The sequence below is a fragment of the Miscanthus floridulus genome, chromosome 16, assembly GCF_019320115.1.
Source record: "Miscanthus floridulus cultivar M001 chromosome 16, ASM1932011v1, whole genome shotgun sequence".
Taxonomy (NCBI): Eukaryota; Viridiplantae; Streptophyta; class Magnoliopsida; order Poales; family Poaceae; genus Miscanthus; species Miscanthus floridulus.
The window spans coordinates 90,378,649-90,449,885 of NC_089595.1; the positions used below are offsets into that span (position 1 = coordinate 90,378,649).

The 71,237-nt window shown below is 44.4% G+C and overlaps 4 protein-coding genes across 6 annotated transcripts; 1 reads left to right on the forward strand and 3 right to left on the reverse strand.

The window, feature by feature from the left end:
• The first annotated feature begins 11,691 nt into the window (after positions 1 to 11,691).
• Positions 11,692 to 23,111, forward strand: LOC136512558 (probable DNA helicase MCM8). 3 transcript variants are annotated; one of them, XM_066506529.1, is made up of 18 exons: positions 11,692 to 12,024; positions 16,241 to 16,378; positions 16,471 to 16,591; positions 16,682 to 16,904; positions 16,986 to 17,149; positions 17,735 to 17,977; positions 18,323 to 18,418; positions 18,505 to 18,657; positions 18,832 to 18,902; positions 19,011 to 19,129; positions 19,698 to 19,827; positions 19,981 to 20,032; positions 20,121 to 20,277; positions 20,411 to 20,585; positions 21,386 to 21,556; positions 22,324 to 22,437; positions 22,576 to 22,622; positions 22,712 to 23,111. In XM_066506529.1, exons 1-17 carry the CDS (start codon positions 11,818 to 11,820, stop codon positions 22,594 to 22,596), a joined length of 2,355 nt encoding a protein of 784 aa, XP_066362626.1. In that variant the 5' UTR covers positions 11,692 to 11,817; the 3' UTR covers positions 22,597 to 22,622; positions 22,712 to 23,111. The 3 variants fall into 3 exon arrangements, with proteins under 3 accessions (XP_066362626.1, XP_066362627.1, XP_066362628.1); XM_066506530.1 differs by lacking the exons at positions 19,981 to 20,032; positions 20,121 to 20,277; positions 20,411 to 20,585; XM_066506531.1 differs by lacking the exons at positions 20,411 to 20,585; positions 22,324 to 22,437; positions 22,576 to 22,622; positions 22,712 to 23,111 and having other exon boundaries at positions 21,386 to 21,537.
• Positions 23,112 to 33,593: 10,482 nt separating this feature from the next.
• Positions 33,594 to 35,787, reverse strand: LOC136513372 (small ribosomal subunit protein uS12). Its single transcript, XM_066507375.1, has 4 exons — positions 35,644 to 35,787; positions 34,261 to 34,416; positions 34,049 to 34,175; positions 33,594 to 33,968 (listed from the first exon to the last, which is right to left on the reverse strand). The coding sequence occupies exons 1-4, from the start codon at positions 35,646 to 35,648 to the stop codon at positions 33,828 to 33,830; spliced, it is 429 nt and encodes a 142-aa protein (XP_066363472.1). The 5' UTR covers positions 35,649 to 35,787; the 3' UTR covers positions 33,594 to 33,827.
• A 1,476-nt stretch (positions 35,788 to 37,263) lies between these two features.
• Positions 37,264 to 41,211, reverse strand: LOC136511590 (probable apyrase 7). The gene is made up of 3 exons (XM_066505634.1): positions 40,963 to 41,211; positions 38,413 to 40,395; positions 37,264 to 37,829 (listed from the first exon to the last, which is right to left on the reverse strand). Exons 2-3 carry the CDS (start codon positions 40,235 to 40,237, stop codon positions 37,543 to 37,545), a joined length of 2,112 nt encoding a protein of 703 aa, XP_066361731.1. The 5' UTR covers positions 40,238 to 40,395; positions 40,963 to 41,211; the 3' UTR covers positions 37,264 to 37,542.
• A 1,914-nt stretch (positions 41,212 to 43,125) lies between these two features.
• On the reverse strand, positions 43,126 to 44,015 carry LOC136514220 (uncharacterized). The gene has a single exon (XM_066508200.1). The coding sequence runs from the start codon at positions 43,932 to 43,934 to the stop codon at positions 43,683 to 43,685; it is 252 nt and encodes an 83-aa protein (XP_066364297.1). The 5' UTR covers positions 43,935 to 44,015; the 3' UTR covers positions 43,126 to 43,682.
• Between the last annotated feature and the right edge of the window lie 27,222 nt (positions 44,016 to 71,237).

Sequence of the window (71,237 nt, forward strand, 5' to 3'; positions counted from 1 at the left end):
TGCTAGAATTGTGGTAGGATAGGTCATTGGTCCAAGAATTGTCCTTATCCTTAGAAGAATAATCAGAAGCAGGGGAATTCTGGTGCTCGTCAAGGTCATGTTAACTACACCAATGTGACAGAGATACCCTCTAGAGAGGTGGTCACCGTGGGTAAGTTTGTTGTGAATCAACATCTTGCAATTGTACTATTTGATTTTGGTGCTTCACATTCATTCATGAGTCCAGCTTTTGCATCAAAGTACAATCAGAAGGTAATTACACTATCCATGGGTAGTTATTGCATTAGTGTAGCTAGAAGTAATATTTCTACCAATCAAATAGTACCGGCCATGAGTATCTAAATAGAGGGATGAGTGTATACGGCCGATCTGGTAGTTTTATCAGAATTAGGTATAGATGTAATCTTGGGGGTGAAGTGGATGAGCAGTCATGGTGTGCTCATCGATACTTCCACTAGGGTCATTATGTTGAGGGATCCTATCAGCAATGAGGCTTTCCTAGTGCCACTTCCCAGAGATCTGGACCACCATGGCACTATCAATGCTATCTAGACCCCGAGAATTGAGGACATTCTAGTAGTTTGTGAATTTCTAGATGTATTTCCTAATGATCTACTTGATTTACTTCCAGATCAAGATATCAAATTCAAGATCGAGTTAGTGCTGGGTACTGCACCTATTTCTAGAAGGTCTTATAGGATGCCACCCAATGAGTTAGCAGAGCTTAAGGTTCAGTTACAAGATCTATTAGAAAAGGGTCTTATCCGACCTAGTGCTTCTCCCTGGAGTTGTCCTGCTATATTCGTGAAGAAGAAGGACAAGTCATTGCGCATGTGTGTGGATTATCGTCCACTCAATGCCGTGACAGTCAAGAACAAGTACCCATTGCCCTACATTGATATTTTATTTGATCAGTTGTCTAAGGCAAAGGTATTCTCCAAAATTGATTTGAGATCTGGTTATCATAAGATAAAAATTAGACCAGAGGATGTGCCTAAGACCACTTTTTCCACCAGATATGGGTTGTATGAATATCTTGTTATGTCCTTTGGTTTGACCAACACTCTTGCATACTTCATATATCTGATGAATTCTATATTTATGGAGGAACTGGACAAGTTTGTAGTTGTCTTCATTAATGACATTTTGATCTTTTCGGCAAATGCTGAAGAGCATGCAGAGCATCTAAAAATTGTTTTATCCAGACTACGAGAACATAAGTTTTGCGCCAAGTTCAGTAAATGTGAGTTTTGGCTAAAGAATGTACCTTTCTTGGGTCATGTATTGTCTCACGAAGGGATTTCAGTTGATCTGACTAAGGTGCAAGAAGTCTTGAATTGGAAAGCACCAACTTTAGTGCATGAGGTTAGAAGTTTCTTTAGTTTGGCTGGCTATTATTGTCGCTTCATCCTGAATTTCTCTAAGATAGCCAAGCCCATGACCAGGTTGCTTCAAAAAGATGTGAAGTTTGTTTGGACGCTGGAGTGTGAGACTGCTTCTTGCACTTTGCGGACTTTGTTGACCTCAGCTCCTATTTTGGCACAACCTGATATCGAGAAACCTTTTGATGTGTTTTGTGATACATCAGGTACCTATTTAGGATGTGTTCTTATGTAGGAAGGTCGAGTTATTACTTATGCCTTGCGTCAGCTAAGGAAACACGAAGCCAATTATCCAACTCATGATCTAGAGTTAGCTGGTTGTTGTTCATGCCTTGAAGATTTGGAGGCATTACCTGCTCGGTAATGTGTGTCATATCTATACCGATTATAAAAGTCTCAAGTATATCTTTACTCAACTAGAATTGAACATGAGGTAGAGAAGATGGCTAGAGTTGATCAAAGATTATAACTTAGAAGTACATTATCATCCGGGTAAAGCAAATATAGTTGACGACGCTTTGAGTAGAAAGTCTCACTACAATTCTCTCTTGGAAGAAGATTATCATTTGGCACATCTGTTACATCCTGCTGTGTTGCACAGTATTACTCTTAGTTGCTCTCTTGAAAGTAAAATCATCGAGCTTTAGAAGACCGATGTGGGTGTGTTCCACATAAAAAGGAAGATGAAAGAGCAAGAAACAAAACACTTCTGAGTTGATGAGAAGGGTGTCCCATGGTTTAAGGATAGACTTGTAGTACCGAAGGAAAAAGAGCTTAGAAACCAAATCTTAGAAGAAGCACACTCATCCAAGTTATCTATTCACCCAGGAAGTAGCAAAATGTATCAAGACTTGAAACCTCGCTTTTGGTGGACCAAGATGAAGAAAGAAATCATAGCTTATGTTGCAAGGTGTGACAATTATTGTAGAGTCAAAGCAATTCATTTGAAGCCTGCTGGACTTCTTTAACCATTGTCTATTCCAGGGTGGAAATGGGAAGCGATTAGTGTGGATTTCATTGTTGGACTTCCTCCTTCCCAGAAGAATTTTTAATTCTATATGGGTAATAGTGGATCATTTAACCAAGTCTACTCATTTTATACCAGTTAGAATTGACTATCAACCAAGTGATTATGTCGAGTTATATTTTAATTAGATAGTATGTCTCCATGGTGTTTCTAGAACCATTGTATCTGATAGAGGACCTTAGTTCACCTCTCGTTTTTGGATAGATTTGCACAAGATGTTAGACATCAACTTAGTCAGAAGTTATGCTTATCATCCACAGACCTTCGGACAGACAGAGCAGGTGAATCAAATATTGGAAGACATGTTAAGAGCTTGTGTCATATCTTCCAAAGGTTCATGCGATAAGTGGTTACCCTTGGCTGAATTTTCCTATAATAGTAGTTTTCAAGAAATTATCAAGATGGCTCTGTTCGAAGCATTGTATGGCTGCAAGTGTAGAACTCCTTTGAACTAGGTTGAATATGGAGAAAGGAGATACTATGACATTAATTTCATCAAAGAGGCTAAACAACAAGTTCGTACTATCCAAAAGCATATGGAAGCTGCTCAAGCTATGCGGATAAAAGAAGGAAGCCCATTGAGTTTGAAGTGGGTGATCACGTTTATCTGAAGGTATCACCGATGAAAGGTGTGCAACGATTCGAAGTAAAGAGGAAGCTTGCACCTAGATATGTAGGTCCATATCCAATCATAAAGAAGAGTGGTAGAGTAGCCTACAAGATAGAGTTACCTTATGAGATGAGAGCTATCTTCAATATTTTTCATGTATCTCAATTGAAGAAATGTCTCTGTGGTCCCAAAGAAAGAGTTTCACTTAGAAATATCAAGTTGAAATCAGATCTATCCTATGAAGAAAGGCCGGTGTGGGTTCTTGATACAAGAGAGAGAGTAACCCGAAACCATGTGGTCAAGTTTTACAAGGTTATGTAGAGTAATCAGGGTAGTGAGAGCGATGCAACATGGGAATAGAAAGATTATTTGAAGGATGTATACCCTACCTTTTATTCAAAATGGTATGCTTTTCAAATCTCAGGGCAAGATTTTTGTAAGGGGGAGGGCTATAACAGCCTAGGTGTTAGGCTTGCATAATTGCACTTGCATTGCATGAGCATAAGCATCATTCATTCATGCATAAGCATTTCCATATGAAACATTGCTATGAAACATGTGAAACATACTATTGTTCTTTTATGTTTCATTATATGTATGCTTTATGATCATGTGTGATTGAGTGCTAGTGGTGGATGTTGGTCACTAAAATCCATTAGCTACACTTAGGATACTTAATGGAACAATGTTCATGTAGATCATTTCACCTAATCAAGCCCCTAAGTCATGATGTGTTTAGTTTGACCTAGGGAACCAATTTCTTTGACCTTTTATGAACTACAAGTTAGAAGCTTTGCATGGTTGAACAACCTAAAGAAAAGCTATAGCAAATTATACATGGAACAAACTTTGTTTAGAGACCAAGTCATGAAAATATATGGAACAGTCCTAAACATGGCCCACAAGTCAGATTTGGGTGCTGATTCAGCATTTAGAAATTTTTCTAAGTTCTAGGTGCCACACAGTTTCCATGTGCCTATGTTTGGGTTGACGTAACTCATGATCTCTTGCAAATTAGCTGATGGTTTCTATAGAACAATTGTAGCTCTATCATAGCTCTACAACTTTTATTCTAGAAGATTTTGCTAACTCACTGTAGATTAGGAATTAGGAGGGTATGAAATCGGGCTGTCAAGCGCTGATGCTGGCTCTGATGACCGTCGAGCTCACACCGTCGTGGCCAATAGAGCACTAGCTGTGCATGCCATTTGGTGACCGTACGCCAATGTAGGGCCCGCTCGTTAGGCAGTGACAGCCAGCAAGGATCTAGCAATGCGTCCAAGCCACCATAGCGCCGGTCATTCCCTCTCTCTCGCCTCCTCGCTCTCAGTTGCTCACCGCACTCGCTAGCGCCATCACAGTAGCTCCACCGAGCTCGTGCGTGCTCACAACGTCACCTTGCTCTGCTCTACCATTCCCATCTAGCTGCGTTCACAGTCGTGCCCTTGGTAAGCCACATTTCTTGTTGCACCACCGCGGGTGCGTCCCCACCAGAGTTCCGCCATGGCCGTTGTCGTGGCCATGTTTCCTCGCTACACCTCTTGCTGCTCTCTTCCCTATCCTAGAACTACCTCTAAGCCATAATACTCAAGTACAGCGCTGATCCCATGCTACCATTCGGTTCCGCTGGAACATGCCATCGGTGCCGCCGTGGTCGCCATGCTCGCTGTGGCATGCGAGTTTGCCGTAGCGCAGTTTCTCCACCCTCTCATCCTCCTTTCGAGCACACCGAATAAAGCAACCCTAGGTTTGGTTGTTGGCAAGATAGAGACCCTTGAGTCGCCGCCATTTAGTCAGAATGGCGACCTCACCGTTGAGCTCTATGCGTCGCCGTGCAGCGCTTCATGTGGCCGAGCTCACCCATAGCTTCCACCGAGTCCTAGATACCTCCAGAAGCTCCATTGGACCTCCCCGAAGCCTAGGAGGCCATTGCATTGCCAAGCCCTAGCCGGAGTTGGCTAGCGTACCACCACGCCTTCGTCGCTGTCCGCCATGGTCGTCGGTGAGGAGTTCTCGTGCTTCTTTGGGCCATGCAAGACCATCACCGGGTGCGGGCGGAAGAGTAGATCACATTGGTCTAGACACTATCGCTGGTGAGCTCGCCGTCAGCCGGACCTCTCCCCTATCTCTGTCTCTCTGGCATGTGGGGTCGGCTGACCCATGGGTCTCGCCTGTCAGCCTCTCCATTAGGGTTTTTGTTGTGTGTTTTCACATATTTCTCACTTATTTTGGAAAATTCATATTTGAGGCTCTAGGACTCCAATTGAGGACACCCAAAATTTGTTGGGATGCTTATGAAGTGTAGAATATGGTAAAATTATAAAGTGGACATGCTCTGTGAATTTAATTTGAGAATTAAATAAATCTACAAAGGTGCTCTTTATTTGTGTAGAAACTTGCAAATTTCATAGCTGGAGTTCTAGTGCTCCATTAATTGTGAAATTTTTATAGTGGACTATTCTTGATATGCTTAAGCTATGATAAACATTCCAAGTCCAGTGCATGCTTAATAATTTAGTTACAGATTTCTTTAGAAGCAACCCTATATCCTTGTGCTATTTTTCATGGAAAAAATATGGATCCTTTGAGCATGAAACTTTTTGTGCAATATTCTTGTGTTATGATGAAGCTAAGAAAAATAGGAATTCTATTGTTTGACACTTTTCAATAGGGTTTCCTATTTATGCTATTTTAAGCCCTGCTAACTTGTCATTTTTATGTAGGATGTTATACTTATTCAAATGATGTGAAATTTATACAGTAGTCTATTGGGGACATGTATAAGCTACTGTAATTTTTGTGGAATTTTCTGTACACTTTGGCTATGTATTTATTATTTAACCTAATTGTCTAAAAAATTAATAAAGGCATAAAAAGAATTTATTTAGGAATGACCACTATGTTTTCTAGTGTTCATTTGATGTATGTTAACTATTAGTAATATTGGTAGTGCTCAAAGTACTATTCTTGTATGTAGTAAAATATTATTTTTACTATAATTCACTTATAGTGACTTTCCGGATAGATTTTAGAGTTAAGCAAATTAACTGGTGAAGATGAGGTTTGCTATGAATCTTGTCTATAACCAAGTTGTAGATAACTCACTTAACTAGCTTGTGTTAAATTTTCATGGCATTTGGCCAAATAGTTTATGAGTTATGCTTGTTCAAAGTTGGTCTTCAGAAATTGTAGCTCTCTGGAATTTCTGGACCAGATTTGATAAATGTGCCAGTTTGACCTTGTTAACTTGGGAATCATGCTGATATGTTTAAATATGAATTGTAGACAATTTCCTAAGTTTCTAAATTGTCTTATTGCATGTCTTTTGGATTAGTACAACTCCAGTTATGAGTTAAACTAGCAGCTGTTGTCTACGGCCTTGAATCTGTGAATGTCGTGAATGACTTGTTTGCTTTATATGAGTTGATGTGATGATTTAGATGCTTAGGCTAATTAAGATAAATTGTTAGTTGCAGGTGCTAGACCTTTTACTGAAGATGAACAACTTTATCTTAGGTTGTTAGAGCTTGGTGAGTGTGCAGTTCTTGTTTTCTAAAAAAGATATACACCTACTCAGTAAAATAGATGTTAATCTTATATCATCATGTCATTCATGTGTCCATCTATACATGGTTGTACATTTCATCATCCCTTCCATCTCTTGTGCATGCATGACTCTTATGCTATGCATATGCATGCAATAGGTGTTCTATAGGGAGTGACGCTTCTAGAATTCAAGCAATGACTTCTGGAGGAGCAACAGCAAGCTCAGAAGACGGAGGTGTAGGCCCCAAAAGAAGGAGCCAATGAAGAAGAAATTCTTGAGTGTCCCGATCACCAACCATCCTCTTTTCTGAAAGACAAGCCTCAGAGTATTCTAAGTCTCCTATGTTTTGAAAATGATTACTTTGAGTATCTTTATATGTTTGATGCATTAAGTGATAGGAACTGGATGCAAACACTTGTTGCATATATATCTATTCCTTGTCCAATAAACGTACCTTGAATCCTATTTAGGTCTAGGAGTGAATCAAAGCTCAACCTTGCTTAGACCGGTAAAATCAGGTGATTTACTGTCACCTGCAAGTTAGTGTGATGTCTGGTCATGGTCGGCTATATTTGCTATCATGAAAAATAACCATGTGTTAATAATGAATTGAGACCGGGCGGGATGTCGATAGAGAAGCAACAAGGCAAGGAGGTCTTGGGTGTGGATCTATCCCGTTTGTGTCGGTTAAGGACCGATTCAATGTACGTCCACATGTCATGTTGAACGCATGCCTATCACTTAGTTGGCCGGATAACTCATTCCGACCGTGAAGCCGAATAGCTCAACTCAGGCCAGAGGGCCAGAAAGTGAAAGTGCGCACTCTGGCAATAGTAAGGATGTGTGGGGAGCCATTGGCATAAGTCCAAAGGCGAGATTGACCACCTAGCAGAGTGGATTCCCTTAGAGTGCGGCACTGCTCGGAACTACAAATTTATTCCTGAGTTGTACCAAAGGTGACCCGAGACAACCACTGATCAGGTTGATTGGGTTTGTGTTAAGAATAATTCCCCAGCTAGGTAGGAATCGATTCAAATCGCTGTCTCTCCTGGATAGTGAGAACTTGACTGAGTAGCAGCAACGTAGATACACTAAATTGAACTTGATGGTTATAATGATGATGATGGTGTTACAACATTAGATAGGATATGGTTACTAATGTTTGGAGTTAATCAATTGCTTGCTCTAGTACATGTGCTAATCTAGATGATAGGTTAATATTGATAACTTGCTGCTTAATTAATAATTTAAGTTATGCTCTTGTATCATTAAAGCTTTTATGCAAAATGGTTGTCAAGCAAGATCCACCGATAAAGCCTTGCATACTCCTTGGTGTCATTTATTTTTGGTTTACGACGGGTAAGTCTAGCTAAGTACATTCTCATACTCAGGGTTTATTCCCTCTTGTTGCAGATGATGTGCTTTATAACGACTACTGCAAGTATTGTCTCCACCCTGTAGGGGATGAAAACTAGATCATGGGCATGATCTTCTATGTTATCTTATCATGTTGCTTTTGCTAGATATGACTATGGAACTAGCTTGTATTTGAACTAAGTGTGTATGATGGTCTTAAACTACTTTGCTTTTGCTATTTGTGAACTCGTGTTGTAATAACTATGTAAACTCCGATGTATGAGATACTTGTGAACTACTTGTGAAATGTATGTAACATGTGGCTTGTTATGTTGAATCACTACGGTCTTGGTTGTATGCAAGTTGGTTTGAAATCCTTCGCGGTTTCAGTTGACTATTGGGTTTATATGGGTTCAAGTATGACGGTTTGATTACTCCAATGATTGCTTTTATACTTGTGCTCTTATAAATTGGTCGGTTCTGTTACAAGGGCGGTGCACCGCCCTTGCCATGGCACTGACAACCCCTGAGGCAAACACCTCTGTTAGCTACATTTTTTATTCTTGATTCGATCCATAAGCAGTTTAACACTATTTTGCAAGCATTGCTAACTCTCAAATGTTTTCTCAAAACATGTTAGAGCCAAGTTAGCATTTCTCAAATCATTTTTGATAAATATTTTTGCTTGCTCTCTGATGTGCACTAGGCCTAAATGCAATGCATGAAGTCCAACACCTAGTGGCACTAGATGACCAAATTGTCTAATTGAGAACCCCTCTTAATAGTTTGACCATCGATCCTAAATGTGATCACACTCTCTATAGTGTCTTGATCATTGAAACAAAATCCCTATGTATATCTTTGCCTTGATCTCCATAGGGTTTTATTTTTTTCTTTCTTCTTTTTCAAGTTGAGTACTTGATCATCTTCTCATGTGGCCATCTCTTCATTTCATGTGATCAACATCATCTCTTGAGTGCCACCATGCTCCACACTTGGATTGTACCAACCTAACTCATATCATAACTCATGACAAAGGTTGATACATATGTTTCATCAATTATCCAAAACCAAATTTGAGCTTTCACTGCCCCCTCTCAAACCTCCTGTGATCCTCCCAACACTTCTAGAGTCAATCTTCACCTTTGGATCTCGAGGTTCTCTTCTCCTATTGGCTAAGAGGGAGAGCACAGGGATTCAATTGCCCACAAACAAAGCATCCAATGTGACAAAAGTATACAACTTCCACCATGACATGGGACACCTTCTAGAAGGAAGTGGTGGGCCCAAGCTATCATAGGGAGGTCGGCCGACCTCCCTATGGAGCCTCCAGCAGTCCACTAACTTCCCACATATTGAACACATGTCAAATAACCTCAACCCTTGAATTCAAGTTGGTTTGATGGCGGTGGATCCAATGGGTGCATGATGAAGCTCACACGGATTGCTGAGGTGGCACCGGAGTAGCCCCTACTCATCCTCTAGCTATAAATACCCCCTAGGGCTTCACTCTCATGTATGACACATTAGAGTAAACCACTCTCTAGTAGCTTTTAGCGAAGCTCTGTTGTAGTGCTATGTAATTAGGGAGAGAGTGAGGGAAGTCTTTAGGAGAAAGCCCCGGGCCTATCGGGAGTCTTCTCCAAGGTGTACCTCAGCAGATGCTATCTTCTAGTAAGTAATACATCCGAGTTCTTTATAGTATTTGATATTGTCTCTGCTAGTAGTTATATAAGCCTTCTTATCTATACATTGCTTTACTTCAGTAGAGTGCTCTAGCTTTTCTAAGGGAACTTAGTTGGCCGAGGCTAGAGTAGTAAGTATAGTGTAGACGTGGTGTCTAGACTATATCTTGCCTGTGTAGATCGCTTGTCGCACGGATTGTTAGTGGTAGCTAGCAGGTGGTGACAACCTTGTCTAGCCTTTGCATTCCACCATGTGTCGTAGGCAAAGTTCTTAAAAGGTAGGGCTCCAGTAACAAGGTAGCCGCTTCGGATAGGGGTTTTGTCTCCTATTGTCTCGCCTATCGCCTCCTGTAAGGTGAGTGAACTGCCTTGTATAACTACTATCTTTACCAGATATCATTGCTATCTAGATCCTCTCTACCTAAGTTCCATAGGCTCTTTGGTATCATCATAGGACGGTCTTGATCCTTAGTTAGTTCACTTCACGTTCCCCGTAGAAATACGATACCTAAAATACTCTCGGTGAAGGCTACATTGACTACCGTACACTTGCGGTTTACTCGTCTGCCACTTTAGGTGTCAACATGCTCCTAATTGAAGTGAAACTTGTTTTGTTGGACTCATTAATGCATAACAACAAGTTCTATAGGCAATTGGCTTGTCAAGCTAAAACTCTACCAATGGAGTTGAAATTGTTTTGATGAAAACAACTCTATGTGGAGCTCGTTAAAATATGCTCTCACAAAATCCCATGTAGAGCCCACCAAAGTGAGTGGGAGCTAGGAGAAGCTACTCTCCCATCCACCCCTTCTAAGAGCATATTTTAACAAGCTACTACGGTGAAGTTTTTTCATTTTACCCCCTTTGACATAAAATAGCTCTAAACAATTCCTGGAGCTGATGAAGGAGCGTGAAATAGGACTTAAGGTCCAGACCAAGGCACACCATCCCCATATCCACCATTAGGCAATTAAGCAAAGCATGCTGACATAAGCTCTCACTTCTTAGAGCCTATTTGAATACAAGGGCTAATTGCTATCTAGCTAAAAATTAGCTCTATGTATCCAAACAAGAGGGCTAATAGGTAGGCTAATTTGTTTGTCACAGTGTCACCTAAATAGCCTAAACAGACGTTTAAACGACTACTAAACGGTAAACGGTAGCAAATTGTTTTGTTTAGGGGTATTCGGAAATAAAACGGTTGAATGTTTAAACAGTAAAAAACAAGGGTAAACTGTCTAAACGCCCTAAATAGAACAGAGATAAACGGTTTTAAACTGTTTAAATGACTGCTTAAACATTTGTTTAGACAAACACCAGGTAAAACAATTAAATTTACATGCATAAATTTGTATACTTAAGTTTAATTATATTTATAAGTATGTATACTTGATTTCTTACATGTATGAATATGTATATTTGATTCTTTTTACATGCATAAACATATACATACTAAAATAATTGATTTTTAATTGTATAAATATGTATAAATGCTAGAACAATTGATTTTACATCAATAAATAATATTGTGTAAAACTGTTTAGACCGTTTAACTCCGTTTAAATACGGTGTAAATGGATTAAATGCTAAATGAAGGGCGAATGATTGTTTACGGTTAAGCGTTAAGGATAACACTGGTTAGCCAAGTCTTCAACTAAGACAATCATAGCTAGTTTGAACTAATTTTTAGCCTAACTAATAATTAGCTATAGCTCATCATACAGGCCCTTAGCTGTGCTGCACACGGAGCGTTTTGTTGTTGCTTTCTTTCTTTCTTTTTGGCTAGCACATTAGTACAGCACCCACACGAGAACAACCGTGGGCCAAATCAAAACTACTTTGTCTGGGCTAGATTAAGCCTGCTTTTTGTCTGGGCTAGATTAAACATGTTTTTTGTCTGGACAAGTGACGGCATGCTAAAATTGGGCATGGCGGCCCAAATGAGCGGAGCACTGTGGCCCATCTAGGGTTTTGATCTGTCGTGTAACAGGGTGGGCCCCACCTGTCTGCCACTGACATCGAGGCGCCGCGGCTGGAACACTTTCTGCTTTCTCCGGCGTTTTTTCCCACGGCCACCGCGCAAAAACCCCGCGGGGAAATTTTGCTCGACGGCTCGGCCCGCCCGCCACCATCAAGTCTCGCCCCCCGCCCGCGACGACTCGCCGGAGAGGCGAGGCTCTGGACTCTGAGATTTCCGGTGAGGCGGTGACATGTACGCCGACACAATGAAGGGTCACCAACCCAAAGGGCGCACTAGGGACGACGACACCTTCAAAAGGCTCGCGGGTGCCTGGCCGACATACTTTCCCGAGAAGGCCGAGGTCGGGCTATCGGAGTCCGACCATAAGGTCCGCCTCGCCACCGCCTTGGCTGAATCCTTCTCCACGCTCGAGGTGGCGGAAGTCCTTTTCTCACGGGTAAATACGCGCGCCCAATCTCCTGTTTAGTTTAGCGCCTTCATCTCCTGTTTCGTCTGTGATTTAGTTGGTGGCATTCTGTGTTGGTTACTAGAGAATGGTCGAGATTTCATAATTTTGGATCATATATGGACGGTGGTATTTGTTGTGGTATGTGTACTGGTGAAACGAGGAGGATTTTCGCGCATTGGGGGTTCGCTCGCTCTCGGGAATGTTATCAAAGTTGCATCACAAACACTTGTTCAGAAGTTTGCAGGATCGATGTTTAGTGTTCATTTACTTTAACTTTCTAGTGTCTTAAAAAAGGTAACTAGTGCCAGGTATTTAATATGGTTAATCATAGTTAGGACCATGTGTTAGCGTCCAACTCCATTAGAAGCAAAACACCAAGCACTAGATGTAGTACCGAGCCAACCGCAGGAGGCTACAGGGAGAAAGTACAGGACTAGTAGTGATACATGAGGGGAATTCAGAGGAGGATGAAGAGTTGTAGAGGTCAAAGAAAAATAGTAAAAGGGAATGATTCATTTCTGGTTCAGTCGACTGATGCCTTATCGTGCTGCTGTTTCCCTGTAGTTCCTCCTGGCAAGCCCAATGGCCCACTCCCATGTACACAGGTTCCCTAACATCTCCAACACCCCCCCCCCCCCCCCCCGCACCCCACCCCACCCCCACCCACCCACCCATCTTAAGATGTAATTTATCCTCAAATCAATAATAGTGGAATTTTTAAGATGGATACAACTTCACAGGGATCCCAGAGCAATGGCCTATCACTGATGAACACCAGTCATCCATAACTAGGAAGGTGTATTTCTGCAGTAGCAATCAAAGAAGTCCAAAAAGCGACTCAAAATTTCATGAACCAACATTCTGAATATAGCATGTGTGTCACTACCAGGATCCCTTGTTAATTGTAGGCAGAACATGAACCAGTTGTTGAAACCGTCACTCATACGGATCTAGCTATGGTTGGATGTTTTCAGAACTATAGCCAATTGGTGCTTGTTTGTTATATGAGTTCCACTTTAAACTTGATCTGATCTTCATGTGGCCATCCCTGCAATACTTTCATTTGCTGCAACCTTTCAGGTTTAACTGAACTATGTATGCTGATAACTTGTAGCTCAACCCACTTTACTTGACTAAAGGGCATACTCAGTGCAGAGAGCTCTCGCTCTGTGCGGGGTCTGGGGAAGGGTGTCAGTGGCAAGCCTTACCCTCGCCTGTGCAATGCGAGGAGACCGCGACTCGAACCTGGGACCTTCCGGTCAAAGGCGGTAAGACTCTACCGCTTGCACCAGGCCCGCCCTTCAACCCACTTTACTTGACTAAAGGGCGTACCCAGTGCAGAGAGCTCCCGCTCTGTGCGGGGTCTGGGGAAGGGTGTCAGTGGCAAGCCTTACCCTCGCCTGTGCAATGCGAGGAGACCGAGACTCAAACCCGGGACCTTCCGGTCACAGGCGGTAAGACTCTACCGCTTGCACCAGACTCTACCGACTCGAACCCACTTTACTTGACTACTCTAGTAAAATTGTTTCCACCAGATAAGCACCAACATGAAGCAATCAGCTATAGAATCACCACACTTTTGCTGCCTTAGATCTCCGGTGAGCTCATGATTAGTCTCTGGAACTAGAGCTTTCACAGGCAAACTTGATAAGCTTGACACAGTAAGTATTTGGTAACAAGAAGTGCAGTCTTGAGTAAGCAATTAATCACCAAGTGCTCTGCCAACACATTCACTTAGGTCTGGTTGCCATCAAGCTAATTACCAATATCTATAGCTTCGTGTTTTTTTTTTTTTGACAATGACAAATGGTGCATCTCCTGTATAAGGTGCAGCTCTCACTTCCACTGTCAATATTCAACTGATCAGCTTTAGTAACCAATACAAAGGAACTATGCAGCTCATTATCTTGATTAAGTGGTCATGCGTGCTGTTTTTCCAAATTTAGGATTAAGGTTCCCTATCTGCTTGTGCAAGAGTTTGTAATATGCAGCCTGTACTGACAAAAGGGGTACAGTTATCTTCCTAAGTCCCTTGTGATATGCCTACTCTAAGGCCAATGCACAAGGCATAGTATGTTATAAATCATGAATATTGGAATACTAACCTGTCTTTAGAATTGTAATTTGTAGAGTACATCACAACAGAGACGCATTTCTTTTTTCAAGTAAATGCTTCTTTGCAGTTTTGTGATAGTGCTGTAGACAATATAATTGTTTCTATTCTAGTCATGAAAGCTTCTCAGAGGGAGTTATTCGCCCTAAAAGGCCTTCTCGAATCCTTCTCGCAATCGACAGGGCTGAGAGTCAACTACAGGAAGTCTTGCCTTGTTCCCTTAAATCTCTCTCTTGAAAAAGCTCAACTCCTTGCTGGTGTCTTCGGCTGCAATTTGGAATCTCTCCCTTTTAACTACCTTGGACTGCCGTTGGGAACAACAAAACCTCGAGTTGAACACTATGGTCCCATTATGACTAAAGTTGAGAGAAGGCTCACGGCAACTTCTACCTTCCTGACCCATGCTGGAAGGCTTCAGCTAGTCAATTCAGTCCTCTCTTCGCTGCCCACATATGCCATGTGTACCTTAGAGGTGCCGGTTGCGGTCATTGAGTATATTGATAGAGCAAGACGTCACTGCCTTTGGAGAGGTTCAGATTCCAATGCAAAGATGAAACCACTGGTGGCCTGGAGAAAATGTTCAAAGCCAAAAAGAAAAGGAGGATTAGGAATTATTAATCTTAGGAGTCAAAACAAGACCCTTCTTTTGAAGCATCTGGACAAATTTTATAATAGGAAGGATATCCCATGGGTGAAGCTGATCTGGAATGCGCATTATTCCCAGGGTCAAGTGCCACATGCTTCGACAGATAGGGGTTCATTTTGGTGGAAGGATGTCCTAAAATTATGTGACATGTTCAGAGGAATTGCAAAGTGCACTTTTGGAGATGGTTCCACTGTGCTTTTTTGGTCTGACCTTTGGAATGACAACATCTTAGAATCCAAATTCCCAAGGCTCTATTCCTTTGCCCGGAATAAGAACATTTCAGTGGCCAGGTTTTTGTCTAATAACACTCTGGAGGCCCAATTTCACTTGCCCTTATCAGAGCAGGCCTTCCAAGAATTCCAAAGTCTCCAGGAATTAATTCAAGATCTGCAGGTCGATCAGAATTCAAAGGACTCCTGGGAATACATTTGGGGAAGCAAGAACTACTCCTCATCAAAGTGCTACAACTTTCCTTACAAGAATATACAGCCCCCATCCCCTTTTCTCTGGATTTGGAACTCCAAATGCTGTAACAAACTTCGAGTTTTTTCGTGGCTCCTCTTGATGGACAGACTGAACACAAGGAACATTCTGAGAAGGAAAAAGCACAAGCTTCAGGGAAACAACTACAATTGTGTCCTATGCAGCAACAACATTGAAGAAACCGCATTTCATTTGTTCTTCACCTGCCCCTTTACCCAAGCCTGTTGGCAACACCTTGGTATAAATTGGGACTTCACAATGGATTTCTTCCGGATGATGCAGCAAGCCAAGGCTCAGCATAACAACCCCTTTTTTATGGAGACCATCATTGCCACCTGGCAGATTTGGAAGCAGAGAAACAACTCTATATTTGACAGAGGCCGGCCATCCTTTGATTCTTGGAAAAGCTCCTTCTATGACGAAGTTAGGCTACAGGCCCATAGATTTAGTTCTGCTAAGCGCCCTGTCTTCCTTTCTTGTACAGCTGCTCTAGTTTAGCTCTGCTGCCCACCTCGGGCTTGCTTCCCTTTTTTTGTTATCTCTTGTATAGAGTTGCTGCTCCTTTTGTTTAAATAAAAAGTTTACAGTGGGGGCCTCCCCTGCTGTATTTTCCGCTCAAAAACAATATAATTGTTTCAAAGTCAGCCTCATTGATATCTTCTGAAAAGTTTAACAGAGCAAGTATACCTTTGGAGTTTTCTATTTCTTAAAGCATGAGAGCATAAGGGCCTCTAGCACAATTAATGGCTAATGGCTGTCTGCCTTACATTACCATGTTTTTTTTATGTGTATATTATACTTAAGGCCTTCAAGGTTTACCACATGTGCTATGTATTTTAGAACTCTTTAGCAGCTTTTTTCTAGGTGCAGTATGATTTCTTGTACGATCATTGTGAAAAGTACATATTGTAAATGCAGGAACTCACCCTGCTTGGCTCATGTGCTTACTTCTATGTGCACAGATTAAAGATGATGGCAATGACATCATATGTCTTCCAATTGATTTCCAGCAGCTTCAGGAGATGTGTGTGTTTATTAAAGATAAACTCAATGAATCCCCAAAAGAAGCCTTGCTTTGCATGGGAGTTGCAGCTGATCTGGTTGATGTCTATTCATCTTATAATTTACTAATATGGTAGTGGACCATATGCTACTTCCATTCAATGTATGTTTATTCTTGATATTGTTTTAGGCTCTGCGCTCGAGCAAAATCAACAAGATCTTTTTGAACGCAAAATTCAACAAGATCAATATCAGGCTTTACAACACGGGGCCGGTTATTGCATTAAAGCAACTAAAAGCAGCCTTTATTAGTAAATCACTTTTTGCCTCTATTCATGTGTTTTATATTTTATTAGTGCACATATAAGTACTGATGTGTGGATTTTCGTTTCCCTTTGTAGAGAAACTTATCACAGTGCATGGTACTGTGCTCAAAGTCAGCCCTGTAAAACCTCTTGTTCAGCAGCTGGAATTCCGATGCATGAAGTGTGGTAAAAAAATCCCCCGTATGTTCTGTGATGGGAAATTTTCTCCTCCAATGTTCTGTAACATTCAGGGATGCAAGAGCAGGAGCTTTATCCCAGATAGATCTAGTGCACAGCTGGTGGATTTCCAGAAAATTAGGCAAGGGACAAGTAAACTCATCTGAGCTTTCCTCCACTTGTATTGTGCTAAAAGCTTTACTTTTCTTATGTTCCCATCCAGAATACAGGAGCTTGCAAGTGCTGACAACCACGAAGAGGGCCGAGTGCCACGGACCGTAGAGTGTGAGCTTACAGAAGACCTCGTTGATTGTTGCATCCCTGGAGAGATCGTAACTGTAACTGGAATTGTGAAAGTGCTTAACAACTATATGGATGTTGGAGGAGGTACATGCAAAGTGGCTACAACAGTGCTCTTTTCTTAAATTTCCTTGTGATATTTCACTAATTGTTTTAACAATAAATTTATTTGTCAAAAGTTGTTAGTCTGTTTAGATCCTTGGATTATCTATGCCATATCTAGAGTAATATAGCATTGTCAACCTTTTGTTTTGTTTGTTCATTTATTTGGAAGTCTAGCTCTGGGCGCTATGGACTATGGGGCATAAGTAGTTCATTAGAAGTATTTAATGTGATGCATATTACTCTTACAGAAACCTACATGTATTTGTCAACATAAGGACATCTCTATTACTTTATATTGCTAAAACATTCCCTATTTCCTGTGTTCCATTATTTCTTGTAGTTTCTTGAATTTAAGACTCAAGAATATTGATAATATGATGAGATGGAGAAAACAAAGTAGTGATTAGGTTTAGTTGCTGTCCTTATCTTCAGGTCCTTCATGCACATGCTAGTAAGCACTAGAGACACTTGTTTTGTTCTAAACAAATTGTTTGAGCTTTCACTTTTTTTTTTTAATTTAGAGCACTTTGTTTGAATATTTTATAGATCTATAACTAATATCTTCAGGGAAGTCCAGAATCAGTAATCAGGGTTTATACTACCTGTACCTGGAGGCAGTTTCAGTAAGAAAGTCGAAGTCCCATGCTGTTTCAGACAAAGAAATTCAGGCTAGTGGGATTTGTCATTTTCAGTCTTGTACTGAAAAGGATGATTTCGCTGTCAAATATAGAGAAAGATATGGTACCGATGTATTTCGCCGAATACTTCAATCCTTTTGCCCCTCTATCTATGGGCATGAACTTGTAAAAGGTATTTTCTAGCCCCTGTATTATATCAGAGTTACAAGATATCTGCCGGTTATTTAATGTTGTTATGAAATCTTCTATTCAATCTGCTCTATTGTCCCAATATTTGAAGATGTGATATTGTGAAATCTCTTGCCCCCTTCAATTTCTGTCTATAAGAGTGCATCACAATCTGAAGCATTTCAATAGTTGAGGGGCTAACAAAGCCATTATCAGCTGCAGTTACTTTAGGATGTCTATGGCAAATGGTCAAGGCATTCCTTTTAGTCATCCAGGCCTGCTGATTTCATTTCTCTTTTTTTGCATATGATTGTTCAATATAACTAAATTCATGTACACTGATTTTCAGCTGGTATCACACTCGCTCTTTTTGGCGGTGTGCAGAAGAACTCAATGGATCAAAACAAGGTCCCTGTTCGTGGAGATATTCATGTTATTGTAGTTGGTAATTTCTTTGTTTACCATAAATCCTGTCAGAACTTCCATAGTGTTGTTCATGATGCGATTATGCTCTTGCTTAAAATACTACAGGTGATCCAGGGTTAGGCAAGAGCCAACTCCTCCAAGCTGCAGCCGCTGTTTCCCCACGAGGAATATATGTATGTGGGAATACGACAACAAAGGCTGGCCTAACTGTTGCAGTGGTTAAAGATTCTATGACAAATGATTATGCATTTGAGGCTGGTAACCATAAAACATATATTCCTTCATTATAATTTTGTAAGACTTCTGTTCAAAATCGTGTCTTAATGATGGCATTTTTGTTTTTTTTTCTTGTCATACCAATTGATGTTCTAAGTGCTCGTGGTTTTAGAATTTGCAATGCGATCAAAATAAAGTTGGGTCCTTGACTCACAGGTGCCATGGTCCTTGCTGATCGTGGAATATGCTGTATTGATGAGTTTGATAAAATGTTTGCAGAGCATCAGGTATTACAATTGTTTTTCACCTTATGAAGGTTTTCGATGAAGTGTTCACTGTTGAGGAAGTTCACATGCCTATCTAATTGTGTTTCTGTTTCTGTTTCTGGTTCTCAGGCTTTACTTGAAGCCATGGAGCAGCAATGTGTTTCTGTTGCAAAGGCTGGCCTTGTAGCAAGTTTATCAGCTCGTACTTCAGTGTTGGCAGCTGCAAATCCTATTGGTGGTCATTATGAGTGCGTTAATATTTTCCATCCTACTTATTGAAAAACTTGTTATTTCTCTCCATTCATTGTTCTTGATCGGCCATCCCCATTCATTCTTTTTTTTTTGAAAAAGATATGCTGATGCCATGTACTGTTAAGGCTGAGAATGATACCTGACATTCTTGACCACTCATCTCCGTTCACCTTTTTTTTTATAGAAATACTGATAGCATCTACTGTTAACGACAGATGTATGTGGAATTATTCTAGTAGTTTAGGTGGTCTAGAGTGGTATGTGGTGGTGATTTTATCATATGAAACATTACTTGATTGAACTTTTAACTTTGGTCCTAAACTGCAAGTTTGCAACTGAAGAACTGAACTCGAAGTAAAACCATTCATCTGTTGATATTTTGTGGTGTAGTTTGTCCCAATTCACTTCTCTTGGCCATTGGTAGTTTATGCGATTGACATTGATGTCAAGTATACTTATCTCTTCTCTTTTTTTTTGCTTTGTTTTTACTGAGGATTCAAGCCTGAATTCCCATGGCTATTGTATGCCCATTTTATTGCCATCTAAATACACTGTTTGTTGCAGTCGAGCAAAAACAGTGAACGAGAATCTGAAGATGAGTGCTGCCCTCCTTTCTCGGTTTGACTTGGTGTTTATTCTACTTGACAAGCCAGATGAGTCACTAGATAAAAGAGTGTCAGACCATATAATAGCTGTAAGTGCTTGTCAAACATGTTTGCCAATTCATATCTCACAAAGCATAGTGACATTCTCATGTAATGCATTGAATCTATAATTTGTAAGAATGATTTTGTCTTACCGAACATACTACTAATTGAATTACTAAGCCAAAATTTCCTGCAAGCAGCTCCATACCAATGATCTTGATAATTTCAGACCCAACAAGAGGATCAGAACAGGTTATTATTACATATTGTTTTGTGTTTTTTTTAATCTATTGTACAAGTGAAGTGTAAGCCATTGTTCATGTTCTGGAACTTTGCTCAGTGTCACAATTTAATGGTGATCTGGGGCTTGGAGTTAGTGGAAATTCAGTAGCTTCAAGACTGAGGCTACACCCAGAGAAAGACAAGGGTTTCACTCCATTAGCTGGGCAACTTCTTCGCAAATATATATCTTATTCAAGAGAACATGTCTTCCCCCGGTATCTTGTTATTATTGTACTTTTAGTTACGTTAAAAAAATATTGTACTTTTAGCACAAGTGCAATGCAAAGAGTAGTTTACTTTTTATGCTTTATTATGCCCTTTCTCATTCGCTTTTCTCCCCTCTTTAAGAATGTCAAAGGCAGCAGCTGCAATTCTGAAAGACTTTTATTTGAAGTTGAGAAACCGCAGCACTTCTGCTGATGGTACACCCATCACAGCGAGGCAGTTAGAAAGCCTAGTCAGATTAGCTGAAGCTCGTGCTCGTGTGGATCTAAGAGATGAAGTGACTGAAGAAGACGCTCAGGTGAAATAACTGAGTATTTGAGTTCTGCAGAAACTGTTTAGAGCCATAGTTAGACAGTCCACATTTTCCACTGCGGCTTTGTCATTTAACATTCTTGCCATGTTAGTAGAATGCAACTTAGAAAGTCTCACAAGAACACATGCTTTATGGTCATAATTGAAGAAATCGAAATGTTTATTGACTAGCTGCAATGTGTCATGTGGGGCAAGTCCTTCACAAGGCGCGGCAAAAGGGCAGCGACCACATCAGGCCATGACAGGTCTAGAACTTAGCCAAGGAGGTTATTGATTTGAGCGATTTAAGAATAAGATGGAGTGAATTTAGGAGTTTGTTTGGGGAGCTTTGGCTGCAGGCCTGTGTAAGCCATTTGGCACAACAGATTGAATCAAGAATGAATTAACCTACTCTCTATCCCTCTCTAATCAAAATAAGGAGCTGAGGGGTAAAACCTCGCTCCAATCCTAGTCGCGATCTTCATAGTCGAGGCTCGCCGCCCACTCCCCCCATCATTGCCGCCATACCGGCGACACAACACAATGGACCAAGATTTTACAGAACTCTCTTCAATCCATTCTGCTTGTTGAACTGCTTCGTCTATTAGAATATGCTTTTATAAAATATTTTCACCATGAAACCTGGGGTTATGAGACACTAGCTAAGAGATATGTGGTTCATGATATGCCTACGCCTGAGTGTAGCTCTTTTCCAGCCAAACACATGTCTGTCAACAAAATACAATTATAAGCAGCAGCATGAGGCATATTATTTTAATGTTCAATTTGTCATGTGGCACTTGGCAGGATGTTGTTGATATCATGAAAGAATCTCTGTATGACAAATATGTTGATGAACATGGTTATGTCGATTTTGCTTGGAGCGGTGGGATGATCCAACCGAAGGAGGCAAAGAGGTTTCTGAATGCATTAAACAAGGAATCTGAGTTGCAGCAAAAAGACTGCTTTTCAAAAACTGTAAGTGATGTGGCAAATCTTCCTTTCAAGTTCAATTACCATTCAGAATCTGCCCTGTTTGGAAGAAAAGCCACTACTGCATTTTGAGCATTTTTCTTTTCTTGTAACTTTTTTTTTACAACAACAACATAGCCTTTCAGTTCCAAGCAAGTTGGGGTAGGCTAGAGTTGAAACCCACCAAGAGCCCCAAGTCACGGTTCAGGCACTTCAATAGCTGCTGTCGAAGTACTCCTATTCAAACATAGATCTCTAACTATATCCTAAGCTTTCAAATATCTTTTTATTGCTTCCCCCCTGTCAATTTCGGTCTTCCTCTACCTATCCTCATATTATTAGCTTGACTTAGGACTCCACAATGCACTGGTGCCTCTGGAGGTCTCTTTTGGACATGGCCAAACCACCTCAACCAATGTTGGACAAGCTTTTCTTCAATTGGTGCTACCTCTAGGCGATCACGTATATCATCGTTCCGAACTCGGTCCATTCTTGTGTGACCACAAATCCATCGCAACATACGCATTTCTGCAACAAAACTTTTTCTTTACAAAAGAAAAAAAATCACATTCTCTTGTAAACTTGTTTTTTTTCCGCACTTAACAAAAAAACACACTTCTTGAAATTTCTGTGTGAGCATTTTTGGTCAATTAAACAGGAAAATCTATTTCTGGCTTGTTTGCACAAAAACAACACATGCATACCTTTTCTTTTGTGCCTTTTTCGTAATTCCTGACACTGCCCTCATGTTCTATCATGTTGCCGAGTACCAGGAGCTTTGCACCTTAGCTGATAAGATCAGCTTGCGAGTTCCAGACTTCGACGCTCTTGTAGAAAAGATAAACATTGAAGGTTACCTTATTAAAAAAGGATCAGGGATGTATCAGGTAAAGTCCTACAGATCTGGTTAGGGCCAAGAAGTTATAGCATTGCTCTTGGTCTGAATAAGATGCTGTTTTATACAGCAGATTCATGATCAGACTTGCCTAACTGAGAATATGACATAGCTTCTTTTTTATAAACAGCTGGTGACTGCGTCATATTAACCATGCCAGCCAACGAGGTCAAGATGGTGAGTTTTCTTGAATGAAACTAGAATTTGCACAGGCTTTGTCTGTACTAGTTAGTATCCGATCTTACGCATGCCTGCTCTAACTTCAGGATGATCTCCAGACACTCTGGACCCCTCCCGTGACAGATGTATGGTTTGGAGGCTATGCGTATCCTCATGGCTGCGCACATACGTGCTGCAATGTACAGGCCGCCGCGGGTGTGCTAGGGTTTTGATGGAGCTTTGATGAAACCCTAGCGCACCGGGCAGTGAGCAGCTGGAGGCGAGGGCCCGGAGAGGAGGGGCGCCTGTAAATTACCCCCTCAACCATTGTAATTGTTGCTGTTACTATGCTTCAGTGCTTGAGTTGCTATTTGGATAGTTTTGTGACACCATAAAAAAACTGGCTTTTCAAAACAGACAATTATTTCTTGTTCCAGGTACCACCATTGCCATTGCAGATCGTCAGTTTGCTGTTACTGTGATTCAATGCTTGAATTGCTCTCTTCATAGTTCTGTAACACAAAAAAAAAAGGCTTTTCAGAAATCAGAGTAGACAATCATTTCTCCATTTCCATTGCTGATAGTGGGGTTTTAGTTGCCATCGTGCCCGAAATTGACTGGGGACAGATCAGAGGAAAACTTACCCAGTTACCCTTCCTGCTCTGGGTCATTTTGGCCGACGTACTGACATTATGAAGCATTTTACAAATATTTTGAAAATGCAACTTGTTGAACTTGGCTAGAGGGCAGACTTCTTACGAAACAATCTTCAACCCCAGGGTACCTTTGCTGGGGCAAAACAAACAACGGTGCAATCTTTTACAAATGAATCCTGTCTCCAAAAGCTGCCCAGATCGGGCGAGCCCTGGTATTTTTTTTAAAAAAAAACCCTCGAACTTTAGTTGAGTCAACCCATAGTCCAGGCCTCCTCTCAGGGTTTTTTTTTCAGAAAAGCCCTTGAACTTTATCAAAATTAGGCTGTATATCGCCGGACCCTCTCCCGACGCGACCACGGCGACGGGCGCGATCGGGGTGCGGCGGCGTCGGCCGCCCTCCTCCTCCACCGCTGCTCTCCCTCGCCTGCCTCTCACCTCCATCTCGCCCTCCCCTTCCTCTCTCTCTCTCCCCCCTTCCTTCCTGATGCGGCGGCGGGTGCCAGGTGATGGCGCCCCTGCGGGCGCTGCGCCGGCGCGAGTGGGGCCCGGCGGCCCTTCTACCTCTCCCCCATCCTCCTCGACGTCGCCCCGCAATGCCACGGATGTCTTCCCGAAGCATTGCGAAGATGCCGGTCTCCACCGTTCGCCTGCCGCATCACTCGCCGCTCGCCGGCGTGGCCCTATGCCACCAACTGCCCACATCTCGGGTCGCTGCCGCCCTTATCTGGAACGCGGTCGTAGCGAGAAGACCGACACCCGCTGCGTCCAAGCACGGGCGTTGTGGGCTCAATGGCCTCCTTGCCGACGGCATCGCAGTACTGCCCGCTCACCAACAGCGTGCTCTCCACCATGCCTGCAGCGCTTGGCAAAACTCGCCCGCCAGCCCACTCCGTCGCCCGCGCCATCTCGCACCTTCTACACCGCCCCGCCCGCAAGGACATGGATTGACGTGGGGCGCTGCAGCACTGAAAAAGTTCGACAGAGCAGCTGCCCGAGGGACGCCCCCATGGTGTTAGATGAAATGGCCGTCCCGTTCGTCCATTCTCAATAAACACAGTGCTCTGCAGGATAGCCCCACTTATGGAGATAATGATCTAACCCAGGTATTCAGAACTTCTGGCTTATTAGCTAAGATCTTAATTTGTGTAAACAGGTGATAACTGTCTAATTCCACAGATGGTCAGCAGCAGCTGCAGAACTTAGATGGTTATCTTGGATTCCATCTTCAGATACTGTTTACTCTTCTGATGTTACTCTGCAGCAAGGGTTTGTGTGTTTGACTCATCTTATTCAGATTGTGGTATTCTGGATGTTCCCTCTGCATTCCAATGTGCAGAAGATAAATCACTACCCTCGGTTAATTACAACCATCTGTAATGTGAAAACATAAATGAAAAGGTAGTCGGTGTCAGTCACCGGACGGCGGTGAACACCGACGGCGAGGTCATGAACGCAGAGGTGGAAGATCAAGAACGCACACAAACGCGGACACAGAGTTTTGGTGCTACAAATAGCGGCAGCGTTTTCTGTTGTGTATTGCTTCTATTTATTGGAATTACAAAGCAGAGCTGTACAAGCCACGGCCGCACGATCACGCAGAATGCGCACGTCCATCCCCAATCGCCGTAACAGCCGGCCATGGCTTGCATGCTCAGGTTCATGGCGAGCGAATCTCGTCCACTACCTCCTACGCACACGAACACCACATGCCGGTCCTCGTGTGCATGCAAAACTGAATAACTAACATGCTATGCTATGCAATGGACTACACAGGATTACTAACAAATTCTCCTCCTAATTCTTGTGTAGTCCCTGTACATCAACGACTCCAATTCTGGAATGTAACTCGCAAAAGCGTTCACGCCCTAGAGCTTTAGTGAGAATGTCCGCCAGCTGCTCCGTCGTTCCAATGGACTGAAGCCTCACCCTGTCTTTCTCCACGCATTCACGAATGAAATGAAAATGAACATCGATGTGCTTACTGCGATCGTGGAAGACGGGGTTCTTGCTGAGCGCGATGGCGGACTCGTTGTTGATCCTCAAAGTGACGGCGCTGGCCTCCTCGCTCTTGAGTTCAGCAAGCAGCCGCGCCAGCCACACTCCCTGGCATGCTCCTGTTGTCGCTGCAATGTACTCAGCCTCGCACGAAGACAATGCCACAATCTTCTGCTTCTATGACTGCCAGGTGACGGTGTTGTCGCCGAGGAAGAAGAGGATGCCCGTGGTACTCTTGCGCGTGTCAATGTCCCCAGCCAAGTCGCTGTCGCTGTAGCCGACGAGCTGGGGATCCTTCTTCCTCTTGTAGTAGCAACCGAAGTGCAGGGTACCGGCAACATATCGTAGCACCCGCTTCATGGCCGCCAAATGTTCGGTGGTCGGGTTCTCCATGAATCTGCTGATGTACCCCACCGAATACGCCAGGTCGGGTCTTGAGTTCACCAAATACCGCAGCGAGCCCACCACACTGCGATACATGGATGAATCGATGGCTGGAGCCAAGCTCACCTTGCTCAATTTCAGGCGAGGCTCCATTGGCGTTGCACTGGAATTGCAACCCGTCAGGCCTGCTGTCTCTAGGATCTTGGCTGCGTAGGAGCTCTGGCAGATGGTGATGCCAGCCTCGGTCTGGGACACCTCCAGACCAAGGTAGTAGTGGAGCAAGCCCAAGTCGCTCATCTTGAAGGTGGCTTTCATCTGGTTCTTGAAGGTGTCGATGTCGACCTAGTTGCCGCCGGCGATGATGAGGTCATCAACATAAACCCCCCCCCCACCAGCCGGCGAGCTCCAACTCCACACAGGTAGATAGCGTGCTCGGAAGCGCTCCTCCGAAACCCAAGTCCGATGAGGGACTCGTCGAGTTTGGCATACCATGCCCTCGGCGCCTGACGCAGTCCGTAGAGCGCCTTGACGAGGCGCAGAACCTTGTTCTCATGCCCACGGAGGATGAAGCCGGGGGGATGCTCGACGTACACCTCCTCCTGAAGCACCCCGTTCAAGAACGCGGACTTCACGTCCATGTGGTGGACATCCCATCCTTGACAAGCAGCGTGCGCCAGCAAGAGCCGAACGGACTCTAGGCGCGCGACAGGAGCAAAGACTTCGTCGTAGTCGATGCCCTACCGCTGCACGTACCCCTTGGCGACGAGGCGAGCCTTGTGCTTGGTGACGATGCCGGCAGCGTCCTTCTTGGCCTTGTACACCCACTTGAGGCCGATGGGTCTGATGCGCGCCGACGGCTCCACCAGCTTCCAGGTGCCGCTGGCCTCGATGGAGGTCATCTCGTCGAGCATGGCAAGGCACCAACACTCATGGCGCATCACCTCCTCGAACGACGCTGGCTTAGCATCGCTAGCCAGCAGCGACGCTCCTCTAGGTCACGGTGGGCAAGCCCGGGCGTCTCAGCCTGCCCGAGCACATTGTCGAGGCGGTGGAGACGCAAAGGAGCGTCGTCGTCGTGGTCTGCGTCGAGGTAGTCACCAGCCTTGGCTCCTAGTGGGGACGCGAACTCAACGTGGGGCTGCGCCATGGAGCTCGATGCTGGAGGGGGCTCGTAGCTGGCTGGTGTCGCGGGTGCGCCTGAAGGAGCTGGTGAAGTTGAGCCCGATGCAGAGGCATAGGCCGTAGTCGTTCTGGTGGTAGTGATCACAGGGAGCTCCTGAGACTCCGGCTCCTCGATGATGAAGTCAGTGGGCTCGTCGTGGTCCGCCGCTGACCATGCCCACTGCGCCGCCTCATCGAACACGACGTCACGGCTGATGTGGACACGCCGCGTCGAGGGATCATAGACCCGATAGGCCTTAGACCCCGGTTCATAGCCGACGAACACCATGCGCCGGCTGCGGTCCTCCAGCTTCTTCTGATGTGGCGTATTCACCTTCACGTGGGCGATGCACCCGAACGTCCTGAGGTGCTGGACCGACGGCGTACTCCCATTCCAGAGCTGGTAAGGGGCCTTGCCACCGATTGCCTTGGAGGAGGACCTGTTCAGCAGGTACACCGCCGTCGTCATTGCCTCCCCCCAGAACACACCAGGGAGAGCTTTGGCCTTCATCATGCTTCTGGCCGTGCCCACGACGGTTTGGTTGCGTCGCTCCATGATGCCGTTCTGTTGAGGCGTGTACGGCGCCGTGAGCTGCCTGTGGACGCCGAGTTGGGCGCAGTAGTCGATGAAGTCCGCGGCGGCAAACTCTCCGCCGCGGTCAGTGCGCAGCGTCACCAGCTTCTTGCTGCTCTTGCGTTCCGTGCGCGGCCTGGATGTGCTTGATGGCGGTGGCCGCAACGTCTTTGGATGGCAGCAGGGAGATCCACATGAAACGTGAGAAATCGTCGACAAGCAGGAGGAAATATTTGTTACCGTTCGGGGTAGTCGGCGTGATAGGACCGCATATGTCGTCGTGGAGGAGTTGGAGCGGCTCCGTGGAACGCCAGAGCGTCTTCTGGGGAAAAAGCGCCCTTTTCTGCTTGCCGGCGAGGCAGGCCTCGCAGACTTGCTGCACCTGGTCGATGATGGGGAGGCCACGCACGAGCTCCTCACGCCCCATCTTGCGCAGGGCGGCGAAGTGGATGTGGCCGAACCGCACGTGCCACCTCCAGGCGTCGTCGTCGGTGCGCGCCGCTAGACATACAGGGCGCGCTATGTTGACGTAGAGGGTGTATAGGCGGCCTGGACTCCGAGGGATCTTGGCAAGAAGGCGTCGGTCTTCATCACGCACCCGCATCATGCCATCCTCCACCAGCACCTGGTACCCGCCTTTGTCGAGCTGGCCAACGGAGATGATGTTGGCGGTGAGGCGCGGGAGGAAGTAGACGTTGGCGAGCGATCGGTGCTCGCCGTTCTTGTAGTGGAAGAGCACCGTGCCGGAGCCCTCGATGCGAGCGACGGAGCCATCCATGAATCGGACGGAGCCGGTGATGCCGGTGTCAAGATCGGCGAATGCAGCGCGGGATCCGGACATGTGGTTGGACGCACCGGTGTCCAGGATCCAGCGCGTCGGATCTCGGTCCGCCGCGTCATCGAGCTCGGCGTGGACCTTCTTCTCCATGACGTGGAGCTCGGGGATCGGCGCGGACGGCGGCGGCGCCGATTCGGTAGAGCGTGGTGACGGCGGCGGAAGGGGAGAGGAGTCCTCCTGCTGGGCCACGCCGATGGCGAGCATAAGAGTGGCCTCCTCTTGGGCCACGTGGGCCTGCTGGGCCGGCTTCTCCTTCTTCTTATTTCGGCAGTCGCGGGCCCAATGCCCCTTCTTGCCGCAGCGCGGGCAGGGCACATCTGGTGGAGGCCCGCGGCTGGAATTGGAGTCGCCGGAGCTGCCGAAGCCACGGCCTCGGCCTCTACCGTGGTTCTTGCCACGGCCGCCGGAGCTGGAGCCGCCCTGGCTGGACTCTTGGTCCTTCTTCTTGTACCTCTCGACCCACTGCTCCTCCGTGAGGAGTAGCTTGCCGCCGGCGGTGTGCGCTGGGGCGGTCTCTACATCGTCGGCCGCCTTGAGTCTTCCCGTCACCTCCTCAATTGATAGCAGAGAGATGTCAAGCAAGGTGTCAATCGAAATTACCAGCTGCTTGTAGCGTGCGCGCGCGATGCGGAGGTACTTAGCCACCACTTTCGCCTTGGGCTCAGGATCGCCGAGCGCAGCCAGGCGCTGCACGATCCCAATGAGCCGAAGAGCAAAGTCCTCGATGGGTTCGCCGTCGCGAAACGCGATGTTCTCGTACTCGGCGCGGAGGGTCTACGCCGTGGCTGTCCGCACCCGGTCGTCGCCGATGCGGAGAGTCTTGATGGCCTCCCAGGCTTCCTTGGCGGTCGCCTTCATCGCGAGCGCGGGCACCATCTCCCCGGGGACGGCGCTGCAGATGGCGTCAAGGGCGCTCCGGTCGTCGTCGAACTCGACGTCGTCGAACTCGATGGCGTCCCAGAGGTGGCACGCCTGCAGCTTCAGCTTCATGCGGAGCGACCACTCATGGTAGTTGGTCCGCGTCAGCTGCGGCCAGTTGCCAGAGCCGCTCCCCTCGCGGATGATGCGCTCTATGACGACTTCCCGCGGACGGCGTGCGTCGCGGGTGTGCTAGCGGCTACGATCACCGCGGCGAGATCGGCGTCGTGGGGAGCGCGAGCGCGGCGGCGTCTTGTTGCCGGAGCTGTCGCCCTTCTCTGTCTTGTCCTTCGGCGGCGGTGAAACCATGGTCGCCGCGGGTCCCGAACTCTCCTTGCTCTGATGCCACTTGTCAGTCACCGGACGGCGGTGAACACCGACGGCGAGGTCATGAACACAGAGGTGGAAGATCAAGAACGCACACAAACGCTGGACACAGAGTTTTGGTGCTGCAAATAGCGGCAGCGTTTTCTGTTGTGTATTGCTTCTATTTATTGGAATTACAAAGCAGAGCTGTACAAGCCACGGCCGCACGATCACGCAGAATGCGCACGTCCATCCCCATGCGCCGTAACAGCCGGCCATGGCTTGCATGCTCAGGTTCATGGTGAGCGAATCTCGTCCACTAGCTCCTACGCACACGAACACCACATGCCGGTCCTCGTGTGCATGCAAAACTGAATAACTAACATGCTATGCTATGCAATGGACTACACAGGATTACTAACAGTCGGGTACAATCATGATAGTATATTGTTACCTCTGTTATATGTTTTTATATTTTTGTGCTCCACGACCTTGGTGGAATTTTCTCATGCTTGTATAGTTTTGTATTGGGTTTGCACTGTAGCATTTGTTTCTGAGGATTGTCATGGTCTCAGTTGCAGGTTGGAAATCAGTATTCATCTGAAAATGCAATTCAAGGTTTAAAGACAAGATTTTTTCTGTTGCATCGACTCTCAGCTGAGCCTCTCTCAGAATTTACTGAATCAAAGGCACCGTTTCAGATTAAAGTTCACCAAGCAACATTACTTCTGAGTCGTATCCACAAAAGTTCGGTCCACCTAGCACTAGCAGTTCTTTTGCACAAAGGAATTGAAAAGGTAATATTAGAGATATTTTAACCAACAAAAGCTTATCTTTTGTGCAAAAGTCTGCATTGACACTGCACTCCTAATTGGTTTATTTCAGATGGGGAGCACCCGACACGAGCAGAAGAAGATGCGCGCTGAGAGATAAACCGAAAACCATGACTTGTAAAAACAGGATCAATGAATTAGCCAAATGTACCCATTTTCCAATACATTGTAGCAATGCACAACTGTTTGTAGCAGTGGCAGTGATCATCACCGTATTTCCATAGTACTACCAAAGTACGGCATGTATGGATCTTCATGCTCATAAGTAGCATGCTAAAATTACCAAACATGAATCCAAACAGGACGTGCTAATAATAGACCATCTTTCCACCTTTGAGTCTATTAGCAATTTAGCATCTCTTAGCAATTAAAATATTGCTGTTAGGTGGTAATAGTTAGCATATCAAAACTAGCAAGATCCAATGGAAACAACCACCTAAACCGCAACGGATTAATCAAGGGCTGGCGCAGCAAGCCGCGCCATTTTTTCTAGTCTCTTAATATGAATCCTGCACCCAAACCGCGGGCACCCGCTAGGGCCACATCACCCGTTAACCCGCAAAATCCGGCGGAAATACGATCAGCCTGTTCGGTTGGCTGGTTCGTATCGTTGCTGGTTCGTGAAAAAGTACTGCGGACTGGTTTGTGTGAGAGAAAAATACTGTTCCGGCTGGAAATTTACGATCGTTTACGATAAGCCACAGCCAAACAAACAGGCTGATCGATATGGACCGTTGGATCGGGCTCGTCGCGGGTCTCCAACCCATTAAATAACGAACCCAGAAGGTCGCGATTGTTCGCGAACGCGCTCGGCGGATGACCCGTCCCCTCCCCGGCGCCGGCGCGTCTCCCTCCTCCCGCTGCTCCATCGTCCCCTGCCCCTCCTCCCTTCTCCCCTGCAGGCACTGAGGCACGGGTTGAGCACGGCACTGGCGTGTCTCCCTCCTCCCGCTGCTCCATCGTTTCCTGCACCTCCGCCCTTCTCCCCCGCAGGCACTGAGGCACGGGTTGAGCAGGCAACGCCGACAGCACTTGGAGCGGGCAAATCGAGTGGGGCACGGGCGGACAGAATGGAGCGTGGGGCAGCGACGCCAGCGCCGGCGAAATGGCGGCGCGAGACACGGCAACCTCGCCCGCCAGCCTCCACCCTCCGCGTGCTCTGCTTTGTACGCAACTACGGCCGCAAAGACACACCCTGCCTGAGTGCCTGTTAGCCCTAGCGAGAACAGGTATGTGGCATAAAGATGGCAACGGGCGTGGTGCCCACGGATACTACCTTCTTACGCCCGCGTCCGCCAGCTAAATCTCTCGCCCACGCCGCGCCCACGACCCGCCACGGGTAACAAACCACGCCCGCGCCCTCCATCCGCGGGCATGCCCGTGTGCCCGCCAGGTTGAGCATATACATAAATCATAGTGCATTACAAGAGATACGAAGATACATATTCACAACAAATCATGTATATATACATATATTTGCTTGTAGGTCCCACATGTCAGACCTGTGGAGCGGGTCTGGCGGATAAGCAGGCGAGGATAGCAAATTTCTTTGCCCGCGAAGAACTATCCTCTAGGTTTAGGATGGTGCCCGCGCCCGTGCCCGCGGGCAAGAAGTGGTGCCCGTATCCTTGCCCATCGAGTTCCATGCCCGCGGGCATACGGGCATTCTGTGCCGTTGCCATCTTTAATGTGGCAACCATGGTAGCAGGCGCTTGCCTACTGGCACCAGTACGTTCCGCCTAGCTCGGTCCCCGGACCCGCTCCCGTCAGCTGCCCGCTGTGGTGCCGTTATCTTCACCTCAGAGTTCTCGCTTCCTCTCCTTGGAGAGTCCTGCAATAATCTATTTTCCAAAACCTTTTATAGTTCCTTGATCTGCATTTCCATTAACAGTTAAGTACACAGCTTAGGTATTTAGTTATATCAGTTAGATCAGTGAGCTAAATATCCCTTCACCAGTTGAGTTTGTTGTACAAATGGCTAGAAACCAGGTGCAGATTAGTTTCCATATGCAAAATCAAAAAAAAAAAAAATCATTTTCTTAGTATTGTGGTACTAATGCCCTTTGTGCTTTCCATGTCATCACGTGTTAAATAAGCATTGCTTGTTACTATACTATTCATATATTCATATTCAGTCAAGGCCGCAAGGCCGCGTTTAGTTCGCTGCCGAATCGCCGTTCCATACAGTATTCGATGTGACGGCGAACACTGTAGCAATTCGTTTGTATTTGGTAATAATTGTCCAAACATTGACTAATTAGGCTCAAAACGTTCGTCTCGCAAAGTACAATCAAACTGTGTAATTAGTTTTTGATTTCGTCTACATTTAATACTCCATACATATACCAAAAATTTGATGTGACGGAAAATCTTCTTTTTGCATAATGCCAAATTCTGAAATCTTGGGGAACTAAACATGGCCCAAGTTCTTAGGACCCTACTATTGAAACTGAAATGTCAGAGCATCAGGGAATTCGTTATGCACCTGCTTGCTGTATATTAAACAAATCAGTTCTTTGTATGTATAATTACCTCCTAACCTGTTGTATCTCATTTATAATTTTTTTAAATAATTTGATTGCATTTCAATCATATTATACTTCATTACCATTTTTTTGTTATTTTTAATCTGCGTACTGGGTTTCGTTTATAGAACCATGCCAAATATTTTGTTTTCAAGAACATGCCATGTAGCACGTATTTCATTAAGATGAAGTAGACAACACCGAACCAAACAACAAATGGCTCAACACTAGGTAACCAAAGGTTGCCTAGGCGAGAAGGAAGAAAAACAGAAGCGAAAAAACTAAAGAAAACTACGACAAAATCCGGCTATTGCCAAAAGAGAGACTAAAAGCAACAATGGACAGCAAAATGTCATATAGTAGTGCCAGGAAAATCAGAAGTAATCCCAAAATGAGTATGGCAATTCCACCATTGTACAAAGTGTGTCATTTTAACCCTTGATTGTCAAGTGGGTAATTCTAGAAAAACAGTGGAATTGCTTTGGAAAATCTAATCATTCATCTTGCTCTGTTTAGCTACTTTAGTAATTATAATATATAACCTTTATGCAGTGTGCTATTTCACACCATCGTGCAATTTATTGTTAAATCCATGATTTTTTATGATAAAAAAACTATTTTTATTTTGTATTTATTTGGAGCTCATTTCCATTTGAGATCTGTTGTTTATTATTATTGACAATGAAGAGCAAAGGCGAAGCACAGGATGTAGCACCAAAAGCAGAACATAACTTATCAGTGATGACCTCTCTACCTTTTGCTTTAAGTTATTACGATGGACTCCAATAACTGAACGATCTAGTAGGGCACGGCAAAGCCGCGCCTGGGTTTCTAGTACAATATCAAAACATACAGCTCACTGAACCCGTCACATGCTGATGCATATTAATATCTTCAGAATGGAAACAAAACTCTCGATAGCAAAGTCAACAAAAAAATACAGCTCAGAATTAACATCTCTGTTGCTAGCACAACTTTAAGTTTGATAATAGAGCCTTGGCAGTTTACTCCATTCTTGACTATCGAAAGGAATCTAAGACCTTGGCTTCTCCTTCTTCTCCTTGAAGAGTGCAAGCAGGGACACACCAGATACCTTCACAACCTTGAATCTGACACCAGGAATATCTCCCACAGCATGGCCCTTACGACCAAATCCAGCAATCAACACCTCATCCTACAGCAAGAGAGATGGTTAGCTTTTTCATCACATAGATTTTTAATCATTGCAAAGAAAATTGGTCAAGGAACATATACATTCTCCTCAATGTAGTTCAGGCAACCATCATTCGGCACAAAGGCAGCAATCTTCTTCCCATTCTTCACCAGCTGAACACGGGCACACTTACGGATGGCAGAGTTCGGCTGCTTGGCCTCAATACCACTACACAATGGAAGCAACAAACCTTAGCCCAAGCACATAAAGTACAAGATAATAAAAGCACAAATCATTCCCATATCTGACATACATCTTCTCCAGAACGATGCCCTTGGCATGAGATGATCCAGCAAAGGGTTTCTTCCACTCATTGCCCAAGTGGCTCTTCTTGTATGCTTTGTCAGCCCACCTCTGGTTCCTGCGGTGGGTCTTGAGCTTGCGCCCAGCTCCCATACCGCGTGTCTTCCTGTGATGCAAATTCAAGAACAATATGTTGAACTCAGACATAAATCACTGGTTCTGCAACTCATGACCACAAGTCTCCATGTCCATTGCATAAACATGTGCACCATGATACACCCTACCATGCTAAAATCATGTAGCAAATGCACAACAACATGATACAATCATTCATAAAAATGCAACAATGTAAACCATTCAGTACTGAAAGAATTGTATCAGTGTTGCAAACAGACATCATTCCATCTAGTAGAACTGTAAACAGAAGCTACACACAAATCCATTCTTTTAGCTAGACCAAACAAGTACATCCACTGACGACTAGCGCTCACTGGTAACATCATAACAAAACAGAAATGCTATACTAACACACATGTGTTTTAGCATAAAAAACACATGGATTTTTTTGTATCTCTCTCCCTCTTTCTTTCTCACTGGTGACCACCGGCGCAGGCGCCGGCGACCGGCGAGCACGCCCCAGCGCCCGCACCCGCGCCCGCGCCGGCCATGGCAGTGGCGGTGGTGGCGGCGGATCTGTGATTTGTCCTTCCATATGAAAAAAAAATTGTGATCTGTGGAGGCTGGAGGTAGAAGAAGAGTGGAGGCTGTTGGATCTTAATCCTATGGTGCAAAAAAATTCATGTGTTGAAACTACATAAAACACATGGTTGTGTACTCCAAAACAAAAGGTCACAGTAAAAAACCTAACAATAACAAAACGGGGCATTTACATATTTACCATTATTACGGATGACATCTTACACCGTGTCACTAACACATGAGTCACTGACATGATACTTTTTATACCACTCACATCGTAATGATGGTAAATATGAACAAAACAGATCAACCCAGAAGAGGAGATTCTTAAAACGTCCGATACCCCTTTAACAGAGGACTTGTATGCCACCACGCATAACCTCATGGATCCAAGCGATTGAATCCTGGAGCGCATGGCTACACAGCGGCAACGGATTGGTGTAGCTTATGAATATGTTTAGCACTGACGGTGTATAATCTGATCAGCACTGGACCGTCAATAAGCTCGGATTTTGCTTTTCGCCTGTAACCCGATTCCATTCTCTAATCACATAAGAAAACTGGCTAAATCACAGGCCACGCGGCGAAATCTACGCACCAACGCAAGAAAACAGAGGCTTTGATTACGGCAAAGGAACGCCTCGAAACAACGAGCACGGGTTCAGGACGCCGGAACGAGAAGGGGGAGACTCACCCCATGGCGGCGGAGGTAGGAGACCGGCTGTGAGGGTCGGCGACGCTGCGGGGGGCGGAAGCGACGGGCTTCGACTTCGAGGGCGGCGGCGGCTGCGGGAGTGAGGCCAGGCGAGAAAGATTTATAGTAGGGTTGGCAGTTAGGGTTTGCTTGATCTGCGTCACGATTCGTGCTGCGGGTGCTTCGGTCGTATCGTAGGGTCGACATGTGAACAAGATCACAAGTCGCGCCACTAGTTTTGTTTTGGTTCTTACCCTGACCGATGAGCCCACATGTCAGAGTCAGAGACGTGTCCTTGAACAGGCATAAAATTTCCTATATATTAACCTTTCTATAACTGAAGTGTATAAAAAATAATCAGCCTGTTCGGGAGGCCGTATCGTATCGTGGATTATTTACTGCTGGCTGGTTTGGTGTGAGAGAAAAACACTGTTCCTGGCTGGAAATTTACGATCGTTTACGAGCAAGCAAACAGGCTGATTAGAGGCCAACGCCATAAGAAACTACTAGTAGAGCATCACGAGAGCTTGTTAGAATAAGACATGTTATTTTCCGGGAAAGATGATTATCTGAGAGAAATAATTTTCTAACTGAAAATGTTTTACGTGTAATTGTAAGGTGTGAATTAGGAGAAGTTATTTTTTAGCTTCCAACTCTTTGTTCATTTCAGATGATCACTGCACAAAATCAGCATAGTATCACTTTTCAATAGAAACATCACATAATCTAAAAAGCTATTTGACGGAACCACTCGAAATTTCTACGTGAGTTCTACCGCCCTAACAGAAAAAAATGTTTTCCTTGGTGCTCACGTTTTTTTCGCAGTGCCTGTTGGCACAAAATCTTCCATAAAATCTCATTTGTCCTGGTTCGGATGTAGTCGGATTCGTAAGAATCCATATGTGTTGGGATAGATAGGGGTAAAACTTAAACTAAATTTCAACCCAAACAACCACAGTACATGTGGATTGAGCTGAATTTGATAACATCCAAACAAGGCATTGAGTGTTTTCTAAAAAAACAAGAACCTGGATTTTCTCATTCACATTAAAATGCACTGTAGATCAAGGCCCTACTCCTAAAGTCCTAATATTTTAAACGCGTGCACTGTACCGAGGATAAGAAAATTTATTGCTAGTAGAGGGCCTTGTTTTGGAAAACTACCGAGGAGGCAGGAGACACGCCGCGCGAGCAATGGCCAATGGAACCTGAAACGAGCCACAACCACAAGCAATGTGTACAAGACAGAGAGATCACACTCCGCTCAACGGGGGAAACAGGAGCACAAATGTTCCTATACTGATTTTTTCAGGGTCATCGAAGTAGATTCTATGCAAAAATTATCAATAAATGTGCCTGCACAGGACGCAATCGGATAATCCAGTAGAACTGATGTCAGTGTTTCTGTTTCATGATTTCAATTGATATCACAAGGTGGCCTGCCAAAAGACATTCCAGGAAAGAAGAGGAGGCTCACAGAGCCACTAGAGCCTAGAGGGTACAACAATACATGAGACCACATGCACCTTTATTATGTCTCAGATAAAAACAATAAAAAAAACATGCCTGATTGCAGCACAATCGATCTACAAACTTGCAGGTTGTAGACACGGTCAACCATACTGGTGAACGGCATAAATATATCTTCCGGTACACTACTAGAACTTACTGTTATGGTATGTTCTTGGGCACATACAATGGTATGAATGGATGTATCATGTCCAGGATAGTTATAAGTTCATTTATATGAATCCTAAACCTCATTGAAGTGTCAGTGGACCGACAAAATTGACTTCTGATTAGAGAAGAAATCAAGCAGTTTGAACTCTGGAGCTATTATTTACAGAGTTTGTTATGGCATATAGGATCTCATTCTAGTCGTCATTCTGTGACGCAATACTACACTTTTGGAACATGAATATCAGCAACTGAAGAAATGAGATCTTCTCTTGACTGCGACCTCCGGCTTTGAAGTGTAGTCTGACCTCGGCTAGGGTTCCTCACACCACTGGAAAACTGCATCTGACCTAAGCTCCCAACAGAATAGCTGTGATAGGCGCCCAAGGATTGCCTTGAGGACTCCATAAGCTGAACATTGCTGCCTCCTAATCCATGGTTCATACCAAATGGATGAGGATCTGACCCAGCAACAGTAGGGCTCAGTGGTGTCTTTGTTCTTCCATCACCTGCAAAATTAAGAAAATTCAAATGTTTGATTATCTAAGCTAAGCTACAGTAAAGAAAGTAAGATTCACAATTTTTTAAAGGACTTAGTTTGAATTCATGTGATGAAAAATATACTCATTCTGTGTGTATCATTTTGTAGAAAAGAGTCACAAGGATTAATGTGATATAAGGTACATCTGAGGTAACATTACAAAGTTCAGTTCAAATGGCATTTTGTAACAAGTAAACTGAAGTGAACATGAAAAGTCCCATGTCCTGCAAGTTGCACCACACAACAGTTCTATGTAAAGTTGATTCCTAGAAGGTTAGTAGAATATACGAAACTAACAAAATGGCAAGAAAGCTGTGTGCGGAGACACAGAAGCGTGAGTCTCTTCCATTTTCTAAAAAAACAAAATTGCAAGTCGCTTTCCAACCAAACAAGTTAAGAACCCTTTGTCTTAAAAAAAAAGTGTATCTAGAAGCCAACCATGGTGAAAATAATTCAACTAGTGTAGTCCTTACATGGTAGGTTAACTTTATACAGAAGGGGAGAAACAAAGATGGCAGGAACATAAAACAGAAAAACACACTTGCACATACCTGAACTAATGGGATTCCATAAATGTTTGAAAGGCAATCCCACACCAAGAACAGAACTGCCTCCAGAATTATGCCTATGAAGTGGCAGATAAGACTTGCGGAATGATCTTGGGATTGAATTGCTGGCGCAAAGTATGGCACATATGACCAACACAATTGAAATCAGAAACAATACTATGAGAATATTTGGGTTTATCTCCCAGTGCAGTATTCGGTATCCTTGAATATCTAGTCGTGAAGATAATGCCTGACCAGCCTCCAACAAAGCAACTCCAAGAGTCCAAGTAATACTGCCAGAGCCGATTATCACCTGACTATCTTTAATCTGCAATCCCTCTCTCAGTAGTGATGAAATATAAGGAGCTCTGAAGCAATATTGCTCTACAAAAGGCTGTGGAGGAACACTGCTCTTTGCAACTTTCCATGTTTTTTCACAAAAGTCCTGACCTCTTTTTAGAACATCAACTAGAGTCGCATCAGCAGTCAAATTAAAAAATTTAAAAACCACAAAGAAGCCAGACATAGCAAAAAACTGACCATGTGGTTGGGGAAAGTTAGAAGCAAGAGCACAAGGATGAATGTTACAATCAAGCCCTGGACTTGCACTGGACCACTCAGAAAGGTTGACTGTAACTTTTGCAAGAGCACTACATTCATTCCACTGAGGTGCTCCAACCAGTTCAACAGCTATTCCCTGCTTCTCTTTGCCAGTGTTCTTCTCACCAACACTGGGACTTCCATCTTGTTTTAATGGGTGGCAGTAAGAACAAGTGTAATCTTCTTTGTATCCAGTCTGTAGACAGGGATGTTTGACTTGAACCTTGCCATTACTAGCTGCTGCTCCCAACCTTTTCACTAGATGTGCTACAGATTTATCAAATGCATCATTTAACCCATAACCAGTAAGAGAATAAGCACTAAGGTGATGATCAACTGAACCAATACTCAGACGAATGCTTGTCTCATCCTGCACTGATTTATCATTCTCAAATGTAACCTGTAATGACGATCCACCTAAATCAAGTGAACCATATGTCATTTTAGATGATGAGGTGCCAAGCATATTCATGTGGTGGTTAAGAGCTATCCATCCATAATAAGCTTCATCCATGCCACTAATGATCTTAACTCTGTCTCTACTACATAAAAATGATGAATTGTTCAGAATATCCCAGGCCTTATCCAGGAGCCACTCTGAATCTGCACTAGGTAGCTTGCGGACACCAGCAGTAGCATAAAGAAAAAGTGGAGTGTGTTTGTGTGCATGTCTAGGGATCAATTTCTCAGCCATTTGAAGAAGGGGCTCTATTGCCTTCTTCAATCCGGATTCATTGTGAACAAGCTTGCTCAATCCAGGTTCTGTCTCCATTCGCTGATATAGTCGGGTTAATTTACCAGATTTCTTCTTAGGAGCATTCCCTATAGGTTTCAAAACAATAGGAAATGCATTTGCGTCATTATGATTAAGATGCCATTCATAGACATAAACTCTTGTACCAGTGCTGCCACAATCAAGAACCACAAAGTATTCAGAGCTTCCTTCAGAGAGGAACACATGGAAATATCTCCAAGAACCATATGCAAAGAACACCAATAAGCTCAGTGCAATAGCACATCCAGCTGCTCTCATGCATTTCTTTCTATTTGTCGGTGATGATGGGGGTGTTCTTTCTTTGGAAAAGCTTGCGACAGCACCATCTCTTTGAAGCATGCGGACAGGTTTTGCACGTCCTGAGCTCAGATCACTGCCAACACTAGAGCCCCTTTCCAAAGCATCAATTCTAGAGAAGGTCGGCAGATCTTGAAGAGAAGAAGAAAGACGCATAGTTGAGTCTTTCGCAGTCAGGGCAGCAGTTATTACACAATTTTACCAACCAGGGGCAAGAAGCAGGGAGAAGTTCGGGAAACTGCAGTCATAAGCAGATAGCATAACCAGCAGCGGAGTAAGATACCAGCACCTCTATGGCTCTATGCAACCTCGGCCTGCAGAAAGGTTCAAAAGTTAGCTTGCAAACTAACGCTGCGACATCAAACCAATAAAGAAAAAATGGAAATGCACTGCCATGCTGGACATCAAGGCAACATTCTCATTTTCAGAAGAGTACAAAAATAGGTTTCCAGCTCCTCAGCTAGGAATACCATGCCTTAAAAGACGAAGACATCCTCTAAACTGAAACCTTGGAGCAAGGTCACTACCAATCCACGAACAACACCAACATCTTATAATATAACACGCGAAGACAAAGAGCCCTAAAAGGCTAAAACTCAATCCTAGCTTTCCACCATTCATCCAACCCACACTGCACCAAATCACAACCGACGAACCGGCAATTCCATCCTAGCAACGAGCCAAAGCCGCCAGTTTTCCCTGGTTAACGGCACCCGGCATCGCAACCCACCAAACCGTCGATCCAAGCGAACGGCAACTACCCCCCAAGCAGTAAGATCTAGCAGCGTGCCCCAGCACCGGGATAGAAACCGGCAGCCACCCGCGGCCGGATCGGATCTGGCGAGGGCCCAAGCGATCCAGAGACGAGTTCCGTGACTCACCCGTTGGGGCGGCCGCCCGCGATCGCCGGCGGCGGCGGAGGAGGGGGGCAGGCAGACGTGCAGGGGCGCTGGGCCAGGGCGGGCGGGCGGGCGCCGAGGGTAGGTGGAGGGGCCGGCGGCGCGGCGGCGGGGGGACTGACGAGGTGGAAGCACGCACAGGCAAGGCGGGGAGGGCGAGCTCCTGCCTGCGCCTGAGCCTGCGTGTCTGCCTGCGTCCGCAACGGCGCTGCGACGGAATGAGATGGGCGTGACGAGTGACCCACTTGGGCGGACTTGTCGTAGCAGCGCAAGGACGGGACGGCGCAGCCACTGCTTCCTGCCGCTCGTGTCATGAGCTCGGGGCGGCGACGACCCAAGCGAACTCGACAGGCCCAAAATGGTATGAACGGCCCATTAATGACGGGTTCAGGCCCAAATCAACTAGTAACAGTTGTCTTTGTCTTTGAATGGTAGCCCCCAAAGGCCACATTTACAGCCCATTTAGATAGGTGTCCACAACCAGTGAAATGAATGGTGTCAGTTTGTTTCAAACGTAATGAACCCAATCACAACGGTCGCTGTGGAACAAGTGACAGCGGTATTAAATTTCTTAGGCTCTTGGCCGTAGACGGTAGATCGGAAGGCGACCAGTGGCACGTTGGATCAGCACAGGCAATGCAAAGCAGGAGATGGTCGTCGATCGTAGCTGGAAGTGGAACTGCCGTGTTGCTTTTGTTTGCGCAGGTGCAGTGCAGATGGACGTAGCTGGAATCTGGTGGGTCCAAATTTCACGCTTGCTTCGCTTGGACCAGCCCCGAATCCCGATGACCAATTGGTGGAACCGCCGTTTTCTCACGTGGGCAGCCACTAGGGCTAGTTTAGTTCCCCAAAGTTTTGCTAAATTTTTAAGGTTTTCCGTCACATCGAATCTTTGGACGCATGTATGAAGCATTAAATATAAATAAAAAATAAAACTAATTACATAGTTTAGACAAAATCTATGAGACGAATTTTTTAAGTATAATTAGACTATGATTGGACACTGATTACCAAATAACAACGAAAATCTCTACAGTAATATTTTGCCAAAATTTTTGGCATCTAAACCAGGGCTAGCGTGCCACGGCCAGCAGCACAGCACCCGCCGCCGACTGGGACGCAAGCGCGTGGTGACTCGCACGGTGACTTTGAGCTGCAACTTGCGAGATGGCGAAACCAGAGGATCGTCGATTGTGGAATGGCGCGCCGTTCTGATACCTAAATTGGCTTCGCGTGATTGTGATTTGCGATGAGGAGGCCGGGGCCTGGTTTAGATCGGGGTTAGGAATCAGTATTTGGTACTGTAGTATTTTCGTTTGTATTTAACAATTATTGTTTAATCATGGCCTAACTAGACTTAAAAGATTCGTCTCGTAATTTACAATCAAACTGTGTAATTTATTATTTTTTATCTATATTTAATACTCTATACATATGTTCAAAGATTTAATGTGACGTTGAGAGAGTGAAAAAACTTACCCTGATGAAGTGTTCCGATGGTTGCTGCGCCTGCACAGCTGCACCGCATGCCTGGTGTCGTACGCGGTATGCTCCTCACTCCTCACTCCTCACTCCTCACTCAGGCCCTGCCGTCTGCCGAAACCTTCACCGCCACGGAATCGCTTGGTTGGTCCTTCATCCCCAAGACCCCAAGTAGCTGCGTTTTCTGGTTTTCGGCGGCGTAGACTTGCGGGCGGAGACTCAGTAGCAGGTCAACGGGAGGATGCGCTGCCTGGCCGCTGGTGGAACGGCGGAATCATCTCGTGATTGATTGATTGATTTCTTCCTTCGGAGGAACGCTTCCTCCTTTTTCAGTTTTCACACAGGGCGGCCACCGTTGCACGTGGAGGATAGAACGCAGCCGCTCAGGCGAGGCAGCGAGCCAGCGACGGCCGGTGGTAGCCAAGGGCAGCGACGGCGCCGGGGCGGAGGAAGCTAGGCTACGAACACTGCGGCGACGCAGCAAAGAAGGGTGCGCCCTGTGCACTTGTGCAGAGTAAGCAGGGGCTCGACGGAGCCTTTCTCGTCAAGTTGCCATCGTCATCAAGCTGTATCTGTATGTAACCTTTGAAACTTGCCGGGGAAGGGGAAGGGTAAGCCCTGAGCCAGAAATTAGTGAAACTCACAAAAAGCACGTATTTCACACAAGAAGCTCAATTTATTTGACATGATAGCAAAGCAGAGTTACAAACATGACAAGGGTGGTAACACAAAGAGGAAGGACCAGACCATAATACTTGTTGATCCCTCCTGAACCTTACACAATCAAACACTCAGCAAACTACACAAACTTGCATAATACTACACTAATCACACAACAGAGACTTAGGACAAACCAGCAACCGCAGGAGGTTCTTTCTTAAAACCCGCAGTAACCTCCTGATAGCAGCCACTGAGACCCAAACCAAACCAAACCAAAGAGCAGGGGCAGGACAAGAAGCACAAACCAGCAAGACCATGGATGGACCGGTGCGTGCTCTAATATGGCAACCGATCCATCCGAGACGAACAGACACCCACCCACAAATACGGAGAGATTCACAAGAGCTTCGTAGTAATTTTTGGCCCTCTGCCAGCCCAGCCCTCTCTGCTGCGTGCACTAAAATGAGCACGTGATAGCAGCAGAGGAGCGGGAGCATCGGGCGGACGGAAGGGAGAACGCGGAGAGCCATCCATGCCGGCCGGCGTCGTCATAGGTTGTTTCACTTGTCGCCGGCGTCATCGGAGGCCGGGAGACCCTCCTCGCCGTCGCCGCGGTTGTTCTTGACGAGGCCCGCGACTATGGCGGAGACAGCAGCGACGACGTCCTTAAGGATCTTCGCCTTGATCTGGCCCCTCCGCGGCGGCGGCGGCAGGCCCGCGCCCGCCCTGATGCTGCTGCCGCCGGTGGCACCGCCTCTGGCAGCCACTGCGGGCATGGTCGGCGCCGGAACCTGGATGGTCTCGGTGGCCATCAGCGACGCAACCCCGGTAGCTTGGACTGGTTGGTGGGCGAGAGGAGAGGGGAGAGAGCCTTGGATTTGATTGCACAGGAGTCGGCACTCGCGGAGTCGCGGTGCCTAAAATAGGCGGCCGAGCTGCGGAGCTGGGGTCGCGTTCGCGAGCAGAGCAGAGCAGAGCAAGGAGAAAAGCGCAAAGACCGCAGGTTGTGGGGCCCAAAGTGCGCGTGAGAGGGCCCGCCACCAGGGAACGGACGAACCACGAGTAGTTGCGGTGACTTGGAGGGAAACACGTGTGACTGACAAGTAGGGACAGTCATCTTCTAGGCCCACGTGGCCCCAGCACAGCACCCCGATATTCAACGTGGTCGGTCCGTGGGCCAGCGTCTTTTGATGTGGCTAGTGTTGATATGCTAGTCGCTCAGCAGTCAGCACTGGATAGCATTAGCAAGCAGTCGCGCTGGTGTTGGTGCCACTGATGCGGCTAATGCTGCGGTTAGCACAAATCAGCAGAAGGAAAAGGAGATGCTTCTAAAAACCGCCGGATCTCAGTTCCAGTATAATTTATTAACTCGCGACTTTTTTATCGTTGGTTTCAGAGTGACGGATGCTCCTATTTTTGGCTTTGGCTTTCTAAATAAACATCCTACAGTAGTATAGTTAATGATCTATCTAATGATAATAATTATGTATTATAAATATTAATATTTTTTATATATAACTGATCAAAGTTAAGACACGACGACTTTTATTTTGGAAGGAGCAGGAGCACTAGTGCACATCAGCTCTACGGTCGCAATCCTGGTCTGTTCCGCCGGCAGCTCTCCGTAACGGTGGCATACTAACGTAGTAGACACCATCCGTGACCTGTCTGCCTTCCTTCTTGGTTAAGGACACACTGTATTGGTACGTACCTTCTTCCTTCTTGATGGGTCAAGAATCATCCATCTCTGGGTCTCATTGCCGCAAGCATCAGGTACGGCGTTGCTCGCGTGATGTCACCGGGAGGACGTCATCACACTAGCCGAGCCAAGCACTACCGGACGCCACAGCCACTTCAGGTATCCGGCACGCAACCGCGGAAGCCGTTTGTTTGGCTTTGACCCGGTTCGCTGACTCGTGCCAATTTCTCCGATCCGGCATTCCGGCGTGCGCCTACATCCCATCCCGCCGAGCGACTAGTCGACTACCGAGGGCGGCGGTCTCCGCTTTCCTCAGCGCAGGGATGTGCGCGTGCGGCGTGCGCTTGCCGTTCGTGCTTCTGCCTGCGTCTCCCGATCCTGCGATAGAGTTGAGGAAGGGCTTAGCATACTTTGGCTTGAATTTACGAATTCAAAACAAGTTTAGAGCTTGTTTGGATTACAGATTTTCATAGAAATTTTAAAGAAATTCAAATCCTATATTTTTCTTACATCATAAGTTTTTTGAAATGAAGGAATAAAGTTTTCTTTTTCTAGGGAAATGCTTGCTTTCCTTCTTGAAAGGGAGGAAATAAAAACATTCACTTCAGGACCTTTATGGAACAGATTTGCTATCTATTAACCGGTTGTTCTGACTCCCTCCGGCAACCAAATTCTAGGCCATTGGATATGGCATGTGTCGCGTGCCGCGACGTCCGATCTCGCGCTCTCTGGCTAGTGATCGCTCCCTGGTTCTCTATGACTGTCATGTGGGGTCCGCGTGCCCGAAGTTGGAGTGTTCATTCCCCCTTTCCTCATTTCTCATTTCGTCTCGTCTTCCTCCTGGCAACTCTTGGCGACTCGTTGTTCCCTGCCACGGTGGCCGGAGATTTCTAGGGGTTGGCGAGCTAAGTTGTTTCTGCTCCCTGTTGTGATAGTTTCCGTCGTTGCTAGGGTTCGTTCTCGTATTAGTCAGTTGTTGACGGTCGTTAATGTCAATTATAAACCATCAACATAACCTACAAATATAGTTAATTCCATCACCAAACTTAGATCTAGGGGTTTAAACTGATAAATTCCACAACTTTTGGTGAATCTGTGTTTTCAGCAAGGTTTATCCAGAAAACCGTCAAGGGGGACTTAATTGTTAGATTATATCACGTTTATCCGCGACGAAAACTACTTGGGAAGGATCTAGAACACACCAGAAGGCAACCCACCGAAACAGACCTCAAAAGGCTGACATGTGGGGCCGGCCGGCCCCACCTGTAGGCCGGCCGGCCTATGGGTTCCACTGGTCAGTCTCCGCTTCGACGTCAGTTCTTCCACCGCCATTGAGGATCAATCTATGCCGTTGCTCAACGTCGGTTCAAATAGAAGGACAAGATAGAGCCATGCTATACATTTATGGGCTCAATTTAGAATTTGGCCCATAAAGGCCCATGTGCATTTTAATGAGATATGGTGTAAAGTTTAGTACCAATGAGGCTACTAAGAGGAGGAGGGTGTCAGGCGCCCCTCATAAATAGCAGCCCCTACCCCTCACCCTAGAGCCATCCTAAAACCCTAATTCATATCCTCATCTCAGGATCAGGGCATCGCATTCAAGAGGTTTAGTCTTCTATAGGATTTAGTCTTGTCCCTAGAAAATAGTGAGTTAGAGAGTGAAGGAAGAGTTTAGGGAAAGTATCGGCCTGTCGGTGCTACCTCTACGGCTTGTACTTTGGTGGATCTAGGTTTCTCCAAGTCTACATCTAAGATACATCTGGTAATTAATTTCTGTTTAAAGTAAGTTTTATGCTCTCTTGTTCACGGATTCACAGTTATTTTGAGTGCTTTAGTCTTTGTTAGATCTCTAGATTAGAGTAGTAATCGTTAGCATAAGCGTGGTGCTTAGGCTATCGACTACCTGTGTTTGCTCTCTGCTTCTTGGTTGTGTGGTAGCAGCGGGAGGTGACGGCTCCATCTATCCTTTGTAGTCCACACTGAATTGAGCAGGTTCTTAAATTAGTAGGACCATAGTCATGTCGGTAGAGTTATCTATTAGCGGTGCTTTACCATCTAAGCGATGTCCCGAAGTGAACACTAGAATCATAAGCCTTGCTTTTCATAGGGTCATAATCATAGGAATCCTCTCTACTCATACCTTATACCTTGATTGCTATCTCCCTGGACAAACTAGAGTTTAGATAACACACACGTTTCCCTGTGAATACGATACTCGATAATACTTCGAGTGAAAACTACCTCGATACCCGTGTGCTTACAGATTTTGTCTCTGTGTACCACTACAGGCATCAACAAGTTTTCTGGCGCCGTTGCTGGGGAAATGGTTGGTGTGATTTCATCGAACCAGGTTTGTCCTTGTATTTTTTATTTTATTTCTAAGCATGGATAACGTCACGCCTATCAATCAATTCGCTGCTCCTACAGGCGCACAACTAGAGCCACCGGAATCTTCGAAACCTATCTTTACACCTGGCTATGAGTTGCGTCCGAGTTTAATAAATTTGGTCTAGGAACAATCGTTCTTAGGAGAAGACGATAAAAACCCATATACCCACCTACAAGAGTTTAAACAAACTTGTGAATGCTTGCATATCGCAGGCATGTCACATAAAACCTTAAAGTGGAAGCTATTTCCATTCTCTTTGACGGGAAGAGCTAAACACTGGTATACGCAAATCGTAGGGAGTGTACAAGGAGATTGGGAAGCCTTATGTTCTAGCTTTTGCTTATTTTTCTTTTCCATCTCTGGAGTGGTTAGCCTACGAAGAGAGGTTCTATCTTTCAAACAGAAAGAAAAAGAATATCTTAGGGCGGCATGGGCACATTTTAATGACCTAGTCAATTCTAGCCCTTACCTTGCCATTCAAGACCCTATGCTTTTACAACACTTTTATATGGCTCTTAGTGGGGAGACCACGCAGCTTCTTGATACAACTTCTAGAGGTGCCTTCTTACATTGCTCTGCTAGTGAAGGAAGAAATATCCTTAGAAAAATCCTAGAAAACACCCCCTACACTAGCATTCGTGATGATGTCCTAGAAGATGTTGAGAAAACTCCTGAGGAAAAACCTGTGATAGTTAAACCTGAACCTTTAGCTACCACGCTTGAAGCCTCAACTGCCCTCTAAGTTCCCGAACCACCAAAGGAGAATAAAATTCTACCTTTGAAAAATATGTTTGAAGTCGAGGATGAGCTCTTCTCTGATTTTGGAAACACCTCGAGTTATTATGCCATAAGGAAATCTTTGGCACCATCAGCACCTAATGAGCATCTTCCTGACCCAACCGAAGAGAAGTTCCTTAAAAAGACTATGAAGAAGTTGACAACAATAGTAAGCAATGAGTGGTTGGGAGAATCCAAGCTTTCTCCTGAAGTTATTTGTTTAGATTCTCCTTCTACCTTTATTCGTTGTCAGATTCATAAAACTTCCTTCGATGCTTTATATAATCCGATTGTAGGAGTAAATCTTATGTATAAATCTTTTGCACATACCCTTCTTAAAAATATGCAATTAACTCCAACAACCAAACTCTTAAAAAGTCTCTCAGGCCAACTCCTTCCTAGTGAAGGAATCTTTCACCTCATCCCTATCAAAGTAGACGAAACCAAGGTGTACCTTAGTTTTTATGTTTTTGATATTTGGGAGTTCGATCTTTTGATAGGACATCCAATAGAGAGACTTCTACATGAAGGAAGAAAGGGGAGTATAAATGTAAGACTGGAGAAAAGCATAAACCTGTCTATTCCCATCACTCGTTCATTACATGTTAAGATAGAGTTGAGTCCCGAGCAAGATCCAATGGAGGAGATTATGGCAACTTCTCTCTTGTAAGCCTCCAACAAAGATCTCGAAGAGGATGCCTAGGATTTCATCCAATACAAAGAAGAACCACAAGATCCTTTCCCTCTAGATGAAACTCAAGAGCCACCAAAACCCCCATTGTGCTCAAACCCCTTCCTTTAGGGTTGAAAAACACTTTTCTAAACAATGATAGGGAGTCTCCTATGATTATTAGTCATAAACTCTCTAAGGACAAGACCCTTCAACTCCTTACCATTTTAGAAAAGCATCGCTTTGCTTTTGGCTACTCGCTTGAAGACCTCAAGGGATTAGTCCTCCTCTTTGCATCCATCGCATTCTCATAGATCCAACATATCCACCTTCTAGGGAGCCCCAACATAGGCTTAATAATACGATGAGAGAAGTTATTAAGAAAGAGGTTTTGAAACTTTTGGATGCAGGGATAATCTATCCTGTGCCATATAGTGAGTGGGTAAGCCCGGTACAAGTTGTACCAAAGAAAGGGGGCATGATTGTGGTGAAAAATAAAAAACATGAATTAATCTCATAACAAACAGTCACAGGATGGCGGATGTGCATTGATTACCGAAAACTTAACAAGACAACTGTAAGTGCAATCAAGCTCTAAGTGGGTTTTGGTGATGTTGACCACATAATTAAAGGACTGTTGGCTTTGACAAGTGTTTGATAGCATATCTTTAATCATGGATGCAAAGAAACAAAGGAGGAGACCCCCAACTCGAATGGATGGCTTGCAATGGCTCCAAGAGCTAGTTTAATTCATTTTATATTTTGAAATTGAGTCATAGGGCAAGCCGTACTATCAAGGGGGTTACTAATGGTATGTTGGGTGGAACCAAGTGCTCAAAACTCCATCTACATCTCAAATAATCCTAGCCACAAAAAGTAAGCCGTGCTGAATTCTTATCTGATCTGGCCTGCGCGGAACCTCCACGCTCAATCATGGAGGCTCTGGGTCTGTCAGACCCGACCATTTTGTGGGTGACAAGGGTGGTATTTATACCATACCCCTTCGTCCCCAACAGTCATATTCTCTATTCCTTCATTCCTGATGAACAAAAGCTCTCTCTCTCCCAAGCTTTGTGCTCCTAACTCCCTTGCTCAAATCTTTGTGATTCCTTGAGGGATTTGGCTCTAGAGAGTGTGAGAAAGTTTGAGAAGATCATTCTCCTCTGTTCTTGTGCACTTGGTGAAGCCCTAGCCGCTTGGTATGTTCGTTACTCTTGGAGCTTGGCTCCTAGATGGCTAGTGGTTGCTCGGTAGCTCCCAATCCACTGTGGTTGAGCACAGAGAAGTTTGTATTACCCTTTGTGACTTAGTGGAACCCTCTAACCTATTGCCTTGGTGATAGGTTGGAGAAGAGGAGCGAGTTGAAAGAGACTCTATAGCCTTTGTGGCTAACCTCAATAACATGGACGTAGACAAGCATTTGTGGTGAGTTGAACCATAGGATAAATCCTTGTGTTCACTATGATTGTTGTTGTTATTGCTATCACTTGTGATTTGGATTGATTTTTAGGGTTTGCATCCGATCTATGAATTCCTCATCTTCTAGGTGCAACCGACTGTTTGGATAGCTCAACATACTCCCCAGGAAGGCTGGTATTACATTCGATCTATTTTTCATTTGTTAAATTCCACAGTAGATCAATTTTATACTCTGATCCCCGGAGGTTCCATGCTCAGTCCTAGAATCTCCGTGCCCCGGAACCTCCACGCTCAAACCCGGAGGTTCCACATTCTGACTGGTTTCGTGAAGTTGATTAAATTTTAGAAAAAGGCCTATTCACCTCCTAGGCCACTTGTCAGATCCTTTCAATTAGTATCAGAGCAAGGTTTCCTCATAATAGCACTTAACCATGTGAGAAAATGGCAAGTCCTAGAGAAAGGATACTGGAGGAAGTCAGAGAGGAACGCTTTGAGGATGTTCCTAGTGAAGAGTGAAAGGATCAAGATGCCCAAGGGGTGAATTGGGCTAATTCTAAATTTCTTTGCAATAATTAAACTCTACGGTTAGCTCAATTAACCCCTTGTGCCTAGAAAGTGTTTTTATTGATCTAACGCACAAAAGTTTAGCACCCTAAGTTCCAATCCTACTCTAGCATAGCAATTCTAGGAATATAAATGATAAGAATTGAATTGCTCAAAGTAAATGCTCAAAGTAAAGATAGAAGGAGGAACGCGGCGATGTTTTGCTGAGGTATCGAAGAGTCGTCACTCCCCACTAGTCCTCGTTGGAGCACCCACGCAAGGGTGTAGCTCCCCCTTGATCCACGCAAGGATCAAGTGCTCTCTATGGGTTGATTCTTCGACACTTTGTCGCAGTGAATTACCCACAACTGCTCACAACTTGAGTTGGGTCATCCACAAGCTCTCTAGATGATCACCAAGCTCCCAATCACCACCAAGCCGTCTAGGTGATGGTGATCACCAAGAGTAACAAGCATGGACTCTCACTTGACCATGACAAGCCTAATGAGAAGGATAGATGCACACTTTGCTACTATTGATCTCACTAATGAGGGCTCTCTTTGGGATTCTCAAATTTCAATCACCTCACTAGGACCTTGCTCTTCTTGGCACTCTCAAGGATGTTTCTTAGCTATTGAAATAAGCAAAAGTACCCCCACACATGAATGGAGAAAGTATTTATAACATGGGCTAAAAAACAAACCATTATATACCTCTGCGGGGTGACCGGACACACTGATCATGTTGATCAGACGCGCCGATTAGTTCACCCCAAAATCTAGTGTTTAAAGTGTGACCGGACGCTAGCCAGCATCCGATCAGCACTGACCGGACGCGTTCGGTCATGATTTTCCCTCTCTGGAACCTTACTAGAGTCGACCGGACGCTGGCCCTCAGCATCTGGTCACTTGACCTCTCAGCGTCTGGTCACTTCTAGACAACTTCGCCTTGATCAAATGAACTGACTGGACTCTACGCCAGCGTCCGGTCACACCGAAGCCAGCGTTCGGTCAGTATTTGACCCTCCATTCACTTCCAACTTTCGAACGTACGTGAATGAAGTTTGCTCCAATAGATCTAAGGGCTTTTTAGGAGCTACCTAGTGCTAGGTTTAGCAAGTGTGCACCACACCTAACCCACTAGACTCACCTAGGTCAAGCTACCCATCCATACCCCCCTTAATAGTATGGCCAAAGGAAAAACAAAGTCCTAAACTACTCTAAGTGTCTCTTCAACTCCAATTGACACTTAGAACTAGTTCATCCTTAACCTTGTTGTTCATCCTTTGAAAACCAAAATGATTTCCATCATAGGGGCATGACCACCATGATAGCCTAATCGATCTCCATTACCATGACCTAACTTAATTGCCTCTACAAAACACACGTTAGTCATAGTAATCGCGTATTGTCATTAATCACCAAAACCCAACTAGGGGCCTAGATGCTTTCAATCTCCCCTTTTTGGTGATTGATGACAATACTACCTCGAGTATGTGAAAGAGTTGAGGTTTTTAACATGCTTGGTTCATATAAGCTTTTGACAATAAGAACAAAAGAGTTAGGCAAGCTTATATGACCCAAGCCAATATGATGTACTCAAAAGATATGAAATAAGCATGAGTACAAGTAATAAAGCTCATTTGCATCAGAGTAAAACGCGGAAGCAAAGCAAATGAGCATAGCACAAGTGATATGACATGTAAATAATTCAAAGTAGAAACCACACATGTCATATATCACAATCACGTGGATTTCACTATCACATAAATATAGTTTGATGCATAAAAGTAAACACACAAATGCATAATAGTGTATCACACATAAAAACCAAATATAATAGATAGTCTAAGTAAACTAAGCTCCCCCTAGATATGTCGCTCCCCCTAAGACTAACATACTCGATCCCTCTCCCCCTTTGGCGTCAAACACCAAAACCTAAGGGTCGGTCGGCGAGGCTGCAGCGGACAAGTAGGGCACTGAGGTACGAGGAGCAAGCTGGAACTAAGTGTCGTCATCATCTAAACCAGAGCTCTAAGCAGTCTGACCCTCTATAGCTAGAAGCGACGCTAAAGCGGTCTGGATTGGATCAACAACTGGAACTGCTGTATACTGTGCAAGTATGACTAGAGCAGCTGGCTCTGATGATGCCACTGAGGAAGGGAGCATCTCTGTAGTCCCAGTAATAGGTGCAACTATAGAAGGACCTAGGACATGCAAATATGGTGGAGTAGGCTGCCCTATCAACTCACTAAAAGTCGCTCCAAGACTCCTAGAGACTAAAGTGTCTAGCACTAGTAGCGAGGAAGTCTGAGCCAGTGTGAAGCCTGTCTAGAGAGGTGTGAACTACAGGGCTAACATGGGCGAAGCAAACCACTAGGACACCTGCTCTGTAGGTGAAGCAAACTATGCTGGTGACTGTCCCTGACTCTGAAGCCCACTAGGTTGTAATGCTAGAGTCATAGAAGTGGTGGCAGGCTGACCAAGCTAGGGTGAAGGCTGTGGCAGTGGAACCCCAATAGTTGTCACTACATGCTACATAAATCCAATGAGCTATTGCTGCATGAGGAGCTACTGTTGATGCATGGCCTACTGCTGCTATTGTATGGCCTGCTGCTGCCGCTAAAACTCATCCTATTGAGCCTAGAACTATGCAAAAGTAGCGGCGGTCTCCTGAGCCTAGCGAGCCGGATCCTGCCTAATCCGCTCAAGTATGGCAAGTAGAGCAGGTTTAGTCTACGGTGTAGATGGAGCTGAACTGAAGCTACCAGCCTCATGATCATGTCGTCGAGGAGGCATCTGAGGGATATCATGGTAGTCCTCATCTGAGCTGTCGCTGGGGTCGCTCTCAACCATCCCCTCCTGTTGAGCGTCAAGCTCCTCCTCCTCTATAGCTGCTATGCCCCTAATAGTATCATCCTACTAGGCTACAGTCTCTGGCACCTCTGGACGATGACGTGGCTGGCTAGGTGCACTTGGTGTACTATGGCAGATCATCTAAGTCAGGTTATATGTAGGAAATTCTATAGTAGCACCACTATACTCAGCTAGCATCTTAGGCGGCCTCACTGTAACTGCCCTATGAATAAGAAACGTGATCTAGTGGGTATAGGGCAACTGTCGATGACCTCTGAACCCATCAGTAATAGTATCCTCCATCTCTAATAGAAGGAGATCCCAAATATCAAACACTATCTGCTACATCAGACAGTTCAGTAGCCACAACTGTATGCGAGTCAAGCCCTTGCGATACCCCATCCTCAGAAGGAGTGTCCTCCTCATAATAGCATCAAGCACTCTAGCAGTGGGAGTGAGATCACTAGGTGTCCTGCTAGACCCCTCGCTGAATGGCTCTGTGAAGCAGTGGCGGACTAGATCTGTAGGGGGCACCATCCCACCATGAGGACGTCTGGGGGGCACTGTCTATCCATAGCAAACCTCATGTAGCTGGATGGGCTACTCCTAAAGCCTAAGTATCTCTCTAACCCTAGTGCTCGTCAGCCTATAATCTCTACTACTGAATCCAAAGTGTATGAATCTGTGCTACGGGTCAATCCAGAGAGAAGCATAGAACTGATGGACCCAAGATGGAACATATAAGCCTATCCATCCAAGTAAACCTGTTAGCCTGGGCAGGTAAGAAAGGTAGGGGCAAATGTGCTCTCTAGCTGCTGTAACAATAGACTCTATGTTGCACACCCTCTGAGATCTAAAAATAGCTCCACTGTTAAGATATGCATTATAGAAGTCCTCCTGCAGTGGTGTGTAGAAGCCCTCTGATGCACGCTCATCTTGCCTCAGCGGAAACCACTGCTCAAAATCCACAAATCTGAGTTGCTGCACCTGCTTGGCTGTGGTGGCCCTCAGATCTAGATGAGTCACTAGAGGTGGACCCTATGGTCTGGGTGGTGGACGAGAACCCCTCCACTGTGTATCTACCCTCAATGTGACTGGAGCACGAGTACAACTAGAGCGACGAAGCTGTGGCTGAGGTGCCTGCTCTGTCTCCTCGGCCTGCTATCCCTCCTGAGTATGCTCTGCTACCTATGGCTCCTACTATGACTCCCCCTGAGGCTGACTCTCATCCAAGACAACTCGCCATCCCATGACCATGACAGTCCCAACTGGACCACCATGACGATGCTCAACCTGCTCAAGTGTAGCTCTAGTAGAAGGAGAGAGTTGATCTACGATCTGGACTCCACTCCTAGCACCTCCTGCCTCTGCATGCTCTGCTGCTACTGCAACTATGGCTGCTCTAGCTGTGTCTGCATCTGGATACTTCCACTTCTTTGTTGCAAGTTTCTTCGTCGCCTTGCCTTTTGGATCTATAGGCAAGCGAGGTGGGTGTCTTAGATCCTCATCACCGGGACCACCTCCAATATTCTTGACACGAACCATCAGTTGGATCTGAAAAGAACAACTGCCGCTGACAAGAAACAATTGTCAACTGTCACTTCTGAGGCTTGACCTCGATCCATACTCATGAGCTTGGCCCTGAGTTGACTGACAACTACAAAAAGGACCTCAACGGCACCGACTCGCTGCACGATAGAATAGATAGGATATACAAATAATTTTAATTATCCATCTAGAGATACAAAACCCTAAGAAAGCAAGCAATTAGGTATGAAATTGAATCGAGGGCTTACTACCTGATGAACTAGTGATCCAAAGAGATGAGAAGCGACACACGGGGACCCACCAAATCGGCTAGGGTTAGGGTCCTGGCTCAACTAAAATCAGCGACCGAGATGATGTGGAGGAACTGACTAAGGGCATGAGCTTGGTGGCTAGGGCAAAGGCATGGGTGGTGCAGCATGATGCAGCATGGAGGGTGCTAGCGCTAGGGCATGGGGGTGGCTCTGGTGAGGCGGTATGGCTATAGTGGGAGCTTGGCGGTGAGCTGGCATGGCGTGGGCGCGACGGTGCAGGCAGGGTGGCACGTGGGCGAGCGTTGGCACGCGGTGCGGAGGCACGAGCGGTGGTACGGCATGCGGGCACGACCCAGTGTGGGTGGCTCGGGCAGCGCAGAGAGTGGTGGTGCGAGGTGCGGTGGCCGGTGGCGTGGGAGTGAGGCGGCGATGTCGGCGTGGTTGCGGCCTTAGGTCAAACGGCGCTGCGATTAAATAGTGGCCCCCAACATGATGGGAAAGGAAACAAAGAAAAGATATTGAAATCTGCATGATTTCTACTAACCGAACGCTCCGGTGGTAGCGACCGAATGCTGCCACCCAGCATTCGGTCGATTCTAAAGAGGTCCAAATCCCCTAGAATCGTGACCGAACGTGTCCGGTGGACACTGACCGGACGTAGCCAGAGTCCGGTGCAAGCTGCCATCATCATCTTCGATCGACCAGATGTTGGATCGCCATCTGATCGGACGATGGGAGAACATTGTTTCAGCGTCCGGTCACTCCTTCGCAGTAGGTTCACCTCCTGTGAACTAACCAGACGCCGGACTTCAGAGTCTGGTGCAGCGTCCGGTCACTCTTTTTCTAGCAAATCTTCAAAGTCCTTTGTGCTGCATATTCCCAATCAAGTCCTAACTCCAATAAGATCCAAATAAACACCAATTGGGACTGATGTGAGTGACCTCTCTCAAACCCTCAAGTTTTTTGAAATATTTTGCCTTAGGCTATAATTCTTTTTAGAAAAATAGGCAATAAGAGGGCAATTGAAGATAAACGACAAAACAACATTCATGCATATGCAATGCAATACTTGAAAGTAAATCTAGTTGCTTGTCAAGTTTGATCCAAGGTTAAGCTTCTTCACACGCTTTATGGTGGTTATCTTAACCATGTTAGACAAGCCCTATATGCATTACCAAAAATTAAACATGCTGTATATTACAATGCAATGCAAGGGACAACACAAGCTTATTTTTTAGTGAAGTTACTAAAATCAAGAACATTGAGCTCATTCCGCAATCGACAAAAAGTCACCTCATCTAGTGGTTTAGTGAAGATATCCACCAATTATCCTCGGTCCTTACACCTTCTAGTGAAATATCATTCTTAGCAACATGATCTCTAAGAAAGTGATGATGGATATCTATGTGCTTGGTGCGAGAGTGTTGAACCGGGTTATTTGCAAGTTTTACCGCACTTTCATTATCGCACAAAAGAGGTACTTTTTCTAGAACTACTCCATAGTCTAGCAAAGTTTGTTTCATGTAAAGTATTTGTGCACAACAAGCACCCATGGCAATGTATTCCGCTTCGGCGGTGGACAAAGCCACACTATTTTGCTTCTTGGAGGACCAAGACATAAGTGATCTACCAAGCAAGTGGCACCCTCCGAATGTGCTTTTTCTATCAACTTTGCAACCGGCATAATCCGAATCAGAATAGCCAACTAACTCAAATATAGCTCCTTTGGGATACCAAAGGCCAATGCTTGGTGTGTGCTTAAAATACCTAAGGATTCTTTTTACGGCAATTAAATGAGTTTCCTTAGGATTAGCTTGAAATCTTACACACATACACACACTAAACATGATGTTGGGCCTAGATGCGGTTAAATATAACAAGCTACCAATCATAGAGCGGTAGATAGTTTGATCAACCATGTTACCTCCCTCATCTAGGTCGAGATGTCTATTAGTTGGCATTGGTGTCTTGATTGGCTTACATTCATCCATCTTGAATCTCTTGAGAAGATCATTTGTATATTTCTCTTGAGAGATGAAAATTCCTTCTCTTATTTGTTTGACTTGAAAACCAAGAAAGAATGTAAGCTCTCCAATCATTGACATCTCGAACTCCTTTGACATCGATTCACCAAACTCTTTGCAAGAATCTTCATTTGATGATCCAAAGATGATATCATCAACATACACTTGACAAATGAAGATGTGCCCATCAAGCTTCTTGGTGAATAGTGTGGTGTCGACCTTCCCGATAGTGAAGCCCTTCTCAATGAGGAAGTCCCGAAGGCACTCATACCAAGCTCTTGGGGCTTGCTTAAGCCCATATAATGCCTTGGACAACCTATAAACATGATTAGGATATCTAGGGTCTTCAAACCTAGGAGGTTAATCAACATAGACTAGTTCATTAATAAAGCCATTTAAAAATACACTTTTCACATCTATTTGATATAGTCTCATTTCATTATGTGATGGATATGCAAGGAGGATACGAATGACTTCTAGTCTTACAACCGGTGCAAAGGTCTCTCCAAAATCCAATCCTTCAGCTTGAGAGAACCCCTTTGCAACTAGTCTTGCCTTGTTCCTTACAACTATGCCTTGATCATCTTGCTTGTTGTGGAACACCCACTTTGTTCCAATGACTCTTGCACCTTTTGGCCGCTCTTCAAGAGTGCAAACTTCATTGCGGGTGAAGTTGTTCAACTCTTCATGCATGGCATTTATCCAATCTGGATCTCGAAGAGCTTCTTCTACCTTGGTAGGTTCATAGCAAGAGACAAAAGAGTGATGAGCAATAAATGAAGCAAGTTTTTGTGAGCGAGTCATTACACCCTTTGATGGACTCACTATGATGAGATCTTGTGGATGATCTTGTAGTAGAGGTGTATTTCTTCTATTGACCACTTGAGGAGGAGGTTGTGGAGCATCAACATCTTGTGCTTGTACCACCATTTGATCATAGGAGACATGGGTGTCTTCATTTTCTACTCTCCCCATCTTTATCATCATCTTGTGGCACACTTGATGAAGAAGGTGGATCAATCACTTGTACATCATCTTCATCATCTTTAGGTTTGATGTCTCCAACCAGAATGTTCTTCATAGCCTCCCTCAATGGTTCATTACCTACATCATCAAAATTCTCATGTGCTCCTTGGGAGCCATTAGTTTCATCAAATTCCACATCATATGTTTCTTCAACCAAGCTGGTGGCATGATTAAATACTCTATATGCTTTGGACTTTGATGAGTAACTAATATAAAAACTAATATCATAATGTCTTTGAAACTTCCCTAGGTGTTGCCGCTTCTTGTAGATGTAGCATTTGCAACTAAACACCCTAAAGAAGGAAACGTCCGACTTCTTCCCATTGAGCAACTCATAAGGTATCTTACCAAGGAACTTTTGAAGGAATAGGCGGTTGGATGCATAGCATGTGGTGTTGATAGCTTCCACCCATAGAGCTTCAGGGATGTTGTACTCATCAAGCATTGTTCTTGCAAGAGTGATCAATGTCCAATTCTTCCTCTCAACTACACCATTTTGTTGAGGAGTATATGTTGCGGAGACCTCATGTTTGATTCCGACTTCATCACAATAGGCTTCAATGTTTGTGTTGTCAAATTCCTTCCCATTGTCACTTCTTATCTTCTTGAGCTTCACTTCAAATTCATTTTGTACTCTCTTGGCAAACTTCTTGAAGCATGATGCAACTTTGGATTTGTCATGAAGGAAGAATACCCATGTATATCTTGAATAGTCATTAATAATCACAAGACAATAAAGATTTCCTTCCAAACTCTTGTATGTTGTTGGTTCAAATAGGTCCATGTGAAGGAGTTCTAGCACTCTTGTGGTTGACATGACGGCTTTGGTTGGATGAGTATTTGCAACTTGCTTGCCGGCTTGACATGCACTACAAAGCTTGTCCTTTTCAAACTTCACTTCCTTCAACCCTCTCACCAAATCATTCTTCATTAGCTTCTTAAGTGAGCTCATCCCAACATGAGTAAGTCTTCTATGCCATAGCCACCTAAGTATTGTTTTGGTGAATAGGCAAGTCTTCAAATTTACATCTTCAAAGGTGAAGTCCACTAGATATAGGTTGTTGTATCTAAATCCTTTGAATATCACTTGATCATCATTGTTCTTAGATACAACAACTTCCTTCTTGGTAAACAAGCATTGGAAGCCAAGATCACATAATTGTCTAACGGATAGCAAGTTGAAGCTCAAAGAAGTAACATATAGCACATTTGAGATTGAATGATCATTTGATATTGCCACTTTGCCCAATCCTTTAACCTTACCCTTTGAGTTATCTCCAAATGTGATTCTTTCTTATCCATCTACTTCTTCATCTAGTGAGGTGAACATACGAGGATCACCAGTCATATGTTGTTTGCAACCATATGTTGTGTGCAACCACTATCAATAACCCAATGACTTCCACCAGTCTTGTAGTTTACCTACACACAAGAGATCAAGCTTTAGGAACCCAAACTTGTTGAGGGCCCTTCACCTTCTCAACAAGTGACTTAGCAACCCAAATTTTCTTAGGCCTATTCTTGTTGAGAGGTTCTAAGAACATGACTTTTATCTTTCCACTAGAATCCTTTCTAAGCATGTAGTAAACATTGAAGGCAAAAGGTCTAGCATGCTTGGGCAAGGATTGTGGTGGTGGAGTTTGGCACTCATGAGCAAAGTGGCCTTCTTGTCCACACTCAAAACACTTCTTTGGCTTTGGCTTTTGTTGTTGTTGAGCTTGAGCTTTCTTCTCTTTGTTTGCCATGTACCCAATACCACTTCTATCCATCTTTATGATAGTGTTCATTAGTAGCTCACTTTGAAGATACTTGCCTCTAGTGAACTTGCTCAATCCAATCTTGAGATGCTCTTTCTCCAACGTTAAGCTTCTTGTTCTCTTCCTTAAGAGCATCATTGTTTTTCTCTTCCTTGAGCTTCTTGTTTTCTTGTTTGAGCTTCTCATTCTCAAGCATCAACTCACCATCATGATCAAGAGTTTCTAGTATATGATGTAGCCATATCAATCTTAACAACATTGTTAGTAGCATCATGTGGCTCATTGGATAAATATTCTTGAGCAATAATAAGATTATCATGATTAATCTTAAGAGTAGTGTATTCATCTTTTAGCATATTATGGCTAGTGATGAGCTCTTTATGCATCCTCTCAAGTTTATCATGTTTATCTTTAAGCTCTTTCTTAGAAGATTTGAGCTCCTTGAGTTTAGATGACATAGCTTCATTTGCTTCTCTAAGCTCAACACTAGCCTTTTGGGCTATATCACATTTAGCTAAAAGAGAATCATTTTTAGCTTCTAGCTTGTCATTCTTAGCTCTAGTCTTTATAATGATCTTGGAGTATTTATTTAGCAATTTAACAAGATCATCATAAGAAGGTGATTCATATTCATCATCATCACTATCGCTATCATCATTTACTAGCATGTTCATCACCACTACTCTCATCATCATTTGATACCTTGCGTTCACCCTTGGCCATAAGGCATAGGTGTGTAGAGGATGATGGCGGTGAAGATGATGAAGAGTTAATAACAATGGCGGCCACCTTCTTGTTGTCACTATCATCATCGAAAGAGCCACTAGATGAATCAATGTCCGTGAGCCAATCACCGACGATGTATGCCTTTCCACTCTTCTTCTTCTTGTAGAAGTCCTTCTTCTTGCCATCTCTCTTCTTGTATGGCTTGTCTTTCTTCTTCTCATCTTCATCACTTGAGTCATCTTTCTTGCCCTTGTTCTTGTTCTTGAACTTGTCTTTCTTGGGCTTTGTGCATTGGTGAGCTAGATGACCAAGTTCTCCACAATTGTAGCAATCCATCTCAGAGATTGGCTTCCTTCTAGAGCTAGTGAAGAACTTCTTCTTCTTGCCAATAAACTTGATGCCACTCTTGTTGAGCTTCTTTAGCATCTTGGTAGTTTTTCTCACCATGAGAGCAAGGCTTGCATCATCAACTTCATCATCACTTGAGCTCTCATACTCAAGCCTTGCTTTGCCCTTCTCTTGACTAGCTTTGAATGCTAAGTCCTTTTTTCTTCTTGTTAGAGGATGAGCCATCTTGAGGTGTGATGTGCATGTACATCTCATGAGCATTGATCTTTCCTAAGATTTGTGTTGGTGTAGCGGTGGAAAGATCACCTTGATGAAGCACGGTCACAATATGCCCATATTTGTCAATGGGGAGGACACTCAAGATCTTTCTTACAACATCAGATGGTTGCATTTGAGTGAGTCTAAGCCCATTGACTTCCTCTACAAGAACATTCAAATATGAATACATTTCATTAGCACATTCTTTAGGAAGCATCTCAAAAGTGTTATGCTTTTTCATGACAAGATGATAGCGTTCCTCATGCTCACTCTTTGTTCCCTCATGGAGCGCACAAATGTTCGACCATAGTGCATGGATGTCTTTGTGGTTCCTCACCCGGTTGAACACATCTTTGCAAAGACCTCTAAAGATGGTGTTTCGAGCCTTTGCATTCCATTTCTCGTAATTCACCTCATTGCCTTGTAGGTTAGTAGCATCCCGAGGTTTTGGGAAGCCTTGTGAGGCGGCTCTAAGTATTCCAACATCTAGAGCTTCTAAGTACGCCTCAATGCGAATTTTTCAATATAGAAAATCATCCCCTCAAAGATAGGAGGAGGTTCATCCCCCTCTAAGTATTTATAACATAGGCTAAAAAACAAACCATTATGTGCCTCTGTGGGGTGACCGGACGCTCCGGTCATGTTGACCAGATGCGCCAATCAGTTCACCCCAAAATCCAGTGTTTAACCGGTTAGCACTGACCAGACACATCCGGTCATGATTTTCCCTCTCTGGAACCTTACTGGAGTCGATCGGACACTAGCCCTCAGCGTCTGGTCACTTGACCTCTCAGCGTCCGGTCACTTCCAAATGACTTCGCCTTGATCAAATGAACTAACCGGACTCTGCGCCAGCATTTGGTCACACCAAAGCCAGCGTCCGGTCAGTATTTGACCCTCCATTCACTTCTAACTTTCGAACATACGTGAATGAAGTTTGCTCCAATGGATCTAAGGGCTTTTTAGGAGCTACCTAGTGCTAGGTTTAGCAAGTGTGCACCACACCTAACCCACTAGACTCACCTAGGTCAAGCTACCCATCCATACCCCCTTAATAGTACGACCAAAGGAAAAACAAAGTTCCTAAACTACTCTAAGTGTCTCTTCAACTCCAATCGACACTTAGAACTAGTCCATCCTTAACCTTGTCATTCATCCTTTGAAAATTGAAATGATTTCCATCATAGGGGCATGACCACCATGATAACCCGAATCGATCTCCATTACCATGACCTAACTTAATTGCCTCTACAAAACACACGTTAGTCATAGTAATCGCTGTATTGTCATTAATCACCGAAAACCCAACTAGGGGCCTAGATGCTTTCAAAGAGGAACCCTGAAGCTCCTAAGGATGATCCTACAATAGTGTTTGAGCATATTTGAAAGCTCAAGCTTGGTGCTAAGGGATCCTCCAAGGGAGACAAGCAAAAGTACAAGAACAAGAACAAGGAGAAGGAGAAACACAAAGCAAGAAGAAAGGTGCAATCAAGCCCACAACCAAGCAAGTGAGTCGGAGAATGGAGATGATGATGATGATTACTATGCTCAAAGTCTACCAAAGAGGACACTCAAGTCCAACACCAAGAGATCATATTCGAGTGTATCCTTTAATTATGATTCCGTAAATTTGCCTACTAACACTCACATCAACATACCCGCGGGCAAGTTACCCTAATTTGATGGGACTAACTTTGCCAAGTGGAAGCATATGATGAAGGTTTATCTTATTGGACTCCTATCCGGAGATGTGGAATATTGTGTGTGTAGGTTTTGAAGATCCTGTTGATCCCAAAAATCCCACACCAAGAGAGATTCACATGATACATCGCAATGCTTCAAGCTACTAGTGCTCTTCTAAGTGCATTGAGCCTAGAAGAATACAACAAAGTGATTGGTTTGAAGATTGCTAAGGAGATTTGGGACACTCTTCACCTTGCACATGAAGGGGTTAGTAAGGTAAAGAAGTCCAAGATTGATCTATTGATGGCTCAACTCAATAGGTTTGTCATCAAGGATGGAGAAGGCCCTCAAGAGATGTTTGATAGATTGATGGGGATAGTTGGCAAGATTAGAGGCTTGGGTGGGGATGACTTGGATGATCATCATGTTGTAAAAGTGATGTTGGAAGCATTTGCACCAAGAAACCCAACTCTTGTAACATTGATTAGAGAGAAGAAGAGGTTTGAAGAGTTCACCCCTAGTGATGTTCTTGGAAGAATACTCACTCAGTGAGCTCATGGAGATGGAGATACAATAAAGGAAGAATGTTTGGAGAACTAGAAGCAAAGATGGAGAACTTGAAAGTCAAGGAGGTAGCTCTCAAGGCAAACAAATCAAACAAGGCCTTCACCTCAAGCAAGCCGCCAAGATCAAGATCAAGCAAGGTTGAGGTGGTTGATTCATCAAGTGACTGAAGTGATGATGAAGATGATGAAGTGCCTTCCGGTGAGATTGGTGATGTTGCTTTGTTCATGAGGAAGTACAAGAAGGGGTTCAAAGGAGAAGGGTATAAGTTTGTAAAGAGAAGATTTCCCAATAAGTAAAAGAGTAAATGCTACAATTGTGAAAGCATAGAACATTTCATTGCCGATTGTCCTTATGAGAACAAAGAGGACAAGAAAGACTAAGAAGAAGAAGTACTACAAGAAAGATGACAAGACCCAACATAAGAAGAACTATTTAGGTCAAGCTCATATTGGTCATGAATGGGATTCAAATAATGATAGCTCAAGTGAAGAAGAAACAAAGAAAGTTGCAACAGTTGCTATCAAGAAGCATTCTTCTTCACCAAAGCTCTTCACCAACTTGACCTGATGATGAGGAGAGGTCTACACTCTTTTGTCTCATGGGCAAAGGAGAAAAGGTAAAACCTAAATCCTAGGCCTAAACACTCTCCTCCATCTAGTGATGAATCTGACATAGACTAGTGATGAATCTAGTGATGATGAAGTAAACAACTTGATAAGTAAAATGGATAAAAAATCTAAGAACTTCATAGCCAAGGTGGTAGATGAATTAGATAGAACTCAAGCTACTCTTGCCAAACAAGAGAAACTCTATGTTACTTGCAAGAAAGCTCTTGCATCATAAAGAAGTGAGGTTGAAACTTTACGTTTGGAAGTTGACCAAGCGAAAAGTGTCACAGCTACCCTAAAGGATTATCTAAATACTCTTCAAGAAAAGAACAATTCCCTCAAGACAAGAAATGAGGAGCTTGAAGAGCAATTTAGCATCCTTTGGGATAAAACCTCACATCCTACGAAAGCAAGTGAGATCTCTAATGCATCTACTAGCAAGGGTTGTGATATATGTTATAATGTTGATGTAGAGGCTTATGCTACTAACCTTGCTAATATGGAAGCTATGAAGAAGGAGATTGCTAGACTCAACAATATCATAGCTAGTGGGTGCATGGATGATGCCAGCAAGAAGCCCAAGTTCATTCAAGGAAGACATCCATTCATCAAGGATGGACTTGGTCACAAGAAGGGTGGCAAGACCGATAAGGGGCACATGGTAAATGGAGTGTCTTGCATTAGGTTTGAGAAGAAGGAGACCATTGGAGAGGTGTTTTTAGTGCAGACCGTGGAGGTTCTAAGCCTGAACATGAAGGCTCCGCACCATGGAGGTTCTATGCCAAAACATGGAGGCTCTAGGGTCTGGAAGCACAACAAGCACCAACAAGAACAAGACACAACCTCAACCAAGGCAGCAAGCTCCTAAGGCCTCTAACACTTGTCTGCAGGTTAAGGACAATCCAATTGTGCCCAAGAGGAACAAGTATGCTCACAAGCCCAAGACCCATGCATCCCAAGAAAAGCATGTCCTCTAACTATGTGTTGAGATGCAACAACCTTGGTAAAGTTATTGCCATGTATGTTGGAAATGAGCCCAACATATATGTGAAAAGATCTCTATGGGTTCCTAAAATTCTAGTCGCTAACACTCAAGGCCCCAATGCTAATTAGGGACCTAAAAGAAGGAACTAAACTTGTTTTGTAGGCATACTCCTCCGGTGGATCATGTTGGGTGCTTGATAGTGGATGTACAAATCATATGACCAGAGGGAAGAGTATGTTCTCATCTTATGCCCAAATGGAAGGTCCAAGTGAAAACATAGTATTTGGGGATAATTCAAAAGGAGAAGTGCTTGGTGTCGGTAAAATCTCTATAACTTAATATCATTCAATTTCCAAAGTTTTACATGTTGATTCGTTAAGTTACAATTTATTGTCCGTATCACAATTATGTGAGATGGCTATGATTGTCACTTTACAGATAAGGGTGTGACCACCATTAGAAGGGAGGATTCCTCTATTGCTTTTATAGGTTGCTTGAAGGGCAAGCATTACCTAGTTGATTTCAACAAAAGTAAAACAACGCTTGAGACTTGTTTAGTGGCAAAATCTAGCATGGGTTGGTTATGGCATCACCGAACTAGCTCATAGTTGGGATGAGGAACTTGGCCAAACTTCTAAAGGAGGAACACATCCTTGGACTAACCAACATTCAATTTGAGAAAGATAGGATATGTAAAGCATGCCAAGCCAGAAAGCAAGTAGGCATATCACACCCACCAAAGAGCATCATCGCTACCTCAAGCCCATTGGAGCTCATCTACATGGAACTCTTTGGACCAATTGCCTACATTAGCATCGGTGGTAACAAATATGGTCATGTTGTTGTTGATGATTATTCTCTCTTCACAGTGGGTGTTCTCTATGTATGATAAGAGTGAAGTGCAAGGGAAGGTGAAAACCTTCATTAGAAGAGCACAAAGGGAGTTTGGGCTACCTATCAAGAAGGTGCAAAGTGACAATGGACACCTGAATTTCACAACACCAACATTGAAGAGTTTATTGATGAGGAGGGCATCAAGCATGAATTCTCGGCTCTATATACCCCTCAACAAAATGGGATGGTTGAGAGGAAGAACCTGCACTCTCATTAACATGGCAAGAATAATGCTTGATGAGTACAAGACTCCGAACAATTATTGGGCCAAAGCAATCAACACCGCTTGTCATGCTATCAACCGCCTCTATCTTCACAAGTACTAGCCTCTATCTTCACAAGTACTACAAGAAGACTTCATATGAGCTTCTAGCCAGTAACAAACCCAAGGTGTCATACTTTAGAGTATTTGGGTTCAAATGTTTCATTCTTAATAAGAAGCCCTGAAGCTCTAAATTTGCACCTAAGATTGATGAAGGCTTTCTTCTTGGTTATGGTCCAAACGAGCACGCCTATTGGGTTTTCACTATTTCTATCAGAAGAACTGAAATCACGGTAGACGTAACATTTGATGGAATCTAATGGCTCTCAAATGGAGCAAGTTGATCTAGATGTTGTAGGAAAAGAAGAGCCGCCTTGTGAAGCAATCAAGCATATGGCCATAGGTGATGTGAGACCAGTTGAAGCAACTGAAGAAGAAGACCCTCCACTCCAAGCTTCAACACCACTCCAAGGGCAAACTGATGTTCCATGTCTATGTGTAAGGAAAATGGACCCTAGGCCCATTTACTTTGGATTTTGGTGTTTGATGACCAACACAACCAAATTATACTAATGAATTTGCAAGTAATTGTTTTGTAGTTCAATAGGGTGCAAGACATGACTTGGACGAAGGCGACATGATGATCCCACGATCAACACCATAAGCAAGACCCTAGAAGCACAAGAGAAGACCCTAAGATATCAAGCGAATTCCAAGCACGAAAGATAGAAACCAAGCCAGACGCAAGATCACTGAAGAAATGAGCTTCACAGAGGTGACCGGACATGGTCCTTATAGCGACCGAATGCGTCCGATCAAGATGCTCAGCAACTGGCAAGCATCAGCAGCAGTGATCGAACACTGAGGATTCAAGTGACCAGACATGATGGTGGCACTGTTCACTATCGTGACAATAGCTCATGCACTGATCGGACGTTGGAGGGTGATCGACCTGGACGCAGGAACTGTAGCTGTCCGATCGAGTCTAGAGAGGTTCTAAAGCGGTGCCAGCGCGATCGGACACAGTCTAATCGACTAGTGACCGGACTCAGCGTCGAGTCCGATCAATGTGCTAGCTTCAATGGTCAGGACAACTAGACATGTCCAGTCATGATGACAGCAGTGTCCGATTAGTAGCAGAAAGGTGGGTTTCATCCCCAACGGCTACTTTCTCAGTGGGGCTTATAAATAGACCCCCAACTAGCCATTTGAGTTAAGTGGAGTTGAGAAAACATACCAAGGGTGTTGATACACCATATTAGTGATCTCCACTTGCAAATGCTTAGTGATTCATTAGGTGATTAGCATAGGTGCTTTGTGAAGTGCTTAGGTTGATTAGACCACCGCTTATGCGCTTGCTCTAGGTTTAGGCCTAGTGTTTAGTGAGGTTTGCATACCTCTTACCACTCAGTGCTTGCGCGTATCATTGTTGTACATCGGAGGGGCTTGTAGTCTTATGAGATCACACCAACCGCATTTGTGGTGTGTGCGCCACTGTGTACCAGAGGGAACAAGACCCACAATATTTTGGATGAAAGCTTGATAGTGAAGATGATGGGGAGCATCTGGGAGAGGCTTGCCAGAAGGCACATCGGAGACCCACTTGCATGTGGGGAAGGCCTGAGGCTATCTATAGAGTTACCTGACTAGGAGCTTGGCCCTTGCGAGGGATTCCTTGTGAGGGGCTCCAACGAGGATTAGGGGGAAGCTTGCGCACTTCTCGATACCTCGGTAAAAATACCAAAGTTGTCGATGGGAGTTTGCATATCTCTACCTTACTCTTTAGCTTTTACATTTACATTGTTTGCATAACTCCTTTTGCGGTAGAGATAGCAACACACTAGCAAGACTGTAGTTGCACATTTAGATAGTTTATCTTTTTGCATAGGTTTTGCTAAGGTTAGAAAAAGAGGCCATAGTTTAGAGTTAGAGTTTTAAGTTGCCTAATTCACCCCCTCCCTCTTAGGCGTCACATTCCCTTTCAATTGGTATCAGAGCCGGTTGGCTCAATTTGGACCTTTGGCTTCACCGCCGTTGAGCCGATGCTATTTAGAGTGGTTGGGATGGATACCTCTAGGCCTCCACACTTTGATGGCACTAACTTCTCCTACTATAAAGCTAGAATGGCTTGTCACCTTGAGGTGGTAGATTTGGGTGTTTGGAGAGTCACTCATGATGGGATGAAACCCATTAAGAATCCCGATAAACCTACAAAGAGTGAAGAAAAAGAAATTCATTTCAATGCTAGAGCTAAAAATTGCTTGTTTGAATCTTTTAGCATGGATGTGTTTAACCAAGTGTTCACTTTAAATACGGCACATGAAATTTGGTTAAAACACCAAGAGCTCCATGATGGCACAACTAATGTCCGTGAGCAAAAACATTGTCTAGCTAAATAAAATTATGATTCCTTTAAAATGAATGATGATGAGCTTGTTTGTGATATGTATTCTCGTTTGAATCTAATTATCAATGGGCTCCATTCAATAGGATTAACAAAGCTAGATGATGCGGACATCATGAGGAAGATCATCTCCAGTGCTACCAGAAAAGAAATATGCAAGCATCATCACCATCCTTCATAATATGGAGGACTTGAGCACCATGACCCCAGCCATAGTCATTGGCAAGATAGAGGCATTTGAAATGTCACGCAAGATGGGTCAAGAAGAAGCCTCTTCATCAAGTAAAGGCAAAGCTCTCACATGTAGTGAGAAAAAGAAGATGAAGGGCAAGCAAGTTGAGACAAGCTCAAGCTCAAGCTCCTCAAGTGAAGATGAAGAAGAAGATGAGGATGATGACGACTGAAGAATCAAGTGATGATGATCAATCTTCCTCCTTCACCTCTAACCTTGATGAAGAATCTATCAAGCTCATCAATAAGGTGGAGAAGATGATCCAAAAACTCAATGTCAAGGGTGTGCCCATCCAAATTCAAGATTTCATCTTCACCAATCAAAGAAATGAGCAAAGAAAGAAAGGATACTATGGATGTAGGCGAGTTGGGGTACTTTGTGGAAGTTTGTCCAAACAAGACCACACCCAAGACAAATAAGAAGGCATGCAAGGACAAAGCCCTCACATCAATAAGGTCATGGGACGATTCTTCAAGTGAGGAAGAAGACCACCACAAGAGGCACAGGCACAAGCACTCATCATCAAGCACCTCACGTGTGTGCCTTATGGCACTGAGGTAACAAAAAGCCTATCCCTAGTGATAGTGACAATGATAGTGATAGTGATGATGAGATACCTTCTTATGATGAAATTGTGCAACAAAATCTTAACTTTGCTAAAGTTTACACTAGTCAACAAAAGAAGCTTGAAAAATTAAAAGAAAAACTAGATAGCTCACAACAAGCTTATGCTACTTTGCTTGAACAATATGAAACTTTTGCCAATCTTAATATGGAGCTATCTACTAAAATTGAGCAACTTGAGACTAGTGCAAACACAAATAATTGCACAATCAATGATGAGCAACTTGTAAAGAAAAATAAAAAAATTAAAGGAAAAGTTAGCTAGCTTACAAGATGAGTATAAAAGTTTGCTCGCTAAAATGGAAACCATGTGCAAACAATATGATGAGCTAACTAATAAAGTTGCTAATCTTGAAGCCTGTCGGTACTACCCCCACCGAGGCACCTAAAAAGAAAGGTTCAATTTTTTACATGCCTAAAAAGGATGTCCTCTACTTTTTGTAATGATTTATGTTTAGACTCACCCTTGTGCTACCAAGTTTGTGTTGAGAAAGTTGTTGTAGAAAACATGCACACAAGAGGTCACAATGGAGAATGAGCAACTCAAGCAAGAAGTGGCTCGCCTCACCAAGGACTTGACTCAAGTGAAAGGCAAGACGGAGCAAGCCTAACTTCATCAAGATAACACCGTCAAAGGAGTGAAGAAGCTTGATGAAGGACAAACCGTGGTTTGCTATGTATGCCACAAGGAAGGCCACAAGTCCTATGAGTGCAAGGTGAAGAATGGGGAAGGAGAAAAGAAGAAAGAGAAAAACAAAAGGCAAACAAGCAAGCTCACCAACACCTACACCAACAAGGTGCACAAAAAGGCCGCCAGACCTTATCTCTTGAAGAAGAAGAAAAATGACAAGGTGGTGGCCATCAAGGTGAACAAGCAAGCCAATAATGTGGCCAAACACATTTGGGTGCCAAAGGAGATTCATTTCCAACATGAAGAGCACCAAGAAAGTTTGGATCCGGAAAGGGAAGTGAGATGTCTAATGGACTTCAGGGAATTTAGGAGACTTGGCAAAGTATGGGTGCATTTCATGGGGTGCATCACATTGGATCATGTCAATTGCCAAGTGGGTTAGTGAACACTATGGACCCAAATTCTCCTCCCCATGTTAGGTAACTAGATTTAATTTATTGCAATTTCAATGAAGCATCTAGTTCCTTTTCATGCCTAGGTTTGCATTTGCATGTTTAATCTTTTGTCTTGCATACACTAGGTATATCTTATGGTAGGCTTGCTCGGTTTCATTCTTAACCCTTGGAGCAAACCTACATGGTTTAAATTGTTTAGGAGCATGACACATAGCTTGTTTTACAATTGTTCATCTAATATGTGCCAAAGTCCAAATTGTAGATAATTTCTCCCGAATATCACCTTCGAAAATGATTCTCACATTCATGTGATGTCATCTTTCAGGTGGTATTTTTCTATTCTAAAACTAATGTGCATGTCTCCTACAAGTATTCCATACTTGTGTGCATAAATTTAGGGGAAGGTTACTCTACAAGTTGGATGCTTTGAGACTAACACCTTTTCAAGCTTATCATGTGTGTAGTAGTCTCATTGCA

Bases quoted from the DNA above. Each gene is read 5' to 3' on its own strand.
- LOC136514220 (XM_066508200.1), bottom strand. From the start codon at position 43,934: ATGGCCACCGAGACCATCCAGGTTCCGGCGCCGACCATGCCCGCAGTG.
- LOC136511590 (XM_066505634.1), bottom strand. From the start codon at position 40,237: ATGCGTCTTTCTTCTTCTCTTCAAGATCTGCCGACCTTCTCTAGAATT. The intron at 37,830-38,412 runs GTATGTGCAAGT...TTAATTTTGCAG, and splicing joins ATGGAATCCCATTAGTTCAG to GTGATGGAAGAACAAAGACA.
- LOC136512558 (XM_066506529.1), top strand. From the start codon at position 11,818: ATGTACGCCGACACAATGAAGGGTCACCAACCCAAAGGGCGCACTAGG. The intron at 12,025-16,240 runs GTAAATACGCGC...CTATGTGCACAG, and splicing joins CGGAAGTCCTTTTCTCACGG to ATTAAAGATGATGGCAATGA. The intron at 19,828-19,980 runs GTAAGTGCTTGT...TCCTGCAAGCAG, and splicing joins TGTCAGACCATATAATAGCT to CTCCATACCAATGATCTTGA.
- LOC136513372 (XM_066507375.1), bottom strand. The intron at 34,176-34,260 runs GTATGTCAGATA...TCCATTGTGTAG, and splicing joins GGCATCGTTCTGGAGAAGAT to TGGTATTGAGGCCAAGCAGC. The intron at 33,969-34,048 runs GTATATGTTCCT...CTCTTGCTGTAG, and splicing joins TGAACTACATTGAGGAGAAT to GATGAGGTGTTGATTGCTGG.